General features: G+C 45.9%; 3 protein-coding genes across 4 annotated transcripts; 1 reads left to right on the top strand and 2 right to left on the bottom strand.

The window, feature by feature from the left end:
* Positions 1–18,273: 18,273 nt before the first annotated feature.
* On the bottom strand, positions 18,274–23,447 carry LOC133912590 (RNA-binding protein Y14A-like). The gene is made up of 4 exons (XM_062355416.1): positions 23,050–23,447; positions 20,824–20,960; positions 19,427–19,572; positions 18,274–18,600 (listed from the first exon to the last, which is right to left on the bottom strand). The coding sequence occupies exons 1-4, from the start codon at positions 23,315–23,317 to the stop codon at positions 18,570–18,572; spliced, it is 582 nt and encodes a 193-aa protein (XP_062211400.1). The 5' UTR covers positions 23,318–23,447; the 3' UTR covers positions 18,274–18,569.
* A 9,455-nt stretch (positions 23,448–32,902) lies between these two features.
* Positions 32,903–49,310, bottom strand: LOC133912568 (uncharacterized). Of its 2 annotated transcripts, XM_062355393.1 has the most exons (9): positions 49,141–49,285; positions 48,940–49,033; positions 47,836–47,940; positions 46,044–46,113; positions 44,833–45,089; positions 42,837–42,953; positions 41,761–41,809; positions 33,433–34,011; positions 32,903–33,306 (listed from the first exon to the last, which is right to left on the bottom strand). In XM_062355393.1, the coding sequence occupies exons 3-8, from the start codon at positions 47,923–47,925 to the stop codon at positions 33,449–33,451; spliced, it is 1,146 nt and encodes a 381-aa protein (XP_062211377.1). In that variant the 5' UTR covers positions 47,926–47,940; positions 48,940–49,033; positions 49,141–49,285; the 3' UTR covers positions 32,903–33,306; positions 33,433–33,448. The 2 variants fall into 2 exon arrangements, with proteins under 2 accessions (XP_062211377.1, XP_062211369.1); XM_062355385.1 differs by lacking the exon at positions 48,940–49,033 and having other exon boundaries at positions 49,141–49,310.
* Positions 49,311–53,161: 3,851 nt separating this feature from the next.
* LOC133883382 (uncharacterized) lies at positions 53,162–54,779 on the top strand. Its single transcript, XM_062322697.1, has 3 exons — positions 53,162–53,628; positions 54,044–54,295; positions 54,404–54,779. Exons 1-3 carry the CDS (start codon positions 53,162–53,164, stop codon positions 54,777–54,779), a joined length of 1,095 nt encoding a protein of 364 aa, XP_062178681.1.
* The last annotated feature ends 17,005 nt before the right edge of the window (positions 54,780–71,784 follow it).

Here is a 71,784-nt window from a genome sequence, read left to right as displayed (position 1 = left end):
GCGCTCCATTTCATTGAGGACCAAAATGACTAAATGAGCCAAAGACAAAAGGAGCAACAATAGTCTATCGTTTTTTTTAAGTTGCAATTTCCAAGTGGCATTCTTGCAGTTGAAACAAAACATTGGCATGTGCGCAATGGCCCCAGACGAGAATTTTCAAGACTTCCATGGACTTTTTGAAACCTCATAATCCTCTAGGGATCCTAGGACGAATTTGGCACGTATACGTCAATTCCATAGTAGTATTCTGATATTCTCGGGGAAGGAATGCATCAGTTGCAAAGTGAACTGTCAGTTGGAGATTGGTTGGAGACTTTATTAAAGAGAGAGGCGGAGATGTGGGACATGTATTAGTTCCATCATGAGACATTTTATCAGCTTTTCTAAGGTTGTTTACATGTATCTAGACTAAGATCAAATGCCTTAAAGTCTGAAATGTCCGTAAGAAAAACAGAAGAATTAACTATTTAGAACAGAAACATGGTACTAACCTTCTTGATTGCTAATACTGAGATGCGACTTGAAGGTTGTAAGCTATAGATTGAGTGTGCTATAATCTGATTCTCCTGGATGAAAGAATATGAAAATGAAACATAATCGAAGAATGTGCTGAAAATTTCATATTACCACCAAGGATTATTTTCATGCATACCTTAGATAAAATCTCAAGGTAAATGTGTTCACCAATCATATGTGCAATAGGCTACAGTACTAAAAATGCAGTTTATTCTAAACAAAAGATTAAATGAATTTCATGGCTTTTACCCTTTCAACAAATTTGACGGAAGTTAAAAGGCAGATACACCTGAAGCTTTATGAGCTATCAATTCAAGCAAACAATCTTCTAGTTTTGACACAAAGATCAGTAACACAGCAAATGGATAGCACCGGGAAATTCGGGAAACAGTGACTTAATTGATTATACTACTAAATGTCCAATAGAATTCGCATCATTACCATCGCCTCCTTCATTTTATCAGTGGGATCTTTCTTCCCCTGACTTCCAGGGTCCTCCCTGTCCGTACCACCATTCACTTCACCTCCACCGTTAGGTACCGGACCTCCCGGTGGAGGACTTGCCTTCTGCACGTTCGTCTCATGCGCCGGTGGCGGTGGCAACGGCGGCGGTGATACAGAGGCCTGCGTCTCACCCCCTTCCTGCCCCTTCTCCGCTGACGGTATCTTCGGTGCCGTTGCCGGCAGAGGCGCTTTCTGTTGCCTCTTGCTCTCAGCCTGCTGCCCCGCAGATGATGACTGCGCAGATTCCTTTGGGGCGTCGCTCTTTGGTGATCCGCCTGCAACGGTAGGTGCAGGAGCGCTCTGGAGAGATCCAAACAACCTCTAAATCCGATTTCTGTTCAAATTTTTTGACGAGAACGCTAATCTAGCACCTCGCCGGAAATTCTTTGAGTGCAAAATCAGTATATTCAAGTAGCAGGCGAGCATAGATGCATATGAGCGAGGAGGTTATGCAAAAGTAAAATCACTTACGGTGAAGATGCTTTGAGAGTGTGCCGTTTGGAGCAAATTCAAACACCATCATTCTCATGAAAGGCTCGTTTTCTAGGCAATAGCCGAGGAAATTGACAAAGTTCTTGTTGTTGACTCTTGACAGCGTATCTATCTACAGAGGAAAGGGTGATCGAGGAAGAATTAGCATTGAAAGATCTTTTTTCATGTTGTTTGTGTTCAGAACCAGATGTTGCTAGTCTTAAACCTTTTTTTCTCAAGCACGCCAGTCTTTGTTGGATGAAATGACAGTGGAGATAACAGCGATCTCAACTCCGCTAGATAGTATCCCCTTGAACATAGAGCAGCTGGTAGGATAAGTATTGACGATGTTGCTGAAATCCTCACAAGCGGCTTCAAGCTCAAGTCTGATCAGCTTTTTTTTAACGTAAATGGCAGGAGCTCTGCCTTTCAATTAAGCAGAGAAGTAAGTTTTGTACAATAGATGGCCGAAGCCACAGAACACCTCGCCCCAGACAATACAGATTACATTGGAACACTTAGGGAACCTAACATCTCCTAGAGGGGGCTGCCTCTAGTTCACACGGAAAGCACGCCTACGCTGGTCAATCTCCTCCTTAGCGCATCTTGCCACCCCTTGGGTCGACAAGCGTTTGTTTTGAAAAATTCGTCTGTTACGTTCCTTCCACACATTCCACATGATGTATATGATAATTCCGTTTAAGGAACAACGCCGATGTTTCGGAATTTGTTTGGTCACAGTCTCCCACAAATTTGCAATGGATTGAGCAGCCCCAGGTTGCAAAGTCGGGTCCATGGCAATTTGCTCCCACGACAACACCTGTGACCAGACCTCAACAGTGAATGGACAGTGCATGCAAAGATGCAAAGCCGTCTCCATCGTTCCACTGCAAAGCACACATGAATTTTGGTGCGTCCACCCTCTTGCGGCAAGATTGTTTGCCGTGAGAATCTTGTTTTGGATCAAAGTCCAAGCAAAGAATTTGCATTTGTTCTCTGTATGTGCCTTTCATATTAGACCGGTCCAATCAAAGCAACCATTGAATTGGGCCACGTATGTGGACTTAGCCGTGTATTGGCCATCTGGTGTCCATCACCATCGGATGGAGTCCGCAATATCCGGCTGAAGGGTTACAGCCTAAAATCTTGTCTAAAGGGATACAAACTCTTCAATTTGCACTGAGGATGTTATTTTACCCCTAAGCGTGCGAATCCATGTGTTCCCGCGTATTTCCTGTTCGACAGATTTGTTTTTCCTCCTAATTAAGCTGAAGAGGTGCGGGGCAAGGTTCTTTGGGGCTTCACCTTGCAGCCAAGCATGGTGCCAAAATTTTGCCTTCTTACCATTTCCAACTGTAATCTCTGTGGAGGCTTGAAATAGCAGGCGGTCTGTGCTGACACAGGGGACATTGGTTCCCACCCAAGGTTTGGAATCACTGACCCATTCATGCCATAACCATCGTAATCTTAGAGCTCGACCAAATTTTTCTAGGTCAATGATGCCAAGGCCTCCTAACCGCTTTGGTCTGCAGGCTCTTCTCCAATTGACGAGAGAGTGACCTCCATTTGCATCATCTTTTCCTTTCCATATAAATGAACGGTGAATTCTATCAATCTTTTTGCGAGCCCACGCCGCTAGCTAGAACACAGTGAGATGGTAGGTAGGGATGGCGGAGAGAATAGATGTGATAAGTGTCAGACGGCCAGCTGGTGATAGCAAATGCCCTTTCCAACCCGCGAGACGTTGGCCAATTTTTTCTATGAGGGGCTGCACGTGAACCCTCTACAAGGCACGGGTGTGGAGTTGTAGGCCTAGATATCGGCATGGAAAACTCTTACGCACACCAGGAAAAGGCTGCAGGATGTCTCCCATCGATTTGCTCACATCGGATTGGGTGGATTGAGCTTTTATCAAAGTTTGTGACGAGACCTGAGGTTTCTCCAAAAGAGTGAAGAACCTCCTTGATTGCCTGGAGTTCCTCGTGGCATGGTTAAGGAAGATCGCCACATCATCCGCATATAGTGACATTCTCAGATTGGCCACCGCAAGCGGGAGGGGTGTGAGAATGCCCTGTTGGATCGCTAAGTCTAAGATCTTTTGGAGAGGGTCGATTGCTAGGATGAACAGTATGGGGAGAGTGGATCGCCTTGCCGGACCCCTCGTCTGTGTTGGATGGTGTCTCCCGACTGTCCATTTAGAAGAGCCCTAGAAGTCGTGGTGCCAAAGAGTGTTGATATCCACTCACACCAACGAGGGGCGAAGCCCAACGCCTGGAGGACCTCTAATAAATATCCCCAGTTTATGGTGTCGAAAGCCTTCTGAATATCTAGCTTCATGAATAAGGAGGGCAACTTTGCTTTGTGAAGCCTCCGGATAACATTTTGGGTGTACAGGAAATTGTCCTAGATGCATCGTTTCTTGATGAAGGCGCTCTGGCATGAGGAGACCAAATTGTCGAGGTGAGGGACTAATCTGTTAGCAAGCAACTTAGAGAGGATCTTCGATATGCTATGAATCAAGCTTATTGGTCTAAATTCTCCTATTTGTCGTGCATCCACTTTCTTGGGGATTAGGACGATATTTGTCGAACTGAGAAAGCCAAAGTTACAAGTATTCATGGCGAACAGTTGATTGAAAGCAGCCATCATTTCTTCTTTTATGGTTTCCCAGCATTCTCTGAAGAAGAGGCCTGTGAAGCCATCCGGGCCGAGTGCCTTGTCAGGCGACATTGAGAGGATGGTGTCTTTGATCTCCTTTTGAGAGAAAGGTTCTTCGAGCAAGGAGAGGTCGCGAGGTTGGTACCCTAGGGTGTGCCAATCAAAGGAGGCCGGGCGAGAGTGGGTGGATCCGAGATGCTTGCGAAAGTGCTCACTAATTTCCTTTTCTTTATCTTCCTGGGAGCATGCCAAGCCATTGGAGGTATGTAGGCATTGGATATGGTTCTTTCTTGATCTTGAATTTGCTCTCAGCTGGAAGAACTTTGTATTTGCATCTCCGAGGCGAATGTTAGTGAGGCGAGAACGTTGTTTCATTCACGCCTTTTCGATGGTGGCCAACCCTAATGACCTTACCTTTTGCCTTTTGCACAGGTCAAGTTCCTCCGATGTTAGAGCTCTGTCCTCTTGAGCCGTGTCGAGACGGAGGATGATTTCCTTTACTATGGCCAGTTGTAGTTGTGTTGCCAAATTTTTTCTTCTGCCAAAGTTTTAAACCCTTACTCACCCATGAGAGCTTGATTTGGATGCGTTTGATAGGATGGGTGCACCTCACCGGTTTATTCCAGGCTGTTTGGACAACTTCTTGGAAGCCCTCCATGTGGGCCCAAAAGTTCTCGAATCGAAACCGCTTCGTGGGTGCTTGCAGTAGTTCACCGTGTAGGAGCAAGGGGCTGTGATCCGACATCATCGTTGGCAATGCATGGAGGAAGCAGGAAGGGAAGAGGAATTCACAATTGACCGTACAGAACGCCCTACCAATATGAGTGTGAGTCGGATTGTCCTGTTCGTTGCTCCATGTGAAGCGTCTCCCGTTTAGATGGACTCTTTTAGGAGAAGATCATCTAAGGCTGACTTGAAAGCTCCCATCAACCTCCTGTTAAGGTTTGTGTTGCTTTTGTCTGCTGCCTAGTAAACTAGGGTGAAGTCACCAAGGACTAACCATGTATCCTGGAAGGGTGTTGTGATGCCTCTAAGTTCCTGCATGAAATCAATTTTTTCGTTATCGCCTTGTGGACCATACGTGCCTGTGAGTGCCCAAGAAGTGCTGTTAGCTCTCATAGTGATCGTTGCAGTGATAGAGTTATACGAGGTCTGGACATTGGAGAGGGTGAAGAAGTCCTCCGAACATGCCAGAAGAATGCCTCCTCTAGTCTACTGTGCAGGGAGAAAAGCATAGTTCGCAACGAATTTAGGCCCTAAAGTTTGCAGGATAACGGCATGCTCAATGTTTGCAAGCTTTATCTCTTGGAGGCATATGATGGTGGAGTTCATGTCCTATATTAGCTCCTTGACAAAGTCTCTCCTTGTTCCACCGTTGAGCCCCCTGACATTCTAGTGGAAAATCTGACAATTGCGCTGCGTCATAGGTAAACTGAGGACACTCGGATGTAATTAGGAGGAGTAAACCTCATGCCGACACATGCGTACAAAAGACGAATAGAACCAAGGAAGCACTGCTTCGTGATCTCTGAAGGCCCCTGGCTGGAGATCAGGAAGTAGCAAGTCCAGGAGGCGCTAGCTTGTAGCACCTGCTCGCCTCTGCAGCAACCAAACTGGAGGTTCGAAGCCAGACTACAGGAACGACAGCTGCTGTGAGCGGGATACATAGGGTGGACTGGACCACGACGATGAGCTGATGGAGTGCGAACATGACGCTGACGGCGACGAATATGATACCTAAGGACAACAAACATGACACTGGCGCAAACGCAGTCATAGCCACAACGACGATACATAGGACATTCTAACATTGCAGCGGATGAAGACCCATCTGATGGTGAGAGCTTCAAGGAAGGTGGACGCCGGCATTCCCGAACCAGCCACAGGGGGGCATGGTGCAGGGATGACCCTGCCTTGTGGCGTATGTGACTCTGCCAGTGGTGTCGCAGCTTCTGTGGTGATTGTCGCCGGTGTTGTGTTGGTCGTCAGCATTGTCGGGGAGGGGATAGGCGTGTCCTCCGATCCTTGTGTTAGTGAAGAGCGGATAGGGGGCTCCGGGCTGGTGACAGGAGCTGGTCTTGGTGGTGTCGTGGGAGGCGCCCTCATCAATTGACCCGGTGGAGTAGCTGTCGAGCACCTGGCAGACGGAGCCCTCCGAGTATAGACCAACAGAGGCCTCACCTGGTCCATCAGAGCTGAGGAGGCATGCCCGGCTGGCGCGCAGGTCTTCCCAGTGCATCCGGCCACGCTACCCAGGGCAGCGGATGCGCCAGCAGCCTCCACTACTGCCATAGCCATCACAGGGTGGCCTACAGCCACCTGACTCTCGGTCGAAGGTGTTCCCGCATCAATCAAGGTTGAAGCCGAAAGCTGCGGTAGCTCGTTGCCGGTCACATCAAATAGGTGAGGTGGCCCGGGGGGAGGGGTCTTTCTGGCCATTGGAGAATCATCAACTGGAGTTGCAGCAATGACCTGCGCCTCTGGCTCTTCGGGTTCCTCCGATGTTGTCCCCTCTCTAAACAGCGGTGGGTGTGGCGAGGATTTGTGGTCGGAGTTCCCCTCCCCTGGCTCCGCCCTAGGATTGCAGTGCGGCCGTTCCACCGGGCTGGGGTCGCGCGGAGGTGGGCGCGGTTCAGAGCGCAGTCGACGCAGCCCGTGGATACGCTGCTGAAGTCTGTTCAGTTTTAAAACACCTGAATACAAGAAACAATAATGCATTGAAGCACCTGGATGCTAGGACATAACTTTAAGTGACAAGGATATCCAAAATATAACTAAAAGCACAATAGAATTCCCGGACTAGCCATACGCCTAATTCATCAAGAAAATCTGGGAGTCTCAAAGACTAATTGCTCACAAAAGAAGCAATACTTTGCGTGCATTAACTTTCTCAACTGTAAAATCAAATAGAATGATAAAGAACGTTTTACCTGATACATTAGCCTTTTGAAGAGATCCACTTAGCCCCGTTTTCCAAGGGGCACCAAAATAAATACAACAATCAAGCTAATGAGCAGTATTGCAGCCGAAGTTATGATCAAATATACCCACTTGCTATACTTAGTGCCAGTCAATTCTTCATCAGTCGAGTGGACTACTTCTGTATAGAGTTACCTGGATAGTCATGTCTAATTTTTTTTACACACTTCGAATTCAAGTCAGATTCTAGCACTCATGTCAGATTCTGAGTTGTATTTCGTATGTCCGAAAATTTCTTTACTGAATCAGACACCCGAATTCGAGCCGGATTCCGACACCCATATCCGTATCTAGGTACTACTGCTAGTTCTGTAGATAGCTGCTGCATCAATCACTTCAGGAAGCAAAGGCATCAGAATTTGGCCAGCTAATTTTGGAAATGCACGGAATGATCCACTCCCTAGAGAAAGCACATCAGCAGGTCTTTGGTTTCTTTTGAATTTGCCACATCAGAAGATTTAGCATCATTCCCTGAAAGAGCAGGCAGGTTGCCAGCTTCAAGGAAAAGTCTGCGGTGCATGGCACTTGCAAAGGACTGCAAATTCTGCATGATGTGTGCCTCACTGAAACCTGAAATACATACATACAAGGTTATAAATGTTTTATGCAGTATATGTAACATAAAGCAGAATGAAAATGCAAAAATACTTGTTATATTTGTGCAATATTTCTGTCAGAGGCCACTGAGAGAAATCCAGTCCTTATAGCTTGATCTGTAAAACAAAATCTGTTAGAAGGTGAGGTAAACATTTAGAAACAAAGCCAGTAAATATTCGAAGCTTTTTGGACCACAAACAGATGAAGTAGAGCCCCTTATCAGCACCCTATTTTTCTGCTCAAGCATCCGGCTTCACCAGCAACTAGGCATCACGCCCCCCACAAACAGCATTTACCTCCTTCCGGAATGCATCCTCAAGATAAATTCCTCCCAAAAGAGAGAATGATATGAATTCCTTTTTAGAATCGCCCATTTACCTTCTTGGTGCCGCCCTTGTTCATGTCCTCACGGTTGCAGGCTAGCTACCGCTCGATCGGCGGTGCCTTCCTCTAAACCGCACTGGCCGCCACCTTTGCGTTGGTGCCAGGGAACTGCTCGAAAGGACATGGACAACGGCAGTGACGCGCGGCTCGGCGGTCGCGACCAACGCGCCCTCCAAATGGCTGCACAGAGAGGGATGTGAAGGTCGAGTTCCAGCGGGGCGTGAGGGGGATGATGAGTGTGGCGATTGCAGCGATGGTCTAGCCGGCGCAGAGGAGGGGAACAGCATCGCAAAGGCTTGCCAGTCGTGGCCGACACACCCTTTGAATGGGCAACACAGAGAGGGATGTAAAGGATGACCTCTGGTGGGGCACGAAGGGGTGACGAGGATTGCGGCAATAGTTGAGCCAGCTCAGAGGAGGGGAATGGTGTCGCGAAGGGATCGGGAGTGGAACAACATTATTGAGGGATCGAACAGGATGGAAACGATGTCACGTGATTTTGGGAGGGGAACGGGATGGGAAGAGGAAGTAGTGTGATTTGCGGATGCACGGTTTTCGGGCGAGTGGGGGCATACAATTCAATTTATTATTAGACAACTATTTTTTTCGGCTTTTTATCTCCACTACTTAAAACATTTGTAAGATTCCTTCCGTTGTGCGTCCGCCCGCGGTTTGCCCCCCCCCCCCCCGGCACTCTGCCCCCTCGTACGCCCACACACGTCCGCCCCATGATCTCCATCCTTTTCTTCCCAGGTCTGCCATCCTCCGGCATGGCCACACCTCACTCCCTCATCCCACTGCTCCCTCTTCGTGCGTCTCGCTCTGCCCCAATCTCGCTCCTTGGCACAATCCACATGCCACTGCAGCCCTCTTCCGCCCCTTCCCCTCTCCCCTCCCCTCCACTCCAATCCCTCGCACAACCACCCCAAGCCCACAACCCCCGTCATCACTCCCTGGGAACCCCAGCGGCTATGCCGTCCTCCCCAATCCATGCTTGTCCACCTTGTCACCAGCCTGAGCCACGTGCTTCTCTATCATCATAGATGGCAGCAGCAGTGGGCGCTTCGGCCCACGTCTTCGCTACAGGGCCCAACGTCCACTGGGATCTAGCTGGGGGGATCTGCGGTGGATGTTCAAGGTGCGCCTTGCGGTGATTGTTTCATGGGGGGCAGGTAAAGTGGCAATGGCCAGACACTGGACACCGGAGTTTGGCATGATGACGCGAGCTTTGGGCGGCATGCCCACCATGTCATTTCTCTCCTAGCACCATCTTCTCTCCCTCCGAGGCCCACTGGCTGGAGATCCGACAACGAGCACTAATGTACGCATCGACATAGCGCGAGGTACAAGGCAGCAGCCGACTATGGTCCACCGGTGGTGGCATCTGAATCAGTGAGGTCCCTATTGGAACACGTTGCCGAACACCAGATATGTCTGGAGGAGGTAACGAGAGCTAGCCATATAAACTTTGGATCGGCGGATCAACCACGACAGAAGTTCTTCACCACCGACCACAGCAAGCCAGCCGACACCACCACCTGCTAGCCATGGATCTCACAGAGGTCCCCCGTGACGAGATCACCTTCCCCATGCATGTGCTCACTACCTCGCCTGCTGCGATGGTGGGGACATAGGTGGTGGCACCAACCTCGTCGTCCCCCCGCGAGTTGCACCAAGAGGAGTCCCTCCTCGACCAGCGGAAGCTTCAGATCCAACACTAGGTTCTCCAGTCGATGTTGCCCACCTAAACCTCCTACTTGTCTTGATAAATTTCTCTATGCGGCCCTAATGTGGTGTTCTTTCATAAATAGGAAATCCCATAGTTTGATGCCAATCGCAATCCTATTGGTGGTTCTTGCGCTCGACAATGACAAAAAAGCCAGGTGATAAGCCGCACGTGAGCCACTCGTGTACGATAGCCTTACCCATTCTAGTGAGCGTCTCTAGGAACTACACCTCCGGCATCTACCACATCTGCCTCCAAGGTTTGCCACTAATACAAAAAGTGCCTTCACTGTCAGCTCTAAAGTGGCCTTCACTGCTGGTTTTGGAGCTGACAGTAGGCAACAGGCAGTTGTAGGGACTGGTGACATCCTAAGAGGGGGATGAATTAGGATACTTAGAATCTATTCGACTCCAAAAACTACAGAAGATAAACCTATATCAAATTTTATCTAAATGTGCTCTAAGTTTATCTAGTGTGTCTACTATACGGATCAAAAATAGCTTGTAATATATCTAGGAAGGTAAATTGCAAGTATGTCAATGCAAAAACGTAAATAAAGTAGAGAGAGCAAACTCGGCATAAGGATTTATATCCCATGGTATCGATGCATGAATGTCACTCCTAGCCTACGTTAGAGCTCCACCAAGAATATACTCCCGGTCATCAAGACTCTTTCGATCATGGCTCTTAAGCCACTAAATCACAAAGACAAGGCCTCAAACTGGATGAGCCACCAAGCCACAAAGGCAAGGTGTCACCACTAGCCTCTATCCCAATCAATTATCGTTGTCTTCACTTTGGAGTTTGAGTCAATAATGCAAGGGTCTCCGTGTCCCCGTACAAGTATCTTGCTGCTGCTCCACACTAAGTCAAAGGGTCAACAAGCTTGAGCATCTCGACTCAAGGTGCCAACGAGTTACCAAGACTCTAAGGCGTCGGTGTACCACCTGGTACAAGTTAGGATCACTACTTGATCCACTCTCTAGGCAGCAATCACCTAGCGACACTCTTTCTAGGCCTATAAGCACTAATCACTTACTAATTGTGTGCTTGATTACCTTGGATGATCACATTAAGCACTTTGGTGGCTTGGATGTCTTCTCAAGTGTCTATTTGTTTTTCTGGACTCTAGCCCCTTCAAATGACTGAGTTTAGAGGTATTTATAGCCTCAAACCCACCAATTAGTTGTTGCCCTAACAGCTCAATTTTACTATTAACACCGCATGATCTGGTGACAACAGTGGTATAAGGACCGGACCATCCGGTGTGTATACCAGTAGAAACTAGTCGTTGAACTCCCACTCAGTCACTGTGAACAACGGACACTCCGGTATATACTTCATCTCCATCACTAGACTATCCGGTGAGTTATTCTGAGCCAATCTGCGCCTTTGCAGCCTCTCGATGTAAAATATTCCAGTGTAAGCATCCAATCTACATCTCATTCACACCGGACCATACGGTGAGTTTAATCTTCTCTTCTTTTCCCTAGAAATACTCCCGTGCAACTATCTCTGTGATCACTAGACTATTTGGTGAATTGATCTTCAATCCTTAATGATGTAACCTTCTTTGGTATAAATGCTCTGGTGTATATCCTTCTCTGATCACCGGATCATCTGGTGGGTTGTTCTATTTTGCCTTTTGAGTAGAAACACTCCAATGAGTGATCGAGCCTCAACACCAGACTATACGGTGATGTCTTTCTTCTTTGCTAAATATGCTCCGATGAGTATCGCCTTCAGTACACTGGACCATCCGGTGAGAACAAATCTCCTGAAATTCTCCAATTCAACTAAACTTTGTCCCAACTATAGTGGCTTCTTTATGTATTACATCCATGGGACCGACTAAAGAATATACTTGACATACATATTAGTCCCGATGACTATATTATCATTAATCACCAAAATCATAATCATGGCCTAATATGACTATTTTCGCTATAATCTTCCTCATATTTGGTGATTCATGACAATATAACCAAATCAAGTGGTAAATAATAAATAATACCAATTGTAAAGAACACAAAGTCTTACCGCATTGCTTGGATGCATCTTCTTACCACTTAGTCCCTCTTTTGTTATGGCTCCCTCTTTCTCCATTACCATTATCTCTCTTGATCGACCCATGCAAGAGCTTCTCCACTTCATGCTTTTAATACCAAATGTAGATGAGTCCCCCTTTGTCAACCTTGGCATCTTGCTTGTTCTCTATTAGGCATGTCATTGCTTTGGTCATCAAACTTCTTCCCTTTTATTAACAATCTCAAAAAGGGCTACAAACACATATTAAACTGGAGGAAGAGCATTAGAGCATATGGGAGAGGACTTCATAAATCATGATCCAATGAAATGATATCAATTGAAGGGATACCATTTGTAGGGATAATATTTCAAAAATATGGTATCAGTTGAAATGAAAGCACATGGATCATAATTCATGAAACTCACATAATATGATTTAAACTCCCCCTATATGATAAGAGAAAGACATATGCATAACTAGACAATATGTTAAGATAGAAGTTTAAGCCATATTATATATGGAGGTAGCTTAAATAAAAAAATTAACAATGATATCAATTGCAGCCTTTAAGTATTGCAAACCTCTAGAGACATGTTGATCACTCCATAAGACTACAAAAGATATCACTTGAAACACATGTTAGTCTCAAAATCTTAACCTATAGAATATACTCCCCCTTAAATGTGTGTATATAAGTGTTGAATACTTGTGAGATATATGCACTTATTATTAATAATAATAGGGATGGTACCCTGTAGATTGGTTCATGGTATATAAAGAATACCAATTGTAAAACTATTACCATGTAAGGAGCCCACAACTAATAAACTATGTAGATTGCTCATATAAAAAAGAGAAATACAAACAACCTACCATATAAAGAAACCTATACTAGGCATTGCAATAAATTAAATTAGAGCATGCAATCCTAGACAAGGCAAGTGAATTCATCGATTTAGAGAATTTAGCATCTAGTACATTTTCCTTGTTTATGATGATTATGATCTTCATTAACGCGTTCAATCTTGTACACTTGGTTTCTTTGCTTGAATCTTTACTTCATCTTGTAAGACAAGTCTCCAAATCTCCATGGTCATATCAGGCTTCAAGTCTTCTTTGGAACCCAAATCGATTGAGGCCATTTCATGTTGGTGATGATTTCCTTAGGCACCCAAATAGGTTGGTTCTACCCCTGGTCCTTTCTCCCAACTATATGTATAATCATCTTACTATTTTTCTTCTTCTTGAGCTTGTAGTGGTTTCTTTTAGTCTTGTTCTTATAGTCGTATTTGGTGTAGATATTGGAGATCTTGTTGGAGAGGTTTATGATCTTCTTCTTCTCTTTGATCTCTTTCTTGACTTGCTTGTATTGGAAGGACTTGTGGCCTTCTTGATGATACTTAAAGCATGTCACGGTAGACCCCTTCGTAAGATTTTTCACCATAGTAGTGTGGTTATCTTAAGGAGGTTGGACATGGTACTTGCCCTTTAATCTTGCCAAATACTTCTTGAGCTTCTCCACTTCTTGCTTGAGCTCATCATTCTATTATGCAATGAGTTTATTATATGGTTCTACAATAACATTCTCAATGCATGTCTCATTGTAAAGGGGTGAGCTGGATAAATCAATCAAATCATCACAAGAAGTGGAAGCATCTACCTTATATTTAAAATTAAAGAGAGGTAGATAGATTGCTTCAAATGAACCTTAGTTTGAGATTCAATGCACTCAAATTTAGTCTTAAGCTCTTCATGCTTCTTATTTAGCAAATTAAATTTGCTCAATAATTGTTTATAATTAGAAACAAATGTAGTATGAATGCCATTAAGAGTATTGAATTTCTTAAGCTCTTTAGATTTTTTTTTCTTAAGGGTTCTTTATTGCTCATTTATCAAATAAAGGAGTTCTTCTTAACAGGGGGAATCCTTATTAGATTTATCATCACTTACATTGTTATTCATACCTTTGGTCATAAGGCACCTGTGGGATGGCTTGCGTGATGACTTGTGTTATGATGACCTTGAGGAAGAGTATTTTTTGGAAGGGAGGATGGTGAGGCTTTCATCACTTGAGCTTGACTCTTCATTGTCTCTCACACATCTTCCTATGCTTGCGAATGCTTTGGCTCTTCTCCTTGTCTCCCTCTTGTTCTTGATATGATCAATTGTGTTGATCAAGTCTTCAATAGAGATTGAATGATCAATTTTGGCAATGATTCTCAATAGAGATTGAATGATCAATTTTGGCAATGATTCTCTTCATATTCTTCTCTAATTTTAAAAATATCTTATCGATCTTGGGATCAATTTCTTCATCACTTGATGTTCTTTGATCATCCTCTTCATTGCTCTCTTCATCTTGACCAGCATCATCTTTGCTTGAGCTTGACTATTGCTCTTGTCTTCTCATCCTTACCTTCATGTATTGTTATTGAGTTTTCTTACTTGTGAGAGTAAGGTTCTTGGTGTTGGATGGGGAAGAAGCTTCCACCCCCATGTTCATGGTCATCTCATGTGTGGTGATCTTACTGAGCACTTAACTTGGAGTCATCTTCTTAATATCATTATTAGATGATAGAGACTATCAACTTATACTTTGAAAAAAGAGTTTGAAGTATTCTTCTCACCACTTCATCATCATCAATGGAGTCAAACCTAGCGCATTGATCTCATTGACAAGAATATTCAAACGTGAGTATATGTTATTAGTATTTTTCGTGGGGTAATTGTTTGATGCCATTGAGCTTAGTTACTAGTACATGATATTTTTTATTGCACACATCCTTTGTGCCTTTATGTATTTTAATAATACTAGTCCATATATCATATGCATTGATGAGAGAATAAATACGATTAAAAGCACTGATGCATAGAGATGACAAAAGGATACTCTTCGCTATAGCATCAGATTATCTCTCCTTATTTGTAATGCGAGCATCATCCCTTCCTCGATGAGTCTCCAAATATCTAAACCTCAAACTTGCAAATAACAAGTCATTAAAACTTTCTAATGTGAAAAAATTGTGCTATCGAAAAGTGAAGCACTATAAGAATCCATCTCGATCCTGAATGTCATACTCACTAGACGGTGAAGCCTAACCGACAATGAGACTAAGGCTCAAATATCACTTAAATTGGTGAAACCTTGTGAAAGGTGTGAGGCTCTAACACCAATTGTAGAGCTAAATGGGAGCCCTAGCTCTGATACCAATTGTAAGGATATGTGACATCCTAAGAGGGGGGTGAATTAGAACACTTAGAATCTATTCGACTCCAAAAACTACAGAGATAAACTTATATCAAATTTTATCTAAATGTGTTCTAGGTTTATCTAATGTGTCTACTCTACGATCAAAAGAGCTTGCAACTTATCTAAGAAGGTAAATTGCAAGTATATAAATGCGATATAAATGCGGAAACGTAAATAAAGTAGAGAGAGCAAACTCAGGACAAGGATTTTTATCCCGTTGTATCGATAATATGAATGTCACCTCTAGTCCACGATGGAGCTCCACCGAGGATATGCTTCCGGATGCCAAGACTCTTCCGGTCATGGCTCTTGAGCCACCAAGTCACAAAGACAAGGTCTCAACCTGGATGAGCCACCAAACGACAAAGGCAAGGTCTCACCATTAGCCTCCTTTTCAGACACTTGTCGATGTCTTCACTTCGGAGCTTGAGCCACTAAGACAACGGTCTCTGTGTCCCCATACAAGCATCTTACCGCCACTCCATACAAAAGGTCAACAAGCTTGAGCAACTCTGGCTCAAGATGACGGGGAGTCATCAAGACTCTAAGGCGTTGGTGTATCACCCAGTACAAGCTAGGATCACTACTTGATCCACTCTCTACGCAGCAATCACCTAGCGACACTCTTTTTAAACATATAGGCACTAATCATGTGTTTAATTGCCTTGTGGTCTCCATAGGTTGAACATTTTACATTTCTACTTGAATATTATTTGATGGTTCTTAAGTTGTAATAATATCAAAAATATTAGTATTAAATTTTACTTGAATAAGCGTAAATTGCTTACGATAGACAAAAATCTTGTTTGATTGGGCTAATTTTTTATTGGGCTTAGAAGTGTAACATATGGAGACATAATTAAGTACTTGATTAAGCATTTAATTAGAATGAAAATTAATGTGCTTTGTTATTGTGGGGAGGGGGCTAGGCCCCTACGTGCTCCTTGTCTCCGCCCCTAGGCAACCTCAGAGGAGGCAACGGACTTGGTGGCGGCGGCATCTGCTAGAAGGTGGAGGTGGCTCGTGATGATGGAGGGGGGTGGCCGAGCTATGCGAGTGGAGGACGACAAGGGGTGTGGTGGAGCAGCAAGGCGTGGTGCGGCGGTGGAGGTAGGGGAGATGGAGGTGAAGTTCGCTTCGGTAGAATCGGGGCATGCAACTGCAGAATCGTGAGGTCAGTTTCTTCGCACAGATGGAGGACCATGGTGGATGAAAAACGCAGGTAAATTCTATGAACTGTATAGCACACGCTAATGCAGGAAGAAACTCCCATCTTATATTAGTAGAGATAGAGAAGAGGTAAAGAAATGCTAATTTTGATGATTCGTATTTGAAAGTTGACACAAGTATTATAAGTATTTCAATATGAGATGCATTTTATATAAAAGTTCTAGTAGCAATCGTGACAGCATATTTTAGCCAGCATACTAATAACAAACATATGTATTACGATAAAATTGTAGGATCTCGATTATGATTTGATTCTATGAGAAAAATATTAATCTGATTTAGGATCCTGACTCTAACTATCTTGCACCAAATTTGACATGGTAAATTAAAACAAAAACTAGATGCACTTTGACGGGGATATATAATTAATATTAGATATTTCATATATTTCGTATATCTATAAAAGGTATGTGAGGATCAACTATATCTTACTCGATACAAAATTAGTCATGACCGCCACGGAGTAAGATGTAGAGATGATATACTTAGAAACTACTCGTCCCAAATATAGAAGTTATCCTCTCTTCGAGAAGGATTCTTAGATCTTCGGAGTCTATCGATCCGAGTAGGATATCTCCAGGATATTCGAGTAGGATCACGCCTTAGGTTCTCCCAACAATATAAGGCGGGGAGAGGGGTACGTCCAAGACAACCAAGTAAGAACAAACAAGCAAGCCGCGCATTTAGATCTCCAAAGTCACAAAACCCTCAAGACTAGTCGAGTAGAAGACCAACACTCATTAAAGATCTATGACAGAAGTAATCCCCTAGTTGACTACATGTTAAGCCTTAGACACACTAAAATCCACCTAGTTCTTAGGATTATACTCATCCACATTAGCATTGTACTCTGTGATACAAAAATAATGAAGACAAAATAAGATGTAGGGCTATTGCCTAACTCGAGGCCTTAACATGTATAACTATGTGTTTTTGCTTGTAGTATACTTTATCAACTTCATAGGTATCTCTATTTTCCATATCATAAAACAATAGACAAATCGTATACAAATCCTCGACACACTTCTTAATTAATTTACTCTATCAATTCATAAAATTTAAATTTCAAATTAATTTTATGTTCAAGTAGTAAATATTAGAAAATTTATAAAATATTAAATTAAAAGAGTAAATTTCGCTAAACTAAAAGTTTTAATATGAGGTTTGGTACTAACACTAAATATATAGTTCTGATGCATAGTCGCTTAAATATGTATGTTAGTGCAGATACTTGTTTCTTTGTGAAATTTACTCTAAGTCAAAATGAAAAGCAGAAGTAAGAGGGAAACTATTATACCATAGTAAATTTATATTTTTTCCTTATAACACATTTCGATTCTAAAGTTGAAAATTTGCTGCAACAATATAGATTTATTCGACGGGGGGTGAATTTCTGGTTAACAGCCCTATGGAAATGGGCCCAAGCGTGGCCCCTAATTAATGAAATACCCATCTGCAAACGGCCCATTGTCACCCCAAATCTGGCATTCGTACCTGGAGTCCTGGACTATCCGATGCGTCAGCCTGGCATTCATATCTGGACTATTCCAAGATTCGAAGGATTTTGGTTGTCCATTTTATCTGGCGCAATCGTATCCTTGTTATTCGATTCGTCTTTGTTCATTTAAACCCCTATAACACTGTGTTAATTTCGAAGCTTCATACGATTATTGATTTACACCCTATACGATTAGGTTCATTTCATACGATTATTAATCCTTGTGCCTAATCAAGATACGACTAACGCCTTACAATAAGTAGTCAATTGACACCACTGATGATCTAACCCAAGTGTTTCCAGAGCATCTTGTTTTGCTTCCTTTGAAACAAATCGACAAACCGGTGCCGCTCGATTCGCAAACTTCGGTCAAAACATTAAACTTTCCGCTATGGCTGTGGTCCTTGCACCAGGCCAGCGGTAGCAATGAATAATATAGAAGTCCAGCAATGAATAATATAGAAGTCGAAGCATCCATTCCAGAGTACCATACGTTACAATTACAATCCAAGACTTAATTCTCATGGCATGTTTGAGCACACCCACATACACCAAATGAAAAAAGAAACAGGAAATGAGATACAGCGGTCATACTATGGCTAGTTGGAAACTGAAAGCCAACCATCATGCATCAAACTTCACTCGTGAAATCGGGAAAGCAAAGCCTCGGAAGCCACCAATGTCTCATCACACAAGCGCTCCTTACCACATGGTGGAGAAAGCAAGCTCAGTATCTCCTCCTGGGAGGGCTCCTTGATCTGCCAAAATGATCACAGTAAGCGTTAGCTGTAGCTGCGAGCAAAAGAAACATCAGAGAATGAAAGAACAAGACATGCATGATTATCATGAATATACAACTAACCATGAGTACAAAAATACAAATACATGAAAACCCAGTATTAGAACTTCCCTAAACGTCCTAGCATCAAAACAAATGAATGTGCCTACAAAGCAAGTAGATCGCTACTGGAATGTTTAGGATGCGGGCTGATGATCTGCCTCCGTGACAAGTGAAAAACTGTTACACATATATTCTGTAAATGAACTAATTGGGTAGAAGAGTTCATTTGTTAGATTTTTACTGGAAGCTTATAAGCTGGAAAGTGGCTTCAGCTTCATGCACATAAATTTCCCCTCGATGTGGCAGAGAATTCACAAACGATAAGAGTGCAAGATCACAAAGATGGGGATATATCTAGTCACATTAGGGTGCAATCATGCAATATTTTTAGTTTAGGTACTAAATCAACAAAAAAAATCCAAAAATGATTTAAGTCTACATATACAGTTTACATGACCTTTGTCTAATAAAATACATAATTCAAATGTTACTATGTGAAGAGCAACAAAAAAATTAATATTATGAAAAATGGTAATAAATACAAATAAAAGATTTTACTATTCACAGCAAACTTATCCTTTCTCTGTAAGCACATTGTAAGTTTGCAGTTGAAATTTTAAAAGACTTGTAGGCTGCACTTTGTATGTCTTTCAGCACTTTTCATGTAGATTTAGTGCCCAAACCGAAAGTTCATTGCACCTAAAGGGACAATGGCGCTTGATAGGTTGCCAACAAACACATACCTCCTGCGAACATTTCTTCGCTTGGCAGGGCCACTACTAAATGCCCAATCAACATTTATTATCTGTGTAACAAGCTCAGTTCTGTCCATTGATTTTATTGCAGCCTGGGCTTCCTCAAAGTTCTCATATTCAATCAAAGCATATCCCTGCATACGAAACAGGGCACACAGTTAAAACTCCATACATCTTCTTTATTGTGTAAATATGTCAAATTAGTCAACAGGGCACACAGTTAAAACTCCATACATCTTCTTTATTGTGCAAATATGACAAATTAGTCAACGTGCATACAGAGTTAAGAATATACTTATTGACATATTTTCCAGTTCAAAAAGAGCAAATGAACCCATGAAAGTTCATAAAATATTAGGTAGTAAATGCACATCAATTTTGATTCCCCAAATGCGTGCACCAAATGATGTTCTGTCTACAGACTCATCAGAACCACACAGCACAAATACTAAATAAGCATTAAGTGGCCAAAATAAGCAACAAGACATATTAAGTAATAGTAGATCTGTTCATAGTACCACTGCGCAGAACAAGATCTTGTAGAAAGCTTATGAGACACCAAGAACTAAACAAAACCAATACCAGTCAGCATGTCACGTTTATAACATAGGGAGGGTTAGAAATTGGGATTGAATCATGACATTTGGGATGAACACCTAAAAATTTCTTCATTTTGTTATCTCCAAAATTATTTTGGCAAACTCAAGTCTCCTAAAACTGAAATAAGATCATTATCAAAATCCTGCTTTGTGGAGATGTCAACAGATCTTAAAGTATCCTAAAACAATTCTTTGCACAGTTAACCATCCAACACAACCCAATTAAGCCTTAAAGTATCCTAAAACAACATTTACTTTCTGCATGTCAAGGGCTTTTTCATCCAAGGGACCAATGCACATCTCAGAGATTACTAAATAGAATCTATGCTTCAAGTATTTTTAATGCTAGGTATTTAGCAAGTACAACACATATCAGCTTTACTTTACAATTACCGAGTCCCGTGCTTCAAAGAAATCAATTCGTTTTTAGAACTGTCAGATATAGTTCTTTGCCAATTTGCTAAAGATATACGACAGGTTAAGACTAACTTACTACCCAACCTGAAGACAAGGGGAAATTGTAGCCTTACATGAAGCTTGAAACCTAGCTTTAAGTTCTAGAAGTAAAAATGTAATAGTATTTCTCATGAACATTTATTTGCAACAAAAAGATCACTTATTACACACAGAGAGGAACTGCTTTTACCACCTGTATAACTTTTTACATACTCGACTGTTGCTTATTTTCATTTGATAATGATGAAAGAATAGAGTAATCTGAATGGAAAGAGTTCCCACCAAAAGCAAGAACATCCAAATATGTAACAGATATGAACAAAGACTTGCCTTGACAAATCCAGTACGACGATCTAAATTCAAATGCAGGTTCTTGACCTGCCCAAACTCCCGAAAAGCATTATGGAGGTCATCCTCCTGTGCTTCTTCATGAACCCCAGTTACCAAAATAATCCACCCTTCAATAGCTGCAAACACAAAATAAAAGGGGAAAGTATATATGAGCTAAATAATTAGGTCAATTATCAGTGCGCAGCAAGACTTCAACACACAAAATATATAGTTGTGGAAAGTAAAGTACTTGGTTCTTGTTTTATGGGTAAACTTCATTAAATTTGCGGTTTACCAAGAGCAATGTGAAACAGGAACTGCCTTTACAAGATGGCAACAACATAGTGGATTACATGGAATTGTGCAAACCGAAGATAACCCTCACCCTTTTCAAAGAAAAAAATCCAAAACGTTTATACCCAATTGCAGGAAATAAACATTTTAATAAAAAATATGAAAATCTTGAAAAGAACAAGGTCAAATTGGCAATAAATCTTTGACAAATAACACAAGCTGTGAGCTACAGAATTTTAACCAACAATAAAACTTCATACAAGCGCCAGAGTTATTCTTGCGTGTAATAACAACAAGCAAGTTAGAGTAGGCTAGAGATGAAACACAATAAGAGCCTTTTATTCTTGCGTGTAAGGCTTTCAAAAAACTAATAATGCATGTACCTTCTTGTTGTACTACAAGAGGCAATACACTACTCCATAAATCAAAAGCTCGGAAGTAGTAAAACTGTTAAAACAAGCAGACATTATATTCCTTCATGTTGTACTACAAGAGGCTATATACTACTCCATAAATCAAAATCTCAGAAGTAGTAAACTCTTAAAAACAAGCCTACGTTTTTTTCCTGTAGGTATACAAACTATATTTTAACCTACTAGAACTGCATAAAACGCAAGGGAAGAACAAAGCAAATGTTCTGAGAGTCAGAGGGTCAGAAGACATACCATACAGCATTTAGTTTGAAACAACTGGATCAATAATTAGTCACAAATAGTACTAACAGATAATGAGCCAGTTGCCCCAACATGTACTCATAAGACAAGAAAAGAAAGATTAGTTTGAAATGTAGCACATCAGGACTCCAATTTGTATAACAGCACAACGCACCAAAGAACTGTATTTTGACATGAAGTCTGCCTAACCACATCAGAAAGGTCAGATCTCAAAACTTCGTACGTAGAACAACTTTCATGACTTGACATATTCGTGTTTCCGAGCACAAACATCTTGAACGAAAACAGACAATCAGTTTCGACTTTTGCACCCACTATAACCTCCAACTGCCCAAAGAGCCAAGAAAACTCTGACATCGTTGCCAATGAAATTGTCAATTTCTTGCACGCCCACCTCCATATAACGAATCAAGAATAAATTTGAAAAGAAAAAATCTGGAAAAAAAATCGGTGCAGAACCCAGGTAACTCAAAACTTTAGGAATAATACAATTTTTACATCAATCAAAACTCGAACCTTTGCATTCAACGGTTAAATTAATAATCTTATCCACATCAACATGCAACAAAAAAGAATTATAATAAAGAGTAAAGAAAGAACAGTTCACTTTAGCACATCAAATTCTTTGAATGCAAAACCAGTGAGAAAAAAATTATCCAATACCCACATCAATAACCAAATTTCAGAATTAAAATAACCCACGCCTAGGAAAAAAGAACTGCAATATCTGGTCAGGCACAATATGTTTTCTAGTTCGCATATCTAATTCTTGAACTCAGAAGCCAAAAGGAAGTGACTCTTGTTTAGCAACCAAGATCAAAGCTCCTTACTAATCTCATGATTCAATTATTTTACACAGTTTTACTGCTAAAAAGAGGAACAGCTAGCAGATCCTCGAATCTATTGACCACTGAGCAAGGCAAATTATGGCATCAGTTTTGAACCCTAACATAAGGTCCCTTACTTTGTTACTACCAAATCAAGAAACAAATCAGCAAACTTTCGCAGGACATAGCTCAGCACAGGCGCTAGGAACGCATAGAATCGCCCAGGAAACGCTAAACCCTACCGACAAAGCAAGATCGTCCCATCTGCTTCAAAGCAAGATCGTCGCATCTGCTTCAACGCAAGATCCTAAACAACCACCCGCCGGAACAAAATCCACCCAACAAAAAACGGAGCACCTGCACAATCACCCGAAGGGGCTACACTATAATGGGGGAGAGCATATCAGAAGGGAGAAGCGATAGGGGCGTACATCTAAGGGGCCCGGGGCCGTCGTCGGAGCCGAGGGAGTGGAAGTCACCGCGGTCAGCGAGGCGGCGCGAGGAAGAAGTCTCCTCCCGGAAGCCGCGGCCCTTAGTCTTACGCGCAGCGGCGGAGGAGTCCCCGCCGGCGGCTATTGTGGAGCGGAGGCGCGCGGCGGCCGGGGTCGGATTGACCTCGGGGGCGTCGTAGTCCATGAGGTCGTCGTCGTCGGAGTCGAAGTCTACCACCTCCACGTCCCCCGTGTTCGCCGCCGCCATCGCCGCCTGCGTGCCTCGCGGTCGCTTGGTGCTAGGGTGGTGTTCTGGGTGTTAGCCGGGGGCACGTAGATTTACGGAGGAGCAAATTCTAGTTTTATTTCCCCCACGAAGAGCAGAAAGGTTAATCGCAGGGGAATGCTAAAACTCACGCGACCATTCTGAGGCTGGCGTCACTTAGGGATGTTTGCGTAAGGCTCTAGTTTAAGCGGTGGAGTAGATCTATTGGTGAATTGATCATAAAAGTGATTAATATTCTCTTAACTTAACATCTCTTGAATTTATGTGAACCTTTCTCTTCCTTTTTCTCCAAGTTCGATGAAATTTTAGAGCTTGGGTTTAGGATGGATTTACGGGGAAGCCCGACACTTAGGGATGTCGATGAATATGGGTGCAAGACAGTAATAACGCTATCGGTTGTGAGAGACAGAAGATAGTTGGTTAGGTTGTACTAGAGTGGGGGCATCAAGGCAACAACATAGCCACGAAAGGCTTTGCTGAGTTAGCATGGTGGAGAAAGGCGGTGACGCCACCAGCTGCAAGAGGCATAAGATTACCAGTTGGACGGTGTTAGAATGGGGGCATCAAGGCAACAATATGGCAAAGCTAGATTAGTATGACAGCGGAAGGTGATGCCGGATCTGATAATGGGGAGTCATCGGAGACCCTGAAGAGCAAGGCGTTGTGGAGTACCTCAAAAATAAGACGTTCGGAACGGAAAAGGAAAAGGGAGCTCGGGCTCGCTGGCTATGCTCGTCGGGCAAGTGGTGGGTAGGAGCACGTTAGGTGGCGAGGGCATGGGGGGAGATAAGTTGGCACGGTGCGAAACAGGTTGATGGCTAGAGTTATGTTGGTGACAAAATGGTGTTGGTGATATGCCCTAGAGGCGATTGAGTTTGCGGATTGGATCTGCTAATGGGCTTTAATATTGATTAAAGGACCATTAGGGTTTAGAGTCATAATGGGCTTTAATGTTGATTAAAAGCCCATTAGCGTGCTCTATATAAGAATAGGCAGGGGCCAAGGCGCAAGGTGTTCTTTAGAAACCCTAGCCGCCTCCTATTCCCGAACTCCCTTCGAAACCCTAGCCGGGCGCGTGGTGCTAGCACACCGGCGCATGGCGATTCCATCCTTGTACGTGTGGATACCGTGGAGGCGCTGCTACTATTGCGGTGCTGATCTGCTCGGGAGTACTCGGGACGCACCCGCGAGTACTCGGAAGGTGCTCGGGACGTGCTCGGGACGAGGTTGACGATCGACTACTTGACGCGCACGACGTTGGATTGGTCTGCTCCAACTCTTCTTCCGCTGCACTGCTCGTCAAGTGGTAACGATTCATGATCCCCTACTCGCATGGCTTCCTGGTTGAATGCGGTAGAGAAAATTTATTTTGTGCTAGCGTAGCCTACCCGCAACCCTTCAGTGGTATCAGAGCCATCCTGCGTAGTTTTCGATCTGGATCAGTCACATATAGAAGATATGTGATAGAAATAGATTAGATCTATTGTTTTTGATCAGTTCATATGATGGATTGATCAATGCACGGTTGGTTAGGTGAATTAGAGATCGGATGAGATGCCAGTCGATGAAACCACATAGCCAAAAAGATTAGCTCGATCTCCCACCTGTTTTTGCGTGCGACTTGCCCCTACCGGCTGGAATCACCATCGGGGCTAACTGCGTGCATCGCGACATGGTCGGGAGAACAGCAGATCGAGGTCGTGTGTGCTGTCATCGTTTCTGGAAAAACCTCACGCGATGATCAATGGGATTGATCTAATGGAAATTGAGGCATTATGAATGACTCGGAATTGGCTCGATACGATCGATCCGATGAGATTTTCATAGCGATTTCATAGATGCGATCTATGTATTTCCGAGAGGTTTTCAGGGCGCTGCCCTGAAACCCGCGGGGGGCGGCTCCCCCCTCGACCCCCCGCCCGCTGACCGGCCAGCGGGACCGCCGTTGCGTACACGCATAGATTGTTGTAATAACATGATCCCATCACGACATTAGAATTCGATTCTACGCTTAACTCATTTTTGCAGAGAATGTTGTGACTGGTATGGCCTTGTGATATGTGATGCATGTGTGTAATTTTTCATGGCCTGCGAGTCATGGTTAATTGCAGCCCAAGGATGTCATGTTATTGTATAACGGCCTGCGTGTCGACTTGTGATGCTTCTTCTCATGTAATTTATCTAGTGCTATTAGGTGTAATAGACTAGTACAAGATCATGGAGATTTGAAGCATGATGACCCGGAGGACAGGAACCGTGGCGATGGAGATCACCATGTGAAGGGGCCATACTATGTCACAGTTAATATGATTGCCTGTGATGTTTTTATGTTCCTGTCATACTATTCTTTCATGTTTTATATGTGGTGCATATGATTTTCATGATAGATTAGTTTCCCTCAGAAAAATCAAGAGTAATTGATGCCCTTCCAATAGCTGCACCTACAAATGTTTTGATCATTGTGTGGTAGGTCTGCCAAAGCAGGGTGCCATCATTTATCTTAACTAGTTAGAGTGGATGTCGGACATCCACACGCATAGTATTGGTTTACTTGATAAAGCTATCAAAACGGTTTTGGGCTTTGGGGCATGGTGTTGGGCGCCGGGGCATTCGATGCCACCCAACAAACAAGAGTCACATATGGATGTGATTAGCAAGGCGTTGCTTACCTATGTCACTAAGTTTCTAGCAGTGATGCCAAAGCTCACTAGAACTTAGTTGAATATGGATCTTGATCCTCTATATGTTGTTAGAGGGAAAACACATATAGTGGAGTATCTTTTGTTAAATTGTTTAATAGAAGATTCACATAGGCATAGTGCTGAACCTGCATTTTCTGTTGTAGATCATGGCACCGGCCGCTAGTAACACTTCCAGTTTTAATTTGCGATCGATTCTTGAAAAAGAGAAGCTTTCTGGAACAAACTTTATTGATTGGTATAGAAATCTGAGAATTGTTCTCAAACAAGAGAAAAAGGAATATGTTCTAGAGGTCCCCTATCCTGATGAACCAGCTGATAATGCTCCTGCCGTGGATCGGAGGGCTTATGAGAAGCACACCAACGATTCACTGGATGTTAGCTGCCTCATGCTTGCCTGTATGTCCTCTGAGCTTCAGAAGCAATATGAGAACAGGGATGCCCATGATATGATTGTGGGACTCCGAGGCATGTTTGAGAACCAAGCTCGGGCCGAGAGGTACAACACCTCAAAGTCCTTGTTTGCGTGCAGGTTAACAGAAGGCAGTCCAGTCAGTCCTCATGTGATCAAAATGATTGGTTACATTGAAAGCCTGGAAAAACTTGGTTTTCCCCTTAGCCCTGAGTTGGCTACGGATGTAATTCTCCAGTCGCTCCCTGCGAGCTTCGAGCCGTTCATTTTGAACTTTCATATGAACAGCATGGAGAAAAGCATGGCTGAATTGCATGGGATGCTAAAAACTGCTGAGGAAAGCATTAAGAAGAGCTCTAGTCATGTGATGATGGTTCAAAAGGATAGCAAGAAGAGAAAGCGCAAGGACAAGGCTAAAACTTCGGATGAGATCTCGAGTTCTAAGCCTAAACCTGTTGGAAAGCCCAAGGCTGGCCCTGCCGCTTCTGACTCTTGCCACCACTGCCATAAGACTGGTCATTGGCGGAGGAACTGCAAATTGTACTTGGAAGAACTCAAAAAGAAGAAGGGAAGTAAGACTTCATCTTCAGGTATAAATGTTATTGAAATTAATCTTGCTACTCGTCCTGATGATTCATGGGTATTTGATACCGGATCAATGATTCATACTTGCAAATCGTTGCAGGGACTGAAAAGGACTAGGAAGTGTGCAAGAGGCGAACTGGATGCTCGCGTCGGCAATGGTGCAAAAGTTGCTGCGTTGGCCGTTGGCGTTTACTCCTTATCGCTACCCTCAGGATTAGTTTTGGAATTAAATAATTGTTATTATATTCCTGCCTTGGGCAAAAACATTATCTCTTCTTCATGTTTGGAAGAAGACGGTTATGAATTCATAATAAAGAACAAGTGTTGTTCGATATTTTTGAATGGTATGCTCTATGGTAATTGTCCATTAGTAAATGGATTATATATATTGGATCTTGAGGATATAACTATCTATAACATTGATACAAAGAAGCCTCGGCTTAATGATTTGAATCCCACTTTTGTTTGGCATTGTCGATTAGGTCATATAAATGAGAAGCGTATGCAGAAGCTCCATAAAGATGGTCTTCTACATTCATTTGATTTCGAATCATTTGATACATGCGAGTCTTGTTTACTTGGCAAGATGACTAAGACGCCTTTCACTGGTCGAAGTGAGAGGACAAATGAATTATTGGCCCTAGTACATACAGATGTATGTGGACCGATGAGTTCTACAGCTAGAGGTGGTTTTCAGTATTTCATTACTTTCACCGATGATTTTAGTAGATATGGTTACATCTACCTAATGAGGCACAAGTCTGAATCCTTTGAAAAGTTCAAGGAGTTCCAGAATGAAGTACAAAATCATATAGGCAAGACAATTAAATTTCTGCGATCAGATCGTGGAGGTGAATATTTGAGCCATGAATTTGGTGATCATCTAAGGCAATGTGGAATCATTCCACAATTGACTCCACCGGGTACGCCACAATGGAACGGGGTGTCCGAGCGGAGGAACCGAACCTTGTTAGACATGGTCCGGTCGATGATGAGCCAATCTGATCTTCCATTGTCCTTCTGGGGATACGCTCTAGAAACTGCTGCTTTCACGTTAAACAGGGTTCCATCTAAGGCTGTAGAGAGGACACCATATGAGATATGGACCGGGAAGCGTCCCGGATTGTCTTTCCTTAAGATATGGGGTTGTGAGGCTTATGTAAAACGTTTGTCGTCTGATAAGCTCACTCCCAAATCTGATAAATGCTTCTTTGTGGGGTATCCTAGGGAAACCAAAGGATATTATTTCTATAACCGGGAAGAAGGCAAAGTGTTTGTCGCCCGGAATGGTGTCTTTCTTGAGAAAGAGTTTCTTGCGAAGAGAGTTAGTGGGAGTACGGTGCAACTCGAAGAAATTCGGGAACCACTTGAAAGTGTTTCAACTCCTATTGAACCACAACTCGGTATGCAAGATGTTGCAGAACCTGTTGTCGAGACACCAGCCCCACGTCGGTCGGAAAGGTTCAGTCGTGCACCCGAGCGGTTTATGTTCCTAACCACGGGGCAGCGCGACATATTATTGTTGGACAATGATGAACCTAAGACTTACTCGGAAGCAATGGTGGGACCAGACTCCGAAAAATGGCTTGGAGCCATGAGATCCGAGTTAGAATCCATGCGAGAAAACCAAGTTTGGAACTTGGTCGATCCACCTGATGGTGTGAAAACTATCGAGTGTAAATGGGTTTCTAAGAAAAAGATAGACGTTGATGGAAATGTTCACATCTATAAGGCACGATTGGTGGCGAAAGGTTTCAGGCAAATTCAAGGTGTTGATTATGATGAAACGTTTTCGCCCGTCGCAATGCTAAAGTCTATTCGGATTCTCCTAGCAATTGCTGCATATTTCGACTATGAGATATGGCAAATGGATGTCAAAACGGCTTTCCTTAATGGAAACCTAAGTGAGGATGTGTACATGACACAGCCTGAAGGTTTTGTCAATCCGAAAAATGCTGGGAAGATTTGCAAGCTGCAAAAGTCCATCTATGGACTAAAGCAAGCTTCTCGGAGTTGGAATCTTCGTTTTGATGAAGTAATCAAAGGGTTTGGTTTCATCAAGAATGAAGAAGAGCCTTGTGTTTACAAAAGGACTAGTGGGAGCGCACTTGTGTTTCTGGTCTTATATGTGGATGACATATTATTGATCGGAAATAATATTCCAATGCTCGATGCTGTCAAATCTTCATTGAAAAAGAGTTTTTCAATGAAAGATTTAGGAGAGGCAGCATACATATTGGGCATAAAGATCTATAGAGATAGGTCGAAAAGACTAATCGGATTAAGCCAGAGCACGTACATTGACAAGGTATTGAATCGGTTCAATATGCAAGATTCCAAGAAAGGTTTCTTGCCAATGTCACATGGCATCACTCTCAGCAAGAATCAATGTCCTAAGACATCTGATGAGCTCGAGAGGATGAGTGCGATCCCGTATGCTTCTGCTATCGGGTCCATCATGTATGCTATGTTTTGTACACGCCCAGATGTCTCCTATGCTCTAAGTGTTACGAGCAGATATCAATCGAACCCAGGTGAATGTCACTGGGCTATAGTAAAGAATATCCTCAAGTACATGAGAAGAACTAAGGATATGTTCCTAGTCTATGGAGGTGAGGAAGAGCTCGTTGTAAATGGTTACACCGATGCTAGCTTCCAAACCGACAAGGACGACTCGAGATCGCAGTCTGGTTTTGTGTTTTGCCTTAATGGAGGTGCGGTGAGTTGGAAGAGTTCCAAGCAAGAAACGGTTGCTGATTCCACGACGGAGGCCGAGTATATCGCAGCTTCAGAAGCTGCAAAAGAGGCTGTTTGGATCAGAAAATTTGTTTCTGAGTTGGGTGTGGTCCCTAGTGCGTCCAGTCCAATGGACCTCTATTGTGACAATAGTGGTGCCATTGCACAAGCCAAGGAGCCTAGGTCGCACCAGAAGTCCAAGCACATACTTCGGCGCTATCACCTCATTCGAGAGATTATTGATAGAGGTGATGTAAAGATATGCAAGGTGCACACGGATTCGAATATTGCTGATCCGTTGACGAAGCCTCTCCCACAGCCCAAGCATGAGGCACACTTGAGCTCTATGGGTATTAGATACTTACGGGATAGACTCTAGTGCATGTGAGAGAATGTGTTCTGTCTATGCTAATGTACTTTTGGATAATTGTTATCTGGTTCCATGAATAATTATCATTTACATTGATCAGCAAGTATGTGACTTGTTTGTGAAACTCTTTGTTTTTATGATGTTATTCTAAATAGTTCCTAATCTCATATCATTGTGTGGGACAATAATGATTTATAGATTAGCACATTTGACTGAATGATGATCATGTTTCACGGATCATAGATATGGAGATATCAAATCAGTAATGTGGACACATGTTAGAGAACATGATGTTGGATAGACCCACCCTGAGATACTGCTGGGATTGTTATTTTTAATGTGCCATCAGTTGTTATCTCAAATGGTGTACCTACAGAATCCTTTGACCTGAGATCATCATTGATTCCAGAATGTGTAGTAACACACTTAGGGGCTTCCAAACGCTATTCCGTAACTGGGTAGTTATAAAGGTTGCTTTCGGGTATGTTATGAAACATGTCGTGGGATGTGAGTGATCAAGATGGAATTTACCCCTCCTAAATAACGGGAGAGATATCTCTGGGCCCCTCGAGGTAGTTGGATTGGAAAGTGCATGGCCATGCCAATGTGATTAAAGAGTTAATCATGGTGAATCCACTACTTGATCGAGTGAATGGTCGAGCTATCACAAGGGTGGCACGAATCTCGCCTTGAGCTTGACTGGTATCGTGTGGTAAAGGGATTGGTGCATGAGTATATCAAGGTTCAGCCGATATGATCTTTGTGTGCATTCGGGAGTCAATATGTCCTGCTAGGTACCGCTATTGACTTGCAATTCGGAAAAGGGTTTCCGGATAGCGGCCGTTTACACATGAACCTAACGGGTCACACACTTAAGGGGATGGAATATAAAACTTGTACTGACTCTAGTGCAAGTGGGAGATTGTTGGTGATATGCCCTAGAGGCGATTGAGTTTGCGGATTGGATCTGCTAATGGGCTTTAATATTGATTAAAGGACCATTAGGGTTTAGAGTCATAATGGGCTTTAATGTTGATTAAAAGCCCATTAGCGTGCTCTATATAAGAATAGGCAGGGGCCAAGGCGCAAGGTGTTCTTTAGAAACCCTAGCCGCCTCCTATTCCCGAACTCCCTTCGAAACCCTAGCCGGGCGCGTGGTGCTAGCACACCGGCGCACGGCGATTCCATCCTTGTACGTGTGGATACCGTGGAGGCGCTGCTACTATTGCGGTGCTGATCTGCTCGGGAGTACTCGGGACGCACCCGCGAGTACTCGGAAGGTGCTCGGGACGTGCTCGGGACGAGGTTGACGATCGACTACTTGACGCGCACGACGTTGGATTGGTCTGCTCCAACTCTTCTTCCGCTGCATTGCTCGTCAAGTGGTAACGATTCATGATCCCCTACTCGCATGGCTTCCTGGTTGAATGCGGTAGAGAAAATTTATTTTGTGCTAGCGTAGCCTACCCGCAACCCTTCAAATGGGTCATTGGCTCTAATGGAATGGATGGGTCAAAATTCGTGTGCCAGGTGGCTAGGGCTTAATTATAGGTTGAGCTCGCACACTTTGGTTTGGAGTTCAAAGTATGCAGATAGTAGCACAAGTCGTCGATGATGCACTGAGATTCATGCTACACCGTCCGAGTTTTGATTTGATGCTTTGCTTTTGTGGCTCCGCACTGTTAGAAGTAATTGTACTAATAAGAGTTGATGACACTTCTATCACTCGATATTAGTATGTCCGATGGTTGGATGTTCCTTGCCATTTTCCATTCTTCCATATGTGCCATCCTCGCTAGCAACAAGCTGTCCTGAATAGGGCAACCACAGCATCCCCTACACCTAATCTTGCGCCAGTAGATCTAGACCATCAAGTAAATCCTTTCATTGCAAAGATCAGTATCATTGCGTGTCGCTTAACCACCGACAGAGGGAAACAGTTGCGTGGGTTTGATACGATGTAGCTGCTTGCGTTGAAGCAGTGGTGAGCCCTTTCAATTTCTCTCAATGCAACGATGGCACAGCGCTACGGCACCGTTCCACCAATTCCCAACCCTAGGAGCGCAAGCAAGGCGACACGGGAGAATCGACATCCACGCCGACACCTGGGGCAGCTAATTCGTCCTTTCCTCCATTTTTTGGAGGATTCTAGACATGAGCTCCAAATTCATGTTTAGAATTACTTTGAGAAGTCAGATTGTGTCTCTGTCTCTCTCGTTCACTCTTCAAAGTACTCTTCCCTAAAAAATCTTATGTTTTTCCTGTACCACGTCCAAACAACTTGTTGAACAATTCATACATTATGAATGAATTCGTGAAGGAAATCAAGTGACAGAGCACTCCAATCATGTTTTTTTTTCTTATTCATCGGTTTTAAGAATCATGCTACTAAATTGCAGAAAATCTTACGGAGCTATCAGTTTATACCAATGTTTTTTATGCAATTTCTTGACGCAAATAGGAGGCAGTGCATGCTCCGAGTTCACTAAATTGAGTACGATAAATCTGGATGTCGAAATAGCTTGCTTGCAAGATCATGCTCCACAGCAATTTGGTAGGTGATATCGTCGTCGTATCGCATCTGAATTCAAGTAGATAATGATAGGATCACGAGCTGTTTACACATTGCAAGAACTGGCAACGACCTGCAAGTTAGCAGTATCGCTCTGTTATATCCAGGTCGTGCAGGGTTGAAGCAAACCGGCAGCAAATGGAAGAATCTCGACTTAGAACTGCAGAACAATGAAAATGTTTGAGAAAAAAAATTGTGTCAAAAACTTGTTCTTGTTAATCGTATCTTGTTTTTTTTTTGTTCTTGTCAGTACTCTGTTCTGGTTTCTATGCTGATGTAAGAATTGGTTGTAAGACTTGATAACGTTATTTTTGTGATGGACATGGGGTTCCCGTATTTTAAAAAAAAACATACACCCCTCCCTCAGTTCGCATAGCATTCATCACTCATCAGAGCTTGGCCACCCTCTCGTCATGGAGGATTGGAGCCCTGGATGTCGGCAGCATCTGCGCCACACAACTTGAAGTAGGAGACTGGAGGCCAACTCGAGTAATCTTGTTAGTCGAGGCAAGATTACTATATACGAACAGCTAGGTATACTCCCAGCAAAAACAATGCAGTCATCAGTCCGTCTGTACTCTACCATCGTCCTAGCCACTGCATCAAAAGAACGTTGCAATGATTTTTCAAAAAGAAACAACAAATTGCTGAGTATTTAACAATATCAAACGCTGCAGAAAACATAAAGGCTACCAGATGGGAGATGTGCAGCAAGATGATTACCAGAACAAACATGAGTTCACTTGTGTTTTGCTGATGTATCCTCCAGAAGCTTCCAAGAAGGCTTAGCTGTGCTTGATGGAGCAGATCCCACAGACAGCAAGAGATTTTCGAGACTTATGATTTTGTTTGCTACTTTCTCCAGTTTCATTATGGCATCATCAACAATATCAGGAGGCGCCTCGACTGAAGCATGCTCAGATGAGATTTTCCGTCTCTTGAGACTGATGGGACTTGACTGGCCATCCGAAAGGGCCTCAGGAGATATACCTCGCTTGGCAATAGGACTGTCTGTTTGACTTTTCGTGCAGCATATGCTGTTTTGGTTGGGTGGAAGTTCCACTTTTGAATTGATAACCTCCTGAGGCATATCAGATGCTCCATTCAAACATTTTAGTGGTTCCTCCTTACCATCTCCTTGATTATTCATGAAAATTTTGTCATTGTTGTTCACCGAAGGTTTTGCGCCAGAGTCCATGACTTCCGCAGGCATATCAGATTGTCCATTCAAGCAATTTTGTAATTCCTCTTTGCCATCACAAGATTGCTCAATGTCCTCGTCTGAGCTGCTACTTCCTGTATCTGCATTCAGATTGTGAACAAATATTATGGTGCATTGCCAAACACTGCTCTACTACAAGGTAACTACAGAAGAACAATGAGGGAATAAAAGGCAGCTGTTTCTCTACAAAAGTAGAGTTATGTTTTCAGATAAGAGTAGAAGACAGGTTATGCAACAGCAATTTCTATTGTACACCTAACGAGAAGCTTTAGCATGGTTGGTCAAAATATCAGAGTCCTACATGAACAGGTCGATCAGGGTATTGAAGTACATCGAAAGGCCTCATGGAAGATTACAATACAGTTTCCTAACTCAAAGGCTTACTTTAACTAGCATAAATCTTCTAACAACTGCAGTGCAATCTCGTCTACCTCAGAGGAAATATCATGCCCATCTATTTATTTATCTCGTCTACTAGCATGGAACACAAGGGATAAGATGCATTGGTGGCAGCACCGGGCTTTTAGCAGGAGTTTGTGTTCCGAATATAGTCCTTATCCTTTACAGATAGGTTACTAAAGCCCTTATCATGTACTTCCTCATATACTCTATATATTACCTACACGGGCATTGAATACAAGTTGCAATTCCTAATATGGTATTAGAGCTAGGTTTTTTTGATGCTGCAACTTATCTTGATCTTAGCCCACCCACCTGTCAGCTTCCCTCACCCCATCGGCTTCTCTCTCCCCGCCGGTTTTCTTCTATCCATTGGTTGCTCCTTCCTTTAAGCCGCTACTCCGGCTTCCTCCCATCCTCTTCACGGCTAGAATCAACCTCCCCTTGATGGATCCATCCTCCCTCCAGCTGGATCCCCCTAATAACATGTTGCCGCCGTCGATTTTTTTTTTGGCTACCACCCCGATTCCACTCCATGCTAGTCGTCACGGAGTCACCCATGCTCTAGGCCTCCCCGTTGGTCATGTGTTGCGAGTTCCAGCTGATGGAGATGGCGGTGTCGCTGTCGTCATCGTGGGAGGCGATCCCGCCGGACCTCCTTTGACTGGAACTCCTGCGCCTGCCATCGCTCGTTGATCCCATCTGCCTCCATGCCTCCCCTTGCGTGCCGACGCCCGGTCCCACCTCCTTCACGTTGCCTCGACGTCTGGCCGCCCCTCCCGCGGTTGGCCACTCCTGCTTCCCCTCGCCCAGCGCGATGGCCCCCTCCTCGCGTGGCTCTCCTCGAGGTTGTCCAACTCCCCTCTTCCATTGATGTGCTCCATGAGCGCCTCGACTTCCTCCTTCGCCTCAACCTCGACCGACGACAGGCTCCACCGGCGGCTCGGCGGTTTAGATGGGCCTCGCGATGGATGACTTATTGAACCACGCCGTCAATCTAGGCTGATCTGGCTTCCTCATCAACGGTTGCTACTCGTTTTTGCATTGGTTATGTTGCTTTGTTGCTATTTTTGTGTCACACATGGGCCGATTTAGATGCCTTATGAGCTTCATCTCGATGTTATTTGTGTTGCCTCATGTGTGTAGTTGATTTTGGGCTGGAGCCTATGCGTGCTGATTTGGCTTTGATACACAACTTGGTATTATTGTTTCTATTGCTGCTAGTATCCTTGCTGTTGCTTGTGTCTGCTCTTGCTAGTCATGTAGCTTCCATCGTTTTTGCTAGTATCTCTATTTTCCTTTAGTCTTTATTTCCGCTACGTCCATCCAAGTTTCGGTCTCTCTGAGTTCATCTATGCTGTGCGAGTCTACATGTTCCTTCATCAATTAGTTAGTTTCTTTTCCTGTCAATATTAATGCAACAATGTCATGTAGATCTTTCCGTAGCTTTAGTGACAACTTCATTTTGTTGTCTTGCTACTCATCATTATTGTGTTTGCAATTCTTGATCTAGGGTGTTCTTTTATCATCTTGATCTTTCCGTAGCTCTAGTGGCAATTTTTCGTTTTTCGTCTTGCTATTTGTCGTACCAAGGGCATTCCTTTGTTGCCATCATCACGACTCTACCCATGTGCTTCGCTTTGCATTTCTTCGGCTTGATTCGACAAGATTATGCTCCACTCTATGACAACTTTAAAGAGACAATTTTTGGATGTATTAGTTTTATATTGTCTAAGTTTTATTACCTTAGTATCCACTCTTTCAAATGCAACACTACTGCATACGTCTTGCATTTGAGGGGGGGGGGGGGGGTTAGGAATATATAGTCTTTATCCTTTAAGTATAAGTTACTAGAATCCTTATCTTGTACTCCCTCATGTACTCTATATATCGTCCCTATGGGCAACCATTGAATACAAGTTGCTATTCCTAACCGTTTGAACAATGGCACCATAGCTTACAAAAATTTGCATACCAAGTGATTTATCTATCAGAAGGTGTGACAAATTATAGATTTATTTTTAGATCTTGACACTTCCAATTGCTATTTCTTTTTTCTGTTCATGCCATAGCTAATATATTAACAGTACAAATTAGACTAAAAATCTGCTTGCTATTCTTTTTTTTTTCTTTTTGTATTGGATAGTTCAATACAGTTAGTGCAAATCTTCAATTGAAGCATGATTTGGTACAAGCCCCTTTCAGTCAAGTGGGGCACTGTTGGTGTTGCAATTGCAGTACACTTCCACTACGTACTACCCTATATAAAGATTCATCCAACAATGCTGTCAATACAGGTATGGTACTCCAATGACATGTTGGGTGACAATCTGAAAACTGAATACACTGGTTGGCTCCTTGCTGGATTCGATCTTGCGAGAGGTGGGTTGTAAGAACACACACTGTTATCAGCTTCTGATGTTTACTTAAAAAATACCCAAAAGCCTATAACTGCTAACAGTCTCTAAGACGCGGGAGTTTTCTCGCTGCCAGCAACTTCTGATGTTTATTCAAACACCTAAAAACCTATAACTGCTAACAGCTTCTACTTATTGGATTTAAACTCATCCAATGGTGTACATATGGGGGTGTTGTCCATTATATAGGCTCTAAACCCAGCCTATTCGTACTACAGTACGTCGGCTGCTCCAGTGATCACAGCACTGTTCCTACGAAAGCTGAGAACCATTGCTACAGTACTGCTGCATCCAGTACTACACAAGGTTTGCTACAGTAACCTTATGTTTAATTTGAACCATTTCAATCCTAGCTCTAACTCTAAGCTCCTGTCCTAATGCATTTGTTAAGAAGTCTGCAAGCTGATCCTTAGTGCCAATGAAGCCTACACTGACACTCCTGTTATCCAAGCACTCCCTGATGAAGTGGTAGCGCACATCAATGTGCTTACTACGCTCATAGAACACAGGGTTTTTCTCAGTGCTAGAGCTGATTGATTGCCATCCTTGAGCTTGACGGTGTCAGCAGGCTTCCCCTTGAAGTCATCGAGCAAACGAGCCAACCACACACCTTGTGTAGCTGCAGTGGTGGCGACAACATATTCTAGACGATAGGGCCACCACCCTCTATCTGAGAGAATGCCAACTCACCAGGTTGTCGCCGTGTGCTATTCCGCATATAAATGTCGCTAGCGAGGTTGTAGCTTGGTGGCAAACCTCCAAGGGTGTAAGGAGCCGGTCAGGGGCTCAAGCCCCCAGTCTCACACGTCCCGTCAAAAAGCCTCCAACAAAGGCTTCGAGAAGGGGGCCCAATGTTCAAAAAAAAAATGTCGCCAGCAAGGTCACTGTGGTTATAGCCGACCAGCTATCCCTCCTCTACTTTCCCGTAGCGGCAACTATAGTTGATTGTCCCAACAACATACCGCATGATCCTTTTCACGACCATCATATGCTCCTGAGTTGGCTGCTCCATAAAGCAGCTCACAAACTCGACACTAAAGGCAAGATCCGACCGTGTGTGGACGAAGTAGCGAAGGCTTTCGACAAGCCTCATGTACTCCATTGCGTCCACCTCTACCGTTGTGCTCTCGTGGCTGGGCTTGAGCCGTTCGTCCATCAGGGTGTGAGCAGGATTGTAGTCTCTCATCCCCGCCATCTCCAGGATTCGAGTGGCGTAGTGCACTTGGCACAACATGATGCCACCGTCGTTGCTGCTTTGTTGGACCTTGATCCCAAGGTAGAAGAAGAGCAAATTGAGGTCGCTCATCCTGAATTGAGTCTTCATCTCCACTTTGAATCAACTGATCTCCTCCTTTGCCAATCTTGTGTTTGATCACAGCCCTGGCTTCGTCTTTATTTTGCTTGAACAACTATTTGAGCCCAATTGGGCAGTGTACACGTGGCAGCTGCACCAGCGTCCATGTCCCGTTCTCCTCGACAGACTTCATCTCTTCCAGCATCGTTGATCGCCATGTCGCGTCTCGTTCCACCTCGACGAAGGAGTTCGGCTCTCCTGCGCTTGCCAGGTGCAACTTGGTGTTGTCCAAGACGCGGGTAGCATATCCCACCGGAGCTCCCCCATCGCCGAGCAGCTTGTCGACGATGCAGTAGTGTATTGGGCTGTAGACGTGGTGTGCGTCGAGCCTGGTGCCGTCATTCGGTGGCGTGACGAAGTCCGCCTCCCCGATAAATTCGTCGCTCGGTGTTTTGGGCGACGCATCGGCCATCGTTGGTGTTCCTCCTCCGACTGAGGTGGGTCCGTCTGTCGCCGGGAGATGGACTTATCTCACCATGAACTCCACAGCGAAGTCACTTGATGTTGCCACGCTCCTAGCTGCATCCACCTCCCACCTCTATCCGGTGTCCTTGTCGAGGATCACATCTCACAACACGCAGACGCGTTTGGTGCTCGAGTCATAGAGGCGATACACCTTCGCGCCACGCTCATAGCCGATGAAGACACAGGGCGTGCCCCTGTAATCAAGCTTCCGTAGATGCGGTCACGCCTCTTTGACGTAAGCCAGACAACGAAAGGTGTGCGAGAAGTTCACTGCCGACTTTTGCCATTCAGCCTCTTCATCGGTGTACGATTGACCAGGAAGACGGAGTGCTCACCGCCTCTCCCCAAAACTCCACCGACATGACCCTCTGTTTCAAGAGCGCGCGCACCATCGCAGCGATGGACAGATTGCACATCTCCACCACATCGTTCGGTTGTGGGTTGTACGACGCAGACCTGTCGTTGAACGCCATGATCCACGCAGTGGCGCATGAATTCAATGGATGTGAATTCGTCATCGTTGTCGGTGCGGAGGACGCGAAGCTTCCAACCACTCTCCACCTTCGCCTCCGCTTGGATCGCCTTGTTTGCCACCGCTGTGTCGCTCTTCGTAGCCAGGAGCTTCAACCACATATAGCGTCTGGCACCGTCCACCATCGGTAGGAAGAAGCGATGTCCACCTGGTGTTGCCGGCGTGATGGGACCACATAGATCTCCATAGACAAGGTCAAGGCGCTCTTTCACCGAAAATTTGGCATGTGATGGGAACGGAGCTCGGCGGTGCTTGGTGATGACGCACGTGTTGCACAGTTGCTCGACATGCTCCAGCTACGGCAAGCCTCGCACCATCTCATGGCGCGCTAGGCGCCGGAGTGTGTCGAAGCTTATGTGGTCATAGTGCGTGTGCCACCGCCAGGTGTTCTCGTAGTGGTGCGCCGCGAGACAAATGGGACATGCAACATCAAGGTGCTGGATGTACAGCCGATTGCACCCGCAACGAACTTTGGCGAGATGGCGGCACTGGCGATCCCAGATCCGCAAGATGCCATCCTCGGTCAGCACCTTGGAACCCCCCTCGTTCAGCTGGCCCACGCTGATGATGTTGTTCTTCAGTCGTGGGATGAAGTAGACTCCGAAGAGCGCCTTGTGCTCTTCGTTCTTCCCAGCGAATAGGATGGTGCCACAGCCGCGGATGTCAACCACCGAGCCATCTCTGAAACGGATAGAGCCCACCACACCTTGATCAAGGTTTGCGAAGACATCGTGGCGACTCGTCATGTGGTTGGTGGCGCAGGTGTCGAAGTACCAGCCCTCCAGGTGGTTGCCATCGTCGCTGGCACCAAGGTGGACTTACGCGCGTGGCTCATCGAGGTGGACGTGGCTTGACGATGGCTCCTGCGCTTCACTAAGAGCACACACCTGCGCCATCAGGAGTGCAAGCTCATCTTCTTCCTCGCCCTGGGCCAAATAAGCATGTGCCTTCGTGGACGATCGATAGTCCTTATTAGCCCAATGGTCATAGCGCCCACAATTGTGGCAATTGTCGTGGGAGAGATCGTGTGCGGCCTCCTTGCCATCGGAGTCGTCGCCTCCCCCTTTCTTCCTCGGTGCGCACGCACGGCGATGGGCATTGCCGCCGCCCTTTGCACTGCCCAAGGACCCTACGGCTTGCTTTCGCTCCTTATGCGCACAAGCCATTGCTCCTCGGTGAGGAGCTTATCGCTGACGATAGAGAATTCTTCCGGATCGAGACGATCCTCCACCGCCTTTAGCCTCCCAGTCACTTCCTCCAGCGTAAGCATCGAGAGATCGATAAGTCTCAATGGATACAGAAATCTACGCAAATCTCTTAGGGACTACTCGTAGATATTTTTCTACCACCTTTTGTTCTTCCATCGTTTCTCCAAGCGTGGTGAGATTCATGACGAGACTGGAGAGGCTCATCGCGAAATCGTCGATCGTCTCCCCGTCACAGAAGGAAATTGCATCGAATTCCTTCTGCAGCTATTGCATCGAGGCCTTGCGAACACGATTGTCGCCGACACACATCGATGTGATGGCGTCCTAGGCTTGCTTGGCGCTCGTTTCTCCGAGGATCTCCTGGGGCACGGCGCGGAGGATGGCCTCCAACGCCATGCGATCTTCCTGGAAATTAGCATCGCCAAACTCCACTGCGTCCTAGAGACCGCGAGCTTGCTGCATGACTTTCATGAGCAGGCTCTAGTCGGCGTAGTTGCTCCATGTGAGGATCGGGTATGATGCGCCGCCAACATCCTTGACCACACTGGACGACCACATTGCATCCACCGACGTCTCGATGTCGCAATCGTCGTAGCGGCGACGATGGGGAGTTGCGGTGGTTGAACTACCTTCGAGGACTCAGAGCCGCACCACTCGTAAGGGGCGACATCGTTGGGATCAATCAATCCTTACTCTGGTATCAATTGTTGGATTCGATCCTACGAGAGGTGGGTCGTAAGAACACACACGCGAGCACACACTGTTAATAGCTTCTGATGTTTATTCAAAAACACCCAAAAGCCTATAGCTACTAATAGTCTCTGAGACACAAGAGTTTTCTCGCTGCCAGTAACTTCTGATGTTTATTCAAACACCCAAAAGCCTATAGCTGATAACTTCTACTTATTGGATTTAAACTCATCCAATGGTGTACATATGTGGGGGTGCTGCCCATTATACAGGCTCTAAACCCGGCCTACTACCGGTACAGTATGTCGGTTGCTTCAGCAACCAGCCTTCTGTTGCTACAGCAACCGGCTGACTGTTGCTACAGCAACCAGGATATCCTTCTCAGTAACTGATGTACTGTTGCAAACAGTAGCACACAAGGATTATACTAACGCTCCTTAGGCCACGCCCAACATATTCCCCTCGCGGATGAAATTCCCGTCGTGAAGGGATTTTCGTTCCCTTCAACGCTCCAACAGTTTCCCTTCACAGTTCCCTTCACGACGGGATTCCTAGGGTCATTCCCTTTAGGACGGGATTCTCTCTTCTTTCCCTTCGCGATTCCCCTCGAAGGGAAGCTGTTGGAGATGAGAGAAAATAAAGGGAATGAGAACAGGGAAGGGAATCGGGAAGGGAACGAAATGAAGGGAATATGGTTGGGAATGGTCTTAGGGAACTGTATTCAAGCCATATTCAACTACTAGAAATCAGAAGATTAGTAGTACCTGTTCTCTGTGTAATCAACTGAGCTGTATACCAGTTTTTTCCATTTTCCTGACAGAACAAATAGCTAGGTGAAGAAATCAATAGATGGTAATTACACAATTAGTTGATCAATCTATGAAACCATTTAAAAGCGTATTTGTTTGTTTATATCTTAGAAAAAAATTACTAATTGGGAAGCTGTGTCTACAACACAAATCAGAATAAAGGTTCAGGATAGGATCACTTTTTGACTGATGACAAGTATTGCCGATGGCAATCCAATATTCCTTTAGTCAAACTTATTAATTGGCAAGCTGTATCCGCAAAAACAAAATCATAATCAAGACAGTGAGGATCGTGATCATAGGTAAGCAGGAGTGCAGGACCATTGTTGGATTGAGATGTAGTAGAATAAGATGGTACCTAAAAGATTGCGATCACAGAGATTTCTAGAATTTGTGACATTAATGACATGATTGTAGCAGCTTTCATAGATCCTAGCGTATGGATCAAAATGATCTGGGAGGACCATAGAATTGTAAGACCCTTGCAACAAGTGATCAAAATCCTGACAACATTTTTATAACTATTAACTGTGCTCGCTTAGGTACTCCATTCTCAAATTGATTTCATTGCATGCAGTCGAACTCTAGAAACTTTGACTAATATACAGAAAAATATTAAAATTCTTACATAAAAAGACATTAGTTGATCTGCTAAGAGATATGAGAAAAAACAATGGTCAAGGACTTGTGGAGACTGCCAATGTTCAAAACAACAAGTAAAAAAGAACGGAGGGAGCAGTAAACAAGAAAATACGAAACTTGCTAATACATAATAAGTGACAGAAAATGTGTAAAAGAAAAACTACAGTAAAAATGGTACATTTTTGGAGAACAGAAAAGGCATTCTGGTGGTGTTAACTAGTTAGTTACAGAGGATCTTTAACCATTCTCGTCAAATATGACTATCATTATTCTGGAAGGAGGATCGTTGTCAGTCTTCTCTTGTATACATTTAAACTGTTATATGACAAATTTTCACAAAATATGGTGCAATAAGGATTTTTTTTAGCACTGCATTGTTTGATAATTACCTGCGAAAGAGGCACGCTCCAACCTTTCTCAAGGGACCAACCAAGGGCTGGCCTCAGATCCTTGCAGTCAGCATCATAGCATCCACCTTCACCGATTGGCTGTTCATGCAAAGTTATCTGCAAACAAATGTCAAGTAGTAGCTCAATTTATCTTTTCTCTAAAAACATTGACTATAAATACTAAAATTAATCGCCAAAATGTAACAAAAAATGCAGATTCTTTATAATAAATTTTAATGCATTTAGATGGGAAATAAGTCCTTTATTCCAAGAAGAGACAAACGATGTTCACATCAACACATCCAAATGCCTAGTTACACAAGCATTGTCTTCTTTTGTAACCATCACAGTTTTGCTCAGGTCGGTCTACCTTCAATAGGAAATTTCATCTGTAACTACCCCTGATACCCAACAATACCATCACTTTGTGCCCCCTTCCATCCATACTACTGCCTTTTCAAAATCCTTCCATCCAAACCACCAAAATGACAGGGGCTAGAGACCTTAGGATCCTGTCCTAGGTTGTTGTCCTCGCTTTTTGTTGTTTCTATCCTGCGTGGCGCGCATGTAAACCTCTGTACGCTTCTGTGTGAGTTTGGTGTGTGGTGCTGTACTCTTTTGTACGCTTTCTTCTTAAATAAATAACACACAGCTCTCCTGCATCGTTCGAAAAAAAAAGAGAAAATTATCGGTACGAAACTACCCCTCTCATCCACCGACTCTTTCTTCCCCCGACTCGTTCTTTCCTGTTTCGCCTCCACCTCCAATCCACACCCAAATTGGCTCTCCGGCGGCCGCCAAATTCCACTGAATCCACCCAAAGCCGAACAGGTACCAAACACCGCCACATGACTCCGCCCAGTCGGCTCCCAATCCAGCCAATGTGGGCATCGACCAGCTCTGACCTGCCATCGACGCTGCGAAGACAATGGCGGCCTCATCCATGCCCACGTTGTGGCAGCCTGCGCCACCAGAACCTGCAAAAATGAGCATCGTTGCCGTCCCTCGCATTGCCTTTCCGCTCTTCCGGCACCACTCGCGCACCCATCCCTTCTTCCCTGAGGCCCGACGCCATCGCCTCTCCTGCTTGTCCACACCGCCGTCGAGCTCTTCGCCTAAGCAACGGAGGCATGAAGCGACAAAACTGTGGCATCGGCAAAGGAGAAGAGGGCGGGGCCCGAAGAGGTGGAGTGGTGCGGCTGTGGCAGGCACAACGTCAGTGCTGATGCTGACAAGGATGGGCTACCGCAAGGGTACTTCTGTCTTTTCGACGTTAGCAGGCAACCGGAAACTAGATGGTAGCCAACTTGGTAGTAGTAGTTAAAAAAATCCTGAAACGGTGGTGGTATGGATGGAAGGGGTTTGTTTTTGGTGGTATAGACAGAAAGCATCCCCTACTGTACAGTTCCCAAAAAAAGACAGAAAGCAAGGTAGGATTGGTGGTATGGATGAAAATCGCTCTAACTTCAATGTTAACCTATAGCGCAGTTTATCTTTTTTGAGAAATGGAGTTCAAGTTTTATGAGCGAGAATTTTCTTTTAAGAAATCTCTGAAACACTGGATTAAGCATAGCATTAGGTGACTGAAAAGATACAAGTTTTGCACTTTTAAAAGATTACACATTATCATTGTCAATGTGATTATTTGCAAGTATAATAAGGATACCAATTTGCATAATCATTATTTGCAAATTACACAAGAACATTCACTCATAGTCCTACCATCCTCAAATGGTTCCATAGCCTTACCAAAAAGAAAGAAAGAAATGTCAAGAGTATCTGTAGGCCAATATGTGTAATGAACAATACGATGGTGCCGAATATTGGCAAAAACAAACTAGTCTAGTCAAAAGTGTTGATAGTGCAACATGATTATACTAAATAAATATCATTCAGAATAAATTTACCACAGGAGTTCTAAGAAAATAATGGATGGAATTTGGATGTGGAAGCAGCAGGCCATTGTCATTAACCACACAAACTGTTAAGTATTTACCTTAACTTTGTCATCGCCAAGTAACTCAATAATTTTCCCAGTCCAGTAACAATCAGTATACCACCACTCAATCAATGCACCTACTTTCCATGGACTGCTGACAATTGCTACAACATCAGTCTTTGGGAGCTGGTCAGGTTTTTTATTCTCCCAATACCACTGTGGAAAGGAAGGCCGTAACATGATCATCCTACTCCCATTTGATTTCTGCTTACGACATCCTGGGGGAATTTTATATAGTCGAGTCCATGTATTTTCTGTCAAAGGAAAAAGGAACTTGTAAGATGTCAAACACTAATGTAGACAGTCTAGCCATTCTGACAATAGTACAGCCAAACCAAAGAGAAAAAAAAATACTCATAAAGATAATTGCTTTGACTTATATTTTCTGATTAGATGAAAATACATCACGACCACAGTTAAATACCACTCCCTACGATTTATTGGATATTCCATTGGATAAATAATGGAAATTTCCTAGTGTGTCTATGGGCATGTCCCCCATTTGCAAAATTTTATTACAAGTACATGATACACTACTGTAAAATTTTCTAAATATTTCATGGTTAAATCTATTACCCTTATTATGGAGTAACAAAAGGTATAAGCTCTGTATCATGCACAATTCACATCCACTGAACGCAGAAAATCATGGACAATGTTATTCGAGATAAACCCAAGCTGTAATTTTTTTCTTTTTCTGATTTTTTGAGATAAACTTGCCTAGAATTAGAGACCAGGGATAAACTTGCAACCTCATGGAGCACAGACACGCTTTCCAACTGAGGTGCACCAGCGTGTGTCTAAATGTGGGCACCTAGATTCAAACCCTAGTTGGCATAGTCGTAACACCACCATTCTACCACTCCACCAACAAGTGGTTCCCAATAATCCAAACTACAAGAATTGGCTGCTGAGACCAAGTAATGGTGTTTGTTCTTTGTTACTTATACATATTTAAGCAGTGTGCAAAGTACAAGCTAAACAAAAAATTCAGCTAAAACTAAAAAGGAAAAAAACTGTGTATTCAAGATCATAGTACATCTTAGATAAATCATGACAATGAGCTACCACAAACAAAAGAGATATCCCAGTTCAAGGTAGCACACCAAATGACAAATTTAAATATCTAAGAATGTAACAATCATGTATTACTGGATCCTCGGAATTTAAAAAAATGCACAGCAGACCAAGGCATAAAAATTACTTACTTTCATCTGGAAAGTCAACATATTCCAAAAGACACTCCAGGTGACCTTGCCTTATACACATAATGAGTATCTGATAGGAAAGAGTTCAATAGTTTAGTGAAAGCCTATCCCATTGTATCAAAAGATAGCTTTTGTCAAAAGAAGTATATGTAATGTGGAACGTGCGAGATGGATTATCATAAAAATAGGCTATCATATAAAATAACAGTAACTGATTTTATAAAATGCATAGGTTGCTATGTATTTTAAGTTTGACAAATTGTATACAAACATGTATACTGAATGTCTACGAAGTAAATGTGATTTCAGCTTGAGCCTTGAGTTATCAGGAACATTAATTTCAGCTGTGAGCATTGCTCTTTTTCAGTGGGTGTTAGACCTTTCGTGGTTGTTAGAAAACTGTGAGTAAAAAAATCCTCCAGATACTACCGTTTTTTATGTTTTTAACAGCTCATTTTGTTAATTATCACATATAATGATAACATAATGCAAATTACCAACACAACATTATTTTAGCATGTCACCACAGTCCTCAACATATGCTTCTTTAATGTACTGGGGCAATGCCATTAGATGTAGGGAATGCTAGATCCAAAGTTCCAAACAATACTTATCAAAATTACTTTCCCTGTTACAAAAGATATGTCAATTTAATACTATTGAAGTATGTAAAATTATTGTTAGTAGGAAGTGTACGGAGTTTGCAGTAGCCACTAAAATAAGTAGAGTTTAATTTCACGTGTGGGGAAAGAGAAATGACTAATATGAAGGGTCAAGTTAATAAAAGTGAGCAGATATTAGTATACTGAAAAATTATTTTGTAACCACGCCTTGTGTTGCAGGGAAGGAAATTTTGCTCGGCTGCATGGTTTTGCTTATACAAAGTTGCAATAATTTATCTGAGGCCAAATACACTCATAAGGGCCACTAATTTTTCTAGAAGAGTAAAATACACTAGCGGTCCATAAACATGTCCCGTTGTATCACCTAGATCCATGAACTCTGAAAACACAGCTTCAAGCCCCTAGACTTGCTAAGTGATTCACTATAGGTCCAAACAAGATCAGTCAGCATCTTCTCACATGTGTGGCGTCCTCACTATGTGTTAGCGTGGAACCCGGCATATGTATCTGGCGTTGCAAATGACTAACGTGCCTAGGCACGCCCACCACAGTGATAGCATGGCACCAGACAACAACGTGAGAGGTGGGAGCTGCGGAAAAACAAGAACATTGAGAAGGTCTTCGAGATAATAGCGAAGAGGGGGAGGGAGATGAGAAGGCGGTCAGCAGCACTGACGTGGCTACCGGCAATAGTAACAGCCAGAGTGGTGGCTAGCATAGAAGAAGCGGACTCACATGTCAGCCTCTACGTTGGTACAGTCAGCATGCGATACAGACATGTGGATGTTGACTGGCCTGGTTTGGGTATCACGGAACCACTTAACAAGTTTAGCTGCCGGACATTGCATTTTCAGAGTTTAGGGACCTAGGTGACACAACATGACAAGTTACTCTTTCTAGAAAATGGAAAAAGGATGTCTTCTCTGTCACAATTTTCTATAGAGAACTGTTCTCGAACAAAATGCTGCATAAGTTTACATAGTTCATGAATCAGGATATGGTATTGGATGAATTTTACAGAGAGCACAAGAAAGTGTGTCTAAATTCATTGCTATAACACAAGAAGCTTCCAAATGCATGGTAATTTCAAGGAATTTACTAACAAAGAAGAGACAGGGACATATTTACATATATGAACACACATGACTTCCACAGATTACAAGGTGTACCTTGCTACGGAACCATGCACCCCTATAACCAGGAGAGAAGGACCTTGACTCCACTATGTCTCCAACTTTAAACGGCAGCAAAATATCCATTTTCAGCCACCCAACCTACAGGAATACAAAGTTGTACCAACAAAGCAAAATTTAGTACAATCACAGGTCATAGATAAGTCAAACGTAATGCAGATAGCAAAAGCAACAATTAAACAACAGAATAAGAAGAAAGCTAATGAGTACAAGTAAAATTTCATATAGGCTTGTTTCCAGCCTAACCCAGAACTAATTATCATTTGGACAAACAAAAGTCTCCAGTTTATTCTGGAGACAATTTCATGAACAATTCCATATATCAAAATAGAGGTAAAAAATTAAAAAGTTTCTTGACAAAGAAAAATTACTCATCAGTAAATGTTAGGAACGGCAAGTCTCCAATTTGAGCACATTAAGCTGTGTATCGTTTCCTAAGTTGAGTGGATGGGAGAATTGTGCTGACAAGCAGAAAAAAACTCTTTTGAATCTAAGGGACCTAGGGTGGGTGATAGAGGGAATTCGGATCCAGTATAACCCTATTACAACCGTAGTGAGCATGTAACCTCTGAGCCTATTTTCATGAGTGAAACTTAATTCAGAGGACCAGCCTATTTGCTCCAGTGCAATGACGTGAAATAACTGGCATGTTTTTTAAAAACAATGCCTAAAATCATGACAGAGTCAGGCCCCTCCCAGCCTGTCCAACACCAGCTCTAATAACAGAACATTTGACACTTGGTAAAGTTCTTCTCCTCATCAACGCCAGCAGCCAGCAACCCAGTGCATACTTAAAGATGTGTTGACATCTGCGCTGTATGCCGTTAATACAACCTAGGCGATGATGTGTTGAGGTGATCTTTGCGTAGGTGTATGCTACTGGAATATGTGTCGTCGTTTGCTTTTTTTCCTTTTGTTGTGTAACCCCTTTAGGGCCCGTGTATATCTCTTTCTTCACGAAATGAATGACAGCACTCATGCCCTTGTTTGAAAAAAAAAATCTATCTAGGCTCAAAAACAACCACAAATTTGCGAATTGATACCATCGAATTTTGAAAAAGAAAGTGCCCAAAACCTCACTTCGAACCAAGTAGCACCAGCCAGGGGCGGATCTACCACTCCGGCGAGCTCTGGTCGGCGGCGGAGCAACAACCACCCCCCTCCGGTGGCAGATCTACGACCCAGAGCGAAGCAACGGCGAGTGAGAAAACCATGAGAAACGCAGTCTCCCTCGATCAGCATCCGGGGGGGGGGGGGCATAGAAGGGGAGCGCTGACATACCGTTGCGATGGGAAGGCCGCGTGCGGAAGGCAGAAGCCGAAGCCGAGAACTCCGGCCGTCGAATGGGCGAGAATGCGGCAGGAAGAAGCCACAAGCCGTGAGCCCGTGACCGGATTAGACGATTTCGTTCGCTAACGAATTCTAGTTTTCTTTAGCGCACAACAATTTTCTTTTTCATTCTCGTTAAAAAAGAAATTATCTTCTTTTTCTTCCCAAACTTCTTCTAAGTGAAACGGTTAAAGGTAAGAGAAAATAAAAAAATAAAAATATATAAGAAAATCAGAAAAAGAATAAAATGAAGGGAATATAGTTAAAGATGATCTTATACCAAAAATCTAGGGCTTCCTCACTATAAACTAAATCATTTTTTTCTTTCAGATAAAAAATATTTGATCCATAGAAATAGAGATAAAGAGAAAAAGAAAAAATTCAAATCCATGTATTCTTCTTACAAAGGAAAGAGTTTGTATATTGAAAAGCGAGTTATCATTTATTTTTAGGATAAAAGAATCAGGACATACTTAGTTATGCCACTGTTCCACATATCATATGTGGGTTTGTAATATATGATTCATCTATTTCCTATAGTACGACAGACAAATATCTATTTAGATAAATTATGTTAAAAAATAGACCCTAATGAAAATCCATCGGTTACTAATCTCTAGTGGAAATCGAAAACATCTATCTATTTAGAAACCTCCTTTAATTGGATTAAAATATCATCTAATTGAAAATGATAACAAAATGATAAGTCATTAGAAGGAATTCTAATAAATAAATAGATGCAGTATACCCACTTAATGGTTTTGTTTCCTTTTTAGTAAAAAGAAATTTAATGAACCTGCAAATATTGGGAAAACAAGTATTGTTAATTAAGAAAAATAATTCATGATAAAATAATAAAAGACAATATATGTTTTAATCGGAAAAACCTACACTCGATTATTTTGAGCACATGCTTATTGGGTAAAAAGGAATCAAATGATTCAAGTGGAGTTTTTTATAACATATCAATAAGATAGAACTAGGTTGTGGATTGTTTCAACCCTAAATAAATGTGGGCATATAAAAAATCTACTGGCCAAGCGGATTCCATCTCTTACGACCCATATAATCTTCAGTTCTCGGTGCATAAATAATTTGTTTGGCTTTACATCTATCCTAATATATCATTTCTAATGCACTTATTGGACAAGCTCGTACACATTGAGTGCATCATATACGGGTACCATAAATTTTTACAAAATATAACATTGGATCTATAGATACAAAATTTCAACAGGTAAAAATAAAATTAGTACTATCTAAGTTAAATATATTATAGACACCATACGAAGCAATGGTTTATTCAAACTTTAACAAATAATTCTTAATCTGTGTGTGAGAAAGGTGAAAAGAGCCGAGATGCTTAAATTTAAGGCTTCAACAATCGTAATTATACAATCGATGATGGATCAGCCCATTTCTTGAGCCATTGAGTTGCTAACTATGGACCAGGTCTGTTAATGCATTAGCTAATTGATCCCTAAATGCAATGCATGCGTGCATGCGTCAGTTCAATTCTGATGGACTTTAATTAATTAATATTTGTGATTGTAGTTGATGCTTAACAAAAAATATATAAGTATAATGATCGACCATTTCTTCATTACCACATAATAAAGACAATAAGGAGCCACCTGCAGTCACTACAAACAATTAAATTAAACATATATGCAGAGATCAACGAGATGACGCGTTCAGTCTGGAATTGAAAGACACACACCACATGCCACATGGTTATATAGTAATTGCAAGTTGCAGTGCATGACCATTCAACAATACAGTACAGTCAACGACCTACTTAAGTTGACCATATTGACAAGTCAATGTTAAGCTAGCTACAGGTACTACAGACATCTCATCTCTCTGTCAGCCAAGCCCAAATGGGCTAGCTGGTTGGATGCAGATAGCCAATTGCAAGAAAGGTCGTCATTTGTGCAAACTAAATTATGCTACAGAATTAGTATTAAGTAACGGTCAATTATATATAAGACCCTTCACACGCACGTGTTTGTCGAGGGTAATCCCTGACAGTGATTCGGGGTATATTGGACAGTGGGTGCGTGATCTTTGTTCGGGATACGTCTGCTGAATTTGGCTATGTATGCGCAACTCAAGACACCAGGGTTTATCCAGGTTCAGGCCCCTTTTGAGATAATAGCTCTACATCCTGTGTATTCTTTTTCTTATGGTCTAAGCTAGTTACAGATGATGTTCTTGCCCCGCCTTCTACTTGTTGGGCCCAAAAACCTTCTCTCTACAAGCCTGGCACTCCTCCTTTTATATATCAGAGAGAGAGAGGACTTAGATATGAGTCAAGACATAGACTCAGGTTTAACTAGAGCTTCTCACCTACTCTCTCTCGAAACTTGACTGCTCAGGTCCTCGGGGAACTCGGGTGCTCGGGGGCCACTGTTCACGGCCCCGAGCACTCTCTCCCGAAACTTGACTGCTCGGGTCCTCGGGGAACTCAGGTGCTCGGGGGCCACTGTTCACGGCTCTAAGCACTCTCTCCCGGAACTGACTTCTCTTGTCATCGGGGAACTTAGGTGCTCAGGGGCCACTGTTCATGACCCCGAGCACCCTCTCTCGGAACTCGACCTTCTCGGGTCATCGGGGAACTCGGGTATTCGGGGACCACTGTTCATGGCCCCGAGCACCCTCTCCCGAAACTTGGTCTTCTCGGACCTCGGGGAGATAAACCCCGAGGGAGGGCGCCATGTGGCACTCTGCTGTTCTGGCCTCGGGACTCGAGGACCTCTGGTTCCCATGTCACCGACAGCAGCCCCCGGGCCCATTGGTAGGCGATGGCCCAGTGACTGCGAATGGGGCCCTCGTCTTCATCGAGGCCAATCCCAGCACCGATGCCATGTGGCCTGTTCTCGGGCGCTAGTCTTTCTGGCCCAGGCTTTTGGTATGGCCCAACGAAGAACCGAATGGACGCGTGTCCTTCCGACTTCTGAGGTGCGTGATAATGAGGCGGGCGACGCGCGTGGCAACCGCGCCGATCGAGGGAATGTGCCTCGTCGAATGCTCCACGGAAAGCGTCGTTTGAAATCCCCAGGACATAAAAAGGAGTGGGGAGCGAACCGTTGCCCCCTACGCCATTCTTGCGATCATTGCCTGTGCTTTCTTCTTCCTTGCGCTTAGGAGCTCTCGCCCTTCTTTCGGCCCGCAGCGCATCCTCTCCCCCATCCCTTCCAGCACACTCCCCACCCCCGAAAAGATGCCGAGGGCAGGAAGCAGCCGCCGAGACAAGTCGGGCTCCGACAGCGTACTGCCGGAGTCGTGCATCGTCAATGAGGAGGGGGCGGAGAAAGTCCGCAAGCTCATGGTGCCTGCCGGCCAGCGGGAGGCATCGGTGGTGTCGTCGGCAAGCTTTCCGCCCTCCACAGACTGGCCGGAGCGGATTGTCATCTTCGTCTCCTTCGTCATCGTCGGGTTGGTGCCGCCCTTCTCCACCTTCTTCCTCCAGGTGCTGGACACCTTCGGCATCCAGCTCGTCCACCTGAGTCCAAACTCGGTGGTAATCCTGTCCATCTTCACGCATTTCTGCAAGATGTTCGTGGGAGTGCAGCCGTCGGTGGCCCTGTTTCGGCATTTCTTCGTCCTGCGAGCGGCCGGGAAGAAGAGGGGATCCTCTGGCGTGGACGTCGCTGGCTGCTGCAACTTCCAGTTGTGGGACGGGCTCGGTGAGCTCTACATTCCACAAGTGCTACGGAGCAAATAGGAGGACTGGCGTCGAGACTGGGTCTACGTCGATGTCAGCCCCCATGACCGCCTCACGCTGCCCGAGACGGCGGCAGAGCCCCATAGGCCGACCTGGCAGGTGGCCCCCGCGGAGGATGAGTGCATGCGCCCGGTGCTGAACCGCATCAATGATCTACGTTGGGCGGGGCTGACCTCGGTGATGGTGGTGGCCGACTACCTGCGCCGCTGTCTGGCGCCCCTGCGGGAGTGGGCCCGCTTTGCATGGATGTACACGGGTCCGAATGGCATCACGAGGACCCACATCGACGCAGACGGGGACCTGGAGGAGGGAGCACTGGCGACCGTGCTAAGGGTGGTGACCTACATCGAGGACCTCACCCGGGCGGTCCTGCCCCAAGAGGAGCTGGCGCTCTGCGCGGACTCGGGCCGGGTGGCACTGCAAGCGACCCTGCCGGAGTTTGACGCCCAGGGCCTGGTGGAGCGTCCGGGGCGCCGGAACCCCGGGACTATACAAATCCCTGGGGTGGACGAAGAGGCAGGCAGCAGGCAGCAAACCAGCGACAGGGACACCGCGGGCGGTAGGCCGCGACCGGCGGCAGGGACGCTGCGGGCGGTAGGCAGCAGGCTGGCCACAGGGACGCTGCTGGCAGCAGCCAGCAGGCCGGCGGCAAGGACACCGCAGGCGGCGGGGCGGCGACCCAAGGGGACAAGGGGAAACGTCCCCGGTCATACGTGCCCCAGCCATCTTCCTCGTCGTCGCCGTCACCTCCATGACAACGGTCGGCAGCGGGCGGCGCGATGGAGGGTGGCCGAGGCGGCCAATCGTCAGGCGCGGCGTCCGGGATGGAGGCCAGGTCTAGGGCCCGGGAGCCCGAGGACTAGGGCCCGGCTGGCGGCGTAATAGCTGGCGCCTAAACCGACCTGCTGCTGGAGGCATGCTCCAAGGCGGCCCCTCAACGGCCCGAGGGCCAGAGCCCTCCACCGAAGAGGAGAAAGGCAGATCCCGGGCTGAAGCCGCAAGGCCCCGACTTCAGAATCCCCGAGTCCTGGTGGCAATTCTGTGGGCCGAAGTCCACGTAAGTTCCCTCTCTATCTCGAGCATGTCTGCCTGGATGCTGGTTTAGGCACTAACCTTTTTCATTTTCAGGCTGCCCAAGGACCCAGCAGGAGGCCAAAGGAAGCTAGAGGGGCCAAGGCCAATTGCCGCTCCTGGGCCGAGCACGCCCGCTCTAGAGCCGAGCGCGCCAGCAGGCCCGGAGCCGAGGGCGCCAACCAGCCCTAAGCCGAGGGTGGTGGCCGCTCCCGAGCAGCCAGCGCCATCCGAGCCCACCCCGAGCATTCCGAGGGCGGAGCGAGTGGCCGCGGTGGAGGTGGTTGCGGCGAGGGCGGCGCCGACGCGGTAGTTGTCGGGGACCCCGAGCGCCTCTGCAGAGAGGGCTCGCAGGGGACCCAGCACTCGGCCACCGTCAAGCCAAACCCCGGAACCCCTCCCGGATGTGCTCGGAAGCGCCCGAGAGGTTATCGAGTGGCTTGAAGTGGCTGTGGCGACGAAGCGAGCCGAGCTCGACAAGGACCACACCGCCCTCGTTGAAGAGAGGGGGAGGCTGGAAGAGGTCGGCAAGCTCCTGGAGGCCCATATCGCCTCGGCCAGCGCAACCCACGAGAGGTCGATGCGCGTGGTGGCTGAGCAGCAGGAGGCGTTGGAGGAGGTGCACGACGAGGCTGTCACCGTGCAGGAGAAGGCCAGCCGCATGGAGCGGCAGGCGACTGAGCGCGACCAGGCGTCCCGTAGGTGGGCCGCAGAGCTGCTCGCTCGGGAGCGGCTGCTCCTGGCTCGGGAAGAGGCGGTCGGCAAGCGCGAAAAGTCCGTGCAGTCTGCCTAGGAGGACTTAGCCCGCCGGAACGACGAGTTCGAGCGTGGCCACGCCGAAGTCCTTCGTCGGGAGGAGGAGGTCGCGATCCACGAGACCGACGTCGAGATCACGGCGACGGCTCAGGATGCCCGTGAGGAGCAGATTGCACGACAGGAGGCGGAGGCCGCCTCGGCATCGTCGGCCCTCACTGCCCAGGAGGAGCAGGCCACCAAGTGGGAGGCCGAACTGGCCGCCCGAGAGGAGGTCGTCACGGCCTTGGCCGAGCAGCTGAAGCGGGCACAAGCCGAGGCCCCGGCCACCCAGGGCGTCCCTGCCAGCGCAGCCGATGGTATCAGCCCCGAGGAACGGCTGCAAATCACGAAGGATGAGCTCGAGACCGTCGTGGCCGAGCGGACCAATGTGAAGCTGATGATGCGAGACATCCTCCGTCAAGCGCGGAGGTCCGTGAGGGTAGCCGGGCTCCAGCGCGTCCACGTGGGCGAGTAGGGCCTGGACAAAGAGACAATCGGCCACATCCCCCTCAGCTTCGAAGAGATCGCCTGGCACCTCAAGGCTCTTCCGAAGGCTGTGTAGGAGCTGGCGTCCCAGGAGGGGCGTGCTCTGGCCCAGGCAGTGGCCGAGCACGTTCTCGTCTGCTACCTGCCTTCTCACTGGAGCCGGTCCGGCAGGGAGTGGTCGAGGCCGAGGAAGTGGTCGCCTGGGAAGCCATTCGGGACGTTGCCGCCGAGGTGGCGGTGTGCTTTACGCAGGAGTCGCCGCCGGAACCGAGCAGCGGCAGTAGCCGCGACACGTCCTCGTCCCCGTCGGAGCCTGCGGATTAGCTTAGATTTTTTATTTTTTGAATGTTGTAAATATGAGAGTGATCCCCTCCAGAATGGTCTTTTGAAATATAATAGAAGCCTTTCTTCGGGATCGAAACTCCACTGTGCTTGTCTTGATGCTTTTTGCTTTTTGCTTAATGTCCCGAGAAGTACTTAGTCGGACCGAGCACGGCCTTCCTCCCCCGAGAGTGAAGTCGCCCCGACCACTCATCGTCCGAGTAGTGGGACCACTCGGGCATCTAGCCCCCGAGCCCTCGCGAGTCCACAACTGCTGAGTCAAGAGACACAGACACGAACTTCCTTGCTCGGGAGATAAGTCCATCCAGCACGGTGCACGCCACGACCAGTGAACACTTTTCCACTATGCGACCTCTCAAACAAGCAGACCGGAGACACGTGCAGGCGGAAATGCGACCAAGGGTCCCCACGGTTTGGTGGTGTCTAGGGTAGGACTGACCAGACCGAGCACCGACAGCCCGCCCCTAGGGTCTAGGCGGTCCCGACCACTCTTTGCTCAAGCGGTAGGATTACCCGAGAACCCCAGAGACTCGGTAGTGCCCGGGGTACTGCCAAGCTGGCCGGACACCACGGCCACCATAAAGGACCTCGGTCAGCCATCGCCGTCTATACGGTTCACCTGACTACTGTCTATTTCTGTCGTTCCGAAAAAAGCGAGCACGTGGGCAGGGTTTTGTGCGCGAGGAGACCATCTCGCCAAACAGATTAGGATGCGAGGGTCCCGAGGATAACTCGGGAACAATAGTTTATTTTGTATTGTATGAAAGGAAAATTGATATGACTTTAGTCACTCACCGGATAACTGTTAGCCATCTGACCGACTAATCCAGGAGGGGTACGCGCCCCACGCTCAGGGTGCCCGGGAACTTGTTTCCCTTGTACGAAGCGCTCGAGCACTGGAAGGCAAGTGAAAAAACCAGGGGCTAGGCGGTCCCGACCACTCGTGCCTAAGTGGTAGGATTATCCGAGGACCCCGTAGGCTCGAGCAACGCCCCGGGCAGTGAGGCCCTCGCGGTCGGGCTGCTTTATTCTTGATCATTGATATGTAAGCTTAAGAAAATAGGAAAAGACTCTTTGCTTGGTGCGCTCTGCTAGTGCGGTACTCATTATAGACTGCTCTCGTTTTTGACCCGAGACCTCGAATACCCGGACCAGCGAAGTGTACAGACAGAGGCATAACCCAGAGGTCCAATGGTTTGGTGGCGCCCGGGGTAGGACTGTCCAGACCGAGCACTAACAGCCTGCCCATGTGGTCTAGGCGGTCCCAACTACTCTTTGCTCAAGTGGTAGGATTACCCGAGAACCCCAAAGGCTCGGTGATGCTCGGGGCACTGCCATGCAGCTGGACACCACAGCCTACCACAACAGACATAAGTCAGCAGCTACTGCCTGTGCGCATACCGACTGAGATTCGTTTTTTCAACGGGAAAAATGAGAGAGCGTGTTTTCTCGCACAATTTGAGCATCTCACCAAACAGATTAAACATATGGATTCTAGAGAAAAAAACTTGAGATAAGAGTGTATATTGACAATTTTGTACAGAAGTGGTAAACTTACATGGTTGGTGGCAGCCCTCGGCCAACTTGGGCAGGGGGACCCCTGGCTTGGTTGGCCCGAGCACAAACATGTCTGCCTAGGGATAGAATTTGCACAGATGCTCGATGTTCCACGTGTTTGGGAGTGGATGCCCATCCTCTGCAGCCAGCCAAAATGAGCCTTGTCGTGGGACACCGATCACGATAAAGGGGCATTCCCACATAGGGGACAATTTATTCTTTCCTTCGCACGATTAAGTGCGTCGGAGAACTAGATCCCCAACCTCGAGTGATCGGGCCCGGATGTGACGCTGATGATAACGCCGCAGGCTCTGCTGGTATCTGGCTGCTCGGACGGCGGCTCGTCGCCAGCGCTCCTCCAAGTAGTCAACGTCATCGCGTCTTCACTATTCCTGTTCGCCTTTGGAGTAGGCATTCACCCGAGGGGAGCCAAGAGTGAGCTCGGAGGGGAGGTAGACGAGGAAGAACGGAGTCTCCCTGGTGGCGCGGCTTGTCGTGGTCCGGTTGGCCCATAACACAGCAGGCAGCTCATCGATCCACCATTTCACATGCTTTGCGAGCACGTTGTAGGTTTGGGTTTTGAGCCCTTTCAGTATCTCAGCATTTGCACACTCGACCTGCCCATTGCTCCGAGGATGAGCGATAGAGGAGAAGCAGAGCTTGATGCCAAGGTCCTCGCAGTAGTCCCCGAACAGGGCACTTGTGAACTGGGTGCCATTGTCGGTGATGATTCTGTTCGGGACGCCGAAGCGACTTGTGATACCGCGGATGAATTGAAGCACCTTGTTCTTTGTAACCTTGGTAACTGGGACCGCCTCCGGCCACTTGGTGAACTTGTCGATGGCGACGTAGAGGTACTCATAGCCCCTGATTGCTCAGGGGAATGGACCCAGGATGTCCATCCCCTAGACCGCGAAGGGCCATGATAGGGGGATGGTATGGAGAGTCTGAGCTGGCTGGTGAATCTGCTTTGCGTGGAACTGGCATGCCCTGCAGCGCCGAACCAACTCGGAAGCATCCTGGAGAGCTGTAGGCCAGTAGAAACCTTGCCAAAAGGCCTTCCAGACCAGCGTGAGAAACGATGCATGGCCACCGCACTCGCCCTCGTGGATCTCAGTGAGGAGCTCACCGCCTTCTGCCTGGGTGATGTATTTCAGGAGGACACTATTCGTGCCGCGTCGGTAGAGATCCCCATCTACTATGGCATAGCGTTTGGGCTGCCATGCAATCCTCTCGGCAGAGGCATCATCCCCGGGAAGGATATTTTCTTTCAAGTACCCTCGGATCTCATCGATCCACGAGGCATCTTGAGAACCACCGGTAAGTACAGCGCACTCACCGGGTAGCGGCACCCTGATGGGACTTCCCACTGAGGGCGCGGCATGGGTTCCCTCAACTAGGCTCGAGGGTTCCCCTTTGCCCTAGTCGGCAGGTAGGACGGATGGCCGTGTGAGCCTTTTTTCAAAGGCTCCGCTTGGGATGAGCGCCCGGGAAGAGGCCAGGCGAGAGAGGTCATCGGCCAGAGCGTTGTCGTGGTGAGATATGTACCGCAGCTCCAGGCCGTCGAAGTGCCTCTCCAGCCTCCTGACTTCCCCCACGTACGCCGCCATCTGAGGATCTGTGCACTGGTACTCCTTGGATACTTGGTTGACCACTAGTTGGGAGTCTCCCTTGACTAGCAGGCGATGAATCCCGAGGCCCACCGCTGCCCGAAGGCCAGCGATGAGGCCCTCATACTCCGCCATGTTGTTGGTTGCTCGGAAATGCAGCTGCACGACGTACCGGAGTACTTCACCCGTTGGGGAGGTGAGAACCACTCCAGCCCCCACGCCTTTCAGCGTGAGGGAGCCGTTGAAGTGCATGACCCAGTACTAGGGCCCATCTTGCCTGGGGTACGCGGAAATTTCTTCGTGGTCGATCTCGGGGACCGGCATCCACTCCGCCACAAAGTTAGACAGGGCCTGGCTTTTGATCACCTGGCGGCTGACGAAGTGCAGATCGAACTCCGCCAGCTCCACTGCCCACTTGACAATATGCCCGATGCCTTCTCGGTTCTGGAGGATTGGCCCCAGTGGATATGTAGTCACCACCGAGACCTTGTGCACCTGGAAATAGTGGCAGAGCTTTTTGGAGCGACGAGCACGACATAGAGCATCTTCTGGGCTTGGGGATACCTTGTCTTGGCGTCTTGGAGGACTTCACTGACGAAGTACACTGGTCGCTGTACATGGTGGGCCTGGATTGAGGCCTCGCCCGGAGGCTTGTCACAGCCCTCGAGCTCGGCGTAGTGGTCGGGGCCGACCGAGTGCTCGGGCTCGACTCCCTGGTCGGGAGGAGCCGCGAGAACTGAAGGCGGCTCAAGGGCGACCGGGAGTTGGGACCCAGCACCTTGCCCCGAGCACTCGTCACGCTCCACCACCAGCACCATGCTCATGACCTAAGGAGTGGCCGAGACGTAGATCGTTCACCCTCGGAGGGGGCCACCAGTACGGGTGGTGAGGTAAGGTACTTCTTCAATTCTTGGAAAGCCTGCTCGGCCTCCGATGTCCAGTCAAAGTGACCGGTCTTCTTCAGTAGTTTGAAGAGAGGGAGCCCTCGCTCCCCGAGCTTAGAGATAAAGCGCCCCACGGCCGCCATGCAACCAGTGAGACGCTGAACTTCCTTGAGTCAAGATGGGGGACGCATCTGTTCGATGGCCCGGATCTTCTCTGGATTAGCCTCGATTCATCGGCTAGAGACCAAGAAACCGAGGAGCTTGCCCGCGGGTACCCCGAAGACACACTTCTTGGGGTTGAGCTTTAGGCGAGTAGTGTGGAGACTGTTGAAAGTCTCGGCTAAGTCCTCCAGCAGGGTAGCGTGGTCTCGGGACTTGACCACGAGATCGTCGATGTAAGCCTTGACGTTGCGGGCAACCTGCAAGTCAAGGGTAATACGCACGGCCAACTGGAAAGACGACCTAGCATTGCGCAAACCAAAAGGCATTGATACATAACAATAGGTCCCCACCGGGGTAGTAAAAGAAGTTTTTTTCTCGTCCTGTTTGGCCGTGCGGATTTGGTGATAACCAGAATTTGCATCTAAAAAACATAAAAGATCGCACCCCGCAGTGGCATCTACAATTTGATCTATGCGGGGTAAAGGAAATGGATCTTTTGGACAAGCCTTGTTTAAGTCGGTGTAGTCGACACACATGCAAAGCTTGCCGTTGGCCTTCGAGACGATGACTGGGTTTGCTAGCCACTCTGGGTGGAGGACATCTCAGATGAAGCCAGCGTCAAGGAGCTTGCTGACTTGCTCCCGAATGAACTCCTGGCGCTCGGGCGCCTGTCATCGGACCTTCTGTCTTACCTGCCATGCGTCGGGGCACACAGCCAGGTGGTGCTCGATCACCTCCCTTGGGATCCTAGGCATATCGGATGGCTGCCATGCAAACACGTCGACGTTTGCCCGGAGGAAGGCGACGAGCGTGCTTTCCTATTTGCCGCCTAGGTCACTACCGATCCGGACGACCTGGGAAGCATCTTCGCCCACCACGACCTCCTTCGTGGGAACGGAGGCGTCGACGGCAAGTCAGGGTTTGGATGAAGAGGGTCCCGGGCCCCCTAGGTGACCTTCGACCTCGGCCCGAGTAGAGATCAAGGCCGAGTAGAGCTGCTCGGCGCATGAGATGGCATTGCCGGTCTCGACGAGCACGGAGATGGGGCCTACGGGGCCCGGCATCTTAACTGTGAGGTAGGCATAGTGCGTGACCACCATGAACCGAGTGAGCGCCGGGCGCCCGAGTATGGCATTGTAGGGGAGTGGGACTTTTGCGACATCGAAAATTGTCTCGGCTCCCGAATGTCACGGGCAGCTCGACCTGCCCGAGGGGCAGATTGTGCCCGGTGTCACCCCGTAGAAGGGGAGCGACAGCTTTAGGCGCCTGGAAGGCACCTGCAGCTTCTTGAAGGCCTCATGGGAGAGGAGGTTAGGCCTGCATCCCCATCGATCAGCACTCTGCTGACCTTTACATTGCAGATGGTGGGGGACACTACCAGGGGTAGTCGCCCCACGCCTGCAGTAGTTGCGGGGTGGTCCGCCAGACTGAACGTGATCGGGGTGTCCGACCACTTCAGGGGCCTTGCGGCCTCCGTGCTTGGGGTCGCCGAGCACACCTCGCGCTGCATGGTTTTTACGTAGCGACGGGAGGAGGGCGTGTACGCGCCCCTGTCGATGAAGGCAATGGTGTGCTCGGGCTCCTGGAACCCGAGCTCTTGGTTCTCGGGGGCGACTCTGTCGTCAACGCCCCTGCGGCGCTCCTCGTGCTCCTTCTGGCACCGCTCGACGAGGCCTTTGATCGACCGACACTCAGTGAGGTCGTGCCACTCAGTCTGGTGGATCTCGGACCACTTTCCCAACTCGGGCTTCGCGGGAGCGAGAGCCCTCGGGGGAGCAGGAGCCCTCGCGGGAGCTGGAGCCCTCGCGGGGGTGGGCCTTTTGTCGGCAGCTGCCCGGCGTGCCGGCCTGCTGTCAGGGCTCTCTGCCGGCCTACGGGCAGTGTCCTCTGCCGGTACAACTGGGGCAGCATCGCGCCTCCTTCTCCTTTTCTTTTCCCGCCCATCGAAGCGGGAAGAACCAGGTTGGTCGGCAGTGGGTTGCTCAGGGCGCGGGACATGCCATGCCCAAGCCTCCGCCGCCTTTGTGCACTTGTCGGCCAATGCGAAGAGCTCCACGGTGGTTTTGACCTCATGCGTACCTAGCTTTTTGAGCATCCGCTTGTCGTGGACGCCCTGCCGGAATGCGACGATGATGGCATGGGGGGTTATTCGCGGGATGGTGTTGCGGACCTGGCTGAAGCACTATATGAAGCGCTGCAGCGTCTCCCCCTCTTGTTGCTTTACGGCGTGGAGGTCGCACTCCAGGACGGGGTACGTGAACGTGCCCTGAAAGTTGGCCACGAACTGGTGGCAAAGATCTTCCCAGGAACTAATAGATCCTGGGGGTAAGTTCATAAGCCATGAATGGGCAGAGCCCCTCAAGGCTACATGAAAATAATTGGCCATCACCTTTTCACTGCCGCCCATCGCTTGGACGACGGTGGTGTAGATCTAGAGGAACTCGATGGGGTGGATGGACCCGTCGTACTTCTCCGGCAGTTCTGGCCTGAACTTCGTGGGCCAGTTGACCCGACGGAGCTCGCTGGTGAAGGCGCGACAGCCTATGCCGTATCCTGTAGCGCGGGCAGCGCCCTTGAGTGGTGAACGCCGGCGAGCCGAGGAACCTTGGCGGTCGTGGGTCGACATAGAGGAAGCCTGGTCCTCTGCCTTGGCCTCATGCTGGGACTCCCGTTGCGCTCAAGGGTGACGCGCGCATTTTCGACGGCCCTCCGCTCTTTTAGGTGCAAGTGGAGGTCCTGAGCTCCGGTTGTGGCCAGGGGGGCGGCACTTCGTCTGGAGGCCCCCCGACCGGTTCAACTGCCACCTAAGGATGGACTGGCCTTGGTTGCGCCGCGGTGGGAGGGTGGCACGGGAGCTTTCGGCCAGCACCTACTGGTGAGCTGTGCCCACCAGGGCGGCCACCTCCTGAAGCCAACGGCCTTCTGGGGTTTCCCTCGCTGGACAGGCGGGTGCCTGAGGATTGCTTGCGCCGCAAGCAGTGCGCTCCCAGGGCTGGCGTCGCTGAAGGCGAGCCTGCGCCGTAACGGTGCCCGGCGCTATCCAGACGTAGATCTTGTAGCAGGAGTGTCTGCCGCTTGCTGAGGGTTGGGCGGCCCGCCTGCAACGGTGGCGGCGGCCCTGCTGGGCCCAGCACTATTGTCCCCATGAGAGGGGAGCGTCGTATGGGCGGACCGTGGCTGCTGCTGCTAAGGAGCAGCAGAGACTAGGGCCTCCTGAGCGATGGGCTCCGCTTCTTCGCTGGAGCTGGAGCGAGTGCATTGGAGACGATGTCTACCTGCCATCTTTTCTGCAGGAAACAAAGTGGATTCAGGGATGCAACCCCCTACCTAGCGCACCAGCTGTCGGAGGGTGAACTCCTCAAGTGGGGATCCAGAGGGACCCCCTTTGAGATTCGGCTGGGGGGTGATTCTGAACCCGCCTCGTACGGGAAATAAATGGGAGTAAATGAGATGCAGGTGGGGTGGAATGGATCGGATGCAGGAGGAAGTAAATGCTCAAAGGATTTTTAGACAGGTTCGGGCAGCACTGAGCGTAACACCCTACTCCTGTGTGTATGCTATAAATGCTCACGGAACGTCTCCCTGAGGGTCTACTGTGTTACAAGGATGTCTGTCTAAGTCTAGAGCTTCGTGCTTCTTCCGTCGCCGTCGTTCGGAGTTCGTCCGACGTGCTCTTGTGTCTTCGGTTGATCCAAGTCTCGGTCTTCTGATCTATATCTGAAGGACTCGATCTCCCTTCTCCGGGGAGCCCGCCCCTCTTTTATACCTGGTCAGGATAGCCTTGCGAACCTTAATTGGGAGGATGTTCCTAATAGCTACCACAAGCAGTGACATCATCATCACATGGCAATCGTGAGACTTCATCATGGTGAAATTCATTTTTCAGGTCTTTCACCGAAACAAGTCTTGCGATGTTAGACAAGTAATCGGAGGAAACTTTCACACTATGCAAGAACCCACATAATTCATTTTTCTCCTTCTTTGAGAGAGTGATAGCTGATGGGGGTAAGTATTTTCCTTTATTTGTATCATGTGCATGGAGCTCCGGCCTTAAGCCCAAACTTTAAGGTCAGCTCATACATTCTAGTGATCCTTTTCTTTTCCCTTTATTTGGAGCAATGTACCAATCATACTCTCTTAGATACTCTTCTTTACATGCATATTATCGATAGAGTGACAAACATCTAATTTTTCCCAATACTCTAGCTTGAATAATATTTATTTCTTGTTTCACATTCCTTTTTGTTCATCGTCCTTGGAGAATTATTTTTTCTTGCCAAGGAAAACATTGATATTCTTAACCTGATTGTGGACATCTTCCCCACTGAAATGGCTCGGAGGTAATGCTTTCTTTCTTGTGCCATCGAAATGCTTGTCCATGTTTCAGTATGGGTGCTTCCTGGGAAGGAAACATCGATGCCGCATGTACACTATTTTCTTTAAGTTGTTCAACCTCAAACTACATGTGTCATCTAAACAATGGGGCGAAGGTTCACCTTTTCTTTTGCTCTAACCTAATAAGTTACGAAGTGTTGGCAGATCATTTATGGTGATGAACAACATGGCATTCTCTTGCTTGTACCGATCCCAAACCTCGATGCCTTTTGACCAGATTTTCTTAAGATCATCGTCTAAAGGCATGAGGTACACATCGATATCATTGCCAGGTTGTTTTGATCCTAATATCAAGATCGACAACATAATGTATTTCCGCTTGTTACAAAACCAGGGTGGAAGGTTGTAGATCAATAATACAACAGGTGAGGTGCTATGTGAGGTACTCAAGTTGCCTAATGGATTCATGTCATCTGTGCTCATAGCAAACCTAATATTTCTTAATTCTCCAGTGAACCAACCAAATGTGGAATCAATGATTTGCCAGTCAATAGAATCCGTCGGGTGTCGTATCATTGCGTCGTTCTTATGACCCTCCTTATGCTAAAACACACAAATTGGGTCTCCTTTCTGTTGGCAAACAAATGCTTCAGACAGGGAATTATATGAAAATACCACACCACCTTTATAGGAGGCACTTTACTTTTCTTGCCTCCATTCCCATTGCCACTATCATTTCTACGCTTATATTGACGGGTTTAACACATAAGGCATTGATCCAGTTCTGCATACTCTTCACGAAACAATATATAATTCTGCTTACATGTATATATTTTTTCTATTTCCAGTATTAAAAGACAAATTATCTTCTTTGCGTCATAGACGCCCTCGGGCACTAAGTTCCCCTCTGATAGTATGTCCCTTAGCATATCTAGCAATGCTTTAAAACTCTTATCAGTCCAACCATGGGCTGCCTTCAGATGTAGAAGCTTTAGGTTCCCAAATATCCGCGTGTACTTCTCCTTGCAGTTGAGATAAGTAGCATCTTGGAATCCCACATAAATTCCTGGAATTTAGCAACTCGCCATTATTATACTCGTCGTGACACTCGACATCCTGCACCATCTGGTCCACATTCTCCACAAAATCCTTGAGATCATTATCATCAAAACATAATATATCTGCGTCCCTGAGATTATGATCCATATCATAGGGTGTAAGTCCTTGAGCCACATTGTCAGCATTGAGGGCCCAATCCATCTCTCCCTCGTTAAGGTCTTCATTGCCATGTTTGTTCTAACATGTATAATTCAATTTAAATCCACACATAACCAAGTGTGCATGGACATTGTCTGGTTTCAGGAACTTCTTATCATTCCTACAATCACGATATGGACAATACATTATCTTTTTACCATGATCTTTCATATCCGACATGGACAATGCATCTCCCCCTTTCCTCCTCTAACCGACATGGTAAGTTTTACCATGATCTCTCATAAAGTACTTCACCCTGTTCAGGTACTCTGGATAATTTTGGGTCTCAAGATACATCCAACTTTTGTCTGCCATCTACAATATAAGAACATTCATTCTTCATTAATAATTACCTTAATTGTGTGATTAAAAATGCAATTAAAAATTCTATACAATTACACTAGATTTGTGACATGAAGCGGTGGATCGGGTAAAACTAGTATCAAATCTAACATAAATACACACTTGTACTAAGATTTTGGATAAAGATGCAAAATAGTCGATCACAATTCAAAGTACAAAAAATCAAAATTAAATAGGGTTAGAGGAGGAGGAAAGGGGGATATGCAAACCTTCAAATGCCTAGCAACAATTCAAACTTCAAATCAACAAGATATTAGAGAGTCTCTGGTGAAACCGAACAAAATCGCCAGATTACTGTGCGCTCAGTACTGTTGAGTCTGTTCTGTCTGCAAAGTAGATGGCCAACACTTATAATAGAGCTAAGTCATCAGTTACGGGTTAGAATATAACCCGTCACCTATACCAGTCATAAATGACGTGTCATAAAATAACCCATCACTTATGAGTGTTGTAGGGAGACCCATCACTTATAACCAAAGCATAAGTGACCTATCACTTATGACTAGTACAGGAAGATCCGTCACTTATGAGTGATGCAGGGAGACCCGTCACTTATGACCAGGTCATAAGTGACGGGTGTAGTTATGACCCGTCACCAATGTGATAAGTAACGGGTAATATTATGACTCATCACTAATATTAATATCCTGACCTAAAGTGACGGGTCATATAATGACACGTCAATAAATTTTGTCTTCTTTATCTATTTTTCATGTAGTGTACTTCCATCATCCATGCACGGCCTTTGCTTGTAGATCATCATCCTTTCGATGCCAAATAACATGTCCCTAGAATTGCTCTCAGTTGTGTAAGATAAATGAAAGAACTTTTTTCAACTTATTTGGGACAATAAATTGCACCACAGATACAACTGTTACCATGGTGAGTTAGGTCTCAGTTGATAATTGGTGAAGCACGTCAAAAAGTCACACCCAGAAGCACACCTTAGAATCTGTGGTTGTCGAGGAATGCTGCATGACTGTCAATATTTGTAATATAAATAAAGGGGTACCTAAGTGGTCATCTTAGAATATTGCAAAGAGGGACATGATATTTATACAGGTTCGGACCTCCAAGTCGATAATAGCCATACATCGATTAATCTTAGGATCACAAAGTACAAAGAGGAGCTGTGTATGAATCTAATCCTAACATCTAGATAGATTTCTCTGTGTTTCTATTGCTAAAGCTATAGTCGAATGTGAGTTGCTTCTGTCATGTATCTTCGATGGGTGTTGGTGTTTCTACCCGGCTCTAGGGGTTCGTGGCTTCTTAGATATGAAAGCACGGGTTGCTATGGTGCTTGTGCTCCTATCAATTCGCATCTCTTGGATGTACCCCTCCCCTCATTTTATAGGCGATGGGAACTCAGACGTATCATACTTAGACTACTCTCGGCGCAATATTTCCAAATTGTTGATCTCTCAGATATCTAGTAGACCTTTCCCAAATAGAGGATATCTACTCTATTTGTTACAATTATCTTCCTTGTATTTTATCTTCATATATTTCTCCATAGTTGTTATGATATACACCGGATCAAGTAAGGTACACATGATCATCGTATACCCTTTGTAGATATACATCATGTGTATAATACATAATAATAATTATATATCCTCATCAGTGCAATGATTTAGTTTCCACCATGGCAAATATCATTCATACCATGCTCTATCCGAACTTTCCTTGGATAGGATCATCCATGTCTTGTGCCCCTTTCACAAACCTACAGATATTTAGAAATACTTCTCACAAAACTACAACTTTGTGGCTCCCACTATTTGTGAGAAGTTGGGCTCACATGTGTCACACCCTAAAAACCCTAACATAATCATCGAGCACACATATGCATCATGACGTCATGCTTCATGCTTTTAGGTTCATTTTAAGTGTTCAAAAACATCTTGGAAATGTTACGTCGTTAATTGTCACATCACAAAAATACTAATCTAGTCTTTGAGCATGCCGAATAATTATGACATCTTAAAATCGTGTCTAGGAAGACCCAAACTCTAGGAAGAAACCAGGAAAGACCCACCTAGCGGTTCAACTGCGCCACCGCTGGCTTGAACACTAGAGGCGAACAGAGCCATTTTAGCCTCTACCCACGGGTGGTCTGACCGCACAGGCTCGTAGTCTGACTGCCACTACTCAAAACTACCACTTAAAGCCCTCACGAAAATCTTACCCGCTCAACCACCCCCATTCATTCTTCCCCACCGAGAAAGAGAGACATAGAAGAGAGAGAGAGAGGAGGAGGAGGAGGAGGAGGAGGAGGAGGAGAAGAGAGTAGGAGGAGAAGAGAGGAGATTCCCCTCCCCTCCCCCACCTGAGCTCACCGGAGGTCGGAGATCGAAGGAGGAGGTCGTCCACGACTCCCCTATGTCATCCCCGAGCTCATCCCCAAGCTTCACCTCGACCACCGCGACATTTGGAGATCAATAGAAATGACTTCCCCAAGCTTCCCGAGGACTTCCTCGAGCTCATCCCCTTCATCCTCTTCGCCGAAGAGGATTCCAAGCATGTACATCCACATCAAGCCCGAAACCACCCCGGAGTCCGATCTCCAAATTGGAGCCTCCCCGGAGTGGACCCCTCTGCAAGAAAGCTTCTTCATGCCAAGCTGAAGCTCCCCAACCCCTTTCTCAAAGTTTCCCCTAAGTTCTCCCCGCTCTTCATAGTCGTAGATTGAGTTCAACGCTAGCCTAGAGCTTGTCCATGGAGCTTCCCGAGTTTGGCTTGGTGAATGTTGTTCAAACAATCCTAGAAGCACTCCACTAGTCTCCTAAAATATTTTGGTACCCTTCGTAGTCGAAGGCGTCACTGGAGCCTTTGCCGGTGGCTCGCAAAGGCATTGCCAGTAAGCCCTAGTAGTCTAACCACCATCTTGGCTGGTCTGACAGCTGAGCCCCACAGTTTGACCGCCATATGGTTCGGTCTGACCACCAAACACCGAATCTTTCTGCAAGCCACTGGTCTGACCGCCCGACCACTTAGAAAACCCACCGGTCCAACCATCACCCCTTCCTTGTTCTGGCCACCACCTTCCCAGTCTGACCGTCAGCTTCACAGAACTTTGAAGCCTTAGGTTTTCGTATCCAACTTTTGAACTTCCTTTAGCCTAATCATTTGAGCATTCTTTTACAAACATTTTTGTAATAATGCATCTTGCAAATTCCTTTATAGCATTTCATCATGCTTATTGTGTTGCATTCTTCCCCTTTTAATGATCGACGAGCCAAAGAGTACCTGGTTTTTGTGACAAGGTTTATGGGTTTGATCTCGAATTGAAGCAAAGTAGCAAGGCAAGCATCTAAGCATACTCAACCTAATACTTTGGATCTCATATTGTATAATTTGATAAATTATGCTTTATGTATGTTTGTATGAGTAGTGGGTCTATTGTCGGGTTTTGGTGGGTAGAACCTATATTGATGAATTGCATTACCTTTACCTTGAGTTGTTGATTATTCATATCCTTATAGTCTTGATAACATTGTTGATGTCTAACTTAAGATTTATTCAAAATGCTTAGCAATGTATAGGTCCCCGGTAGAAGTCGAGCGATGGTGCAACCATTGTTCGTGAGCTTAGGGCTTACTTATTGTTTACAAACACAATGATAATGATGTGGCTTGTATGAGAGGTGAGGATGAGGTGAGATGTGAGTGGTGCTAGGGGTATCTTCTTCATCGGAGGGGTTCCTCGGTGTAGCACGGGAGATGAGCCCAAATGCCATAGACCGCTTGCATCGTTTAATCATCGTCCATCGGTGCAGTTGGTTTTAGCACTTTATGTACTTACTACATGTCACATATGGGAATGATAAGCTGAATACATTTATAGTTGTGGCTTTTTGGCGTGCGAGTCAATAGTGTCATGGATATAATAGGCTTGTAGGGGTATCCAGTTTGCTCCAGGAGTAGTTCTGGATGACCCCCGCACCTATCAACGCATGACCAAACAGTTGGGGTTTATTGGGAAAGGTTAACACGAGTACTCCCTTACGTAGGCCTGTGTGGACATGTGAGCCAAATGGTCCTCGAGTCATGTAGGTGCAGGAGTACCCCCTGCAGGGTGTAAAAATAATTTGAATTGTCGCGCTCTCGATCATGAGCATGCTTCTGTCTATTTGCATCGGCCGTAAAGTTTCCAAATTTGGAGATGCATGACAGCCACCTGGGCCGGTGTGACCGCCAGCCACTTAGAACCCAATAACTTTAGGTTGTCTCATGTGAGATTTAAACCTCTTCTAACCTAATTGTTTAAATGTTCTTTTGCAAATATTTTCATGATATGTCACCTTGCATCTCGTTCACAATCATGCATCATAAGCATAGATCTTTGTTCCTTCTTTTGTTCATTTGATGCGTTCTTCCATTAATTAGAGAGTGATGCATCGGCGGTTCAAGCGGTTGAGGTTGATATCGAACTGGAGGTGTATGTGAGCGAACCACAAGAGAATCAAGGCAAGCATGTATGCATTTACTTTGGATCTTGTGATTTCTAATTTTGATAAATTATCGCTATATGTATGTTATGCATGCTTAGTGAGTTAATGTCAGGAATCGGGTAGAACCTATTTTGTTGCATTTGTTCCTACCTTGATTATTGATGATTCACATCACTGTAACATGGATATAACCATGTTAAAGTCTAACTTAAAAGTTATTCAAAATACTTAGCAATGCTTAGGTCACAAGTAGAAATCGAGCGATGGAATGTTCCATCGTTCGCGAGCTATAGAGCTTAATTATTATTCACAATGAAAATGATGTTGGGGTGAGGAATTTGTGAGAATGAGATGATGTGTAGCGGTGTTAGGGGTAGGTCGGGAGAGGAATCTGGATGTCATAGGCCGCTTGCATCGATTAAGCATCGATCATTGTTTGCCATTGGCTTAAGCACTTTCCGTACTTCCACATATTCAATAAATGTACAAATGAGATGATTATCCTATGTTGTGCTAACACTTGACTTGTGGCCCTATGACGCATAAGAGAAAAATGATGAGGATAAGGAAGGTGGCAGGGAGCTGAGGTAATCCTGGTGCCATAGGGGCAAGCGTAAGTGGGTAGTTCTAGGTATGAAAAAGGTTGTCTCGGGGGCCAAGTGGATGGACTCGAGTCATGTGAGTAAAGATGTACCTCCTGCAGGATGTAAGATCAATTCGAATTGATGCGCTCTCGGTTATGAGCATATTTATGTCCACCCGCATCAATCATAGAGTTCCGATGTTGAGTTGTATATGGTATGTTGGGAAGTTGCAAGTGTCAGTTTATGTTGGGAAGGGTATGTTCATGTGACCGTTATGTCATGTTTATGATCTAAGGATAGGATGATACAAGTTGTTCAATTTTGTAGATGCTCATACTCTTGAGTCGATAAAATACTCTTGCGTATAAATTCATTTAACCTTGTGGTCGACTCCTTGCTACTCATCACAAATGCATAATCCATGGATTCGGGTTATTATATGTACATACTATGAGTAAGTCTTGCGAGTACCTTTGTACTCACCTTGCTATCATTGAATTTTTGCAGTTGAGGATGATCTAGTGTACTATTACTTCATGCCTGCCAATGTCGGTGATGGGCGAGAGTAGTTGTGGGCTACTCGTGATGACACGATGGTGGCTTAGGGCAAACATCACCATCTATTTTGCTATTTATAGATGTCATTCCGCTGCATAGTGATATCAACAAGCTAGGATATAAACTTGATGTATTTTGTTCCTCCTAGTGTTTGTTGATGTTATGTTGAAACTTCAAATCATTGAACTTGTAATGACTAAAAGGCTTGTAATATATTTATATTACTCACTCTTTAAAGCTTGCTGTAAAAGGTGTTTGTTCCAATCTTGGACATAAAACACATACTGGGACTACTAGGATTGGATTCATTTTAATCATTGAGTGGTTGTGATTTTTGTAGTGAGATGTGGGTTAGCACGTGGCATGTCAAGAGACGGATATGTGCTACCTCTCATCTTATTAAATGATC

This window comes from Phragmites australis, chromosome 1, assembly GCF_958298935.1.
Source record: "Phragmites australis chromosome 1, lpPhrAust1.1, whole genome shotgun sequence".
NCBI lineage: Eukaryota > Viridiplantae > Streptophyta > Magnoliopsida > Poales > Poaceae > Phragmites > Phragmites australis.
The sequence above is the reverse complement of the archived record's forward strand: the minus strand, read 5'-3'. Positions and strand labels throughout refer to the sequence as shown.

Bases quoted from the DNA above. Each gene is read 5' to 3' on its own strand.
- LOC133912590 (XM_062355416.1), bottom strand. From the start codon at position 23,317: ATGGCGGCGGCGAACACGGGGGACGTGGAGGTGGTAGACTTCGACTCC. The intron at 20,961-23,049 runs GTACGCCCCTAT...TTGTGTTTGCAG, and splicing joins CGGCCCCGGGCCCCTTAGAT to CTATTGAAGGGTGGATTATT. The intron at 19,573-20,823 runs GCAAGTCTTTGT...TTTCGTATGCAG, and splicing joins GTCGTACTGGATTTGTCAAG to GGATATGCTTTGATTGAATA.
- LOC133912568 (XM_062355385.1), bottom strand. From the start codon at position 47,925: ATGGATATTTTGCTGCCGTTTAAAGTTGGAGACATAGTGGAGTCAAGG. The intron at 42,954-44,832 runs GTAAATACTTAA...ATTTGTTTGCAG, and splicing joins TTGGCGATGACAAAGTTAAG to ATAACTTTGCATGAACAGCC. The intron at 34,012-41,760 runs GTACTACTAATC...ATCTGAATGCAG, and splicing joins GTTGATTACACAGAGAACAG to ATACAGGAAGTAGCAGCTCA.
- LOC133883382 (XM_062322697.1), top strand. From the start codon at position 53,162: ATGTACACGGGTCCGAATGGCATCACGAGGACCCACATCGACGCAGAC. The intron at 53,629-54,043 runs GTGCCCCAGCCA...TTTCATTTTCAG, and splicing joins GGAAACGTCCCCGGTCATAC to GCTGCCCAAGGACCCAGCAG. The intron at 54,296-54,403 runs GTAGTTGTCGGG...TGTGCTCGGAAG, and splicing joins GCGAGGGCGGCGCCGACGCG to CGCCCGAGAGGTTATCGAGT.